The 72,089-nt window shown below is 40.7% G+C and overlaps 1 protein-coding gene across 1 annotated transcript; it reads right to left on the bottom strand.

The window, feature by feature from the left end:
• Positions 1–39,624: 39,624 nt before the first annotated feature.
• Positions 39,625–46,593, bottom strand: LOC110916374 (protein DEFECTIVE IN EXINE FORMATION 1). Its single transcript, XM_022161128.2, has 13 exons — positions 46,239–46,593; positions 44,866–44,976; positions 44,584–44,666; positions 44,090–44,207; positions 43,834–43,991; positions 41,955–42,517; positions 41,796–41,866; positions 41,463–41,719; positions 41,215–41,396; positions 40,849–41,132; positions 40,469–40,586; positions 40,210–40,392; positions 39,625–40,127 (listed from the first exon to the last, which is right to left on the bottom strand). The coding sequence occupies exons 1-13, from the start codon at positions 46,367–46,369 to the stop codon at positions 39,810–39,812; spliced, it is 2,577 nt and encodes an 858-aa protein (XP_022016820.1). The 5' UTR covers positions 46,370–46,593; the 3' UTR covers positions 39,625–39,809.
• Positions 46,594–72,089: the final 25,496 nt, after the last annotated feature.

Genomic DNA, 72,089 nt, shown 5'->3' with positions numbered 1-72,089 from the left:
GCCTTCAGGTTGTTGCACATAAACTTCTTCTTCAATTTTACCATTTAGGAAAGCTGATTTTACATCCATTTGATAAACTTTGAAATCCTTGGATGCAGCATAAGCAAGAAAAATTCTCACAGCTTCTAATCTAGCTACTGGTGCAAAGGTTTCATCATAATCAATACCTTCTTGTTGACAGTAACCTTTGACTACTAACCTTGCTTTGTTCCTTGTGATTATGCCATTTTCATCAGATTTATTCTTGTATACCCATTTTGAGCCTATGACAGATTTGTCTTTGGGCTTGGGTACCAGATCCCACACCTTGCTCTTTTCGAATTGATCCAGCTCTTCTTGCATAGCTTGTATCCAATCTGGATCATTCAGAGCTTCTTTGGCAGATTTGGGTTCTATTGTGCTTAAGAACCCAACATATGCACATTCATGTGCAGTTGCAGATCTTGTTCTCACACCATCAGCTGGATTGCCAATGATATCAGAATGAACATGCCCTTTGATCCATCTCAACCTATTTTGAACAACTGTTGGTTCTGATGGATTTGAAGTTTCCCCCTGTTCAGTTACCTCTGTTTCATGTAAAGCACCAGAATTTTGATTTTCTATTGTGCTATTTACTTGTTCTTCAGGGTTAGTACATGATATTTCAGTTGATTTAAATGTGCAAGCTTTATCATGTTCTAAAAGATCTTCTTATATTATTTCAAAGAGATGCTCATAATTTTCTTGTTTGTCAGAAAAGTTTATTTCTTTCATGTATTCATCAGAAACTTCAGTCTCTGATGAGTCATCAAATGAGACATATAAACTTTCTCTGATTGTCCTTGTATTAAGAATGAAAATTCTATAAGCTTTTGAGGACAATGAATATCCAAGAAAAATACCTTCTTCTGCTTTTCTGTCAAATTTTTCAAGACTTTCAAAATCATTGAAAACAAAACATCTACAACCAAATGTGTGTAAAAATTTTACACTTGGAATTCTATTATTTATTATGTTGTAGGGTGTTTTGTTCAGCCTTTTGTTGATGAGAGTTCTATTTTGAGTAAAACATGCATTTGCAATTGCTTCTGCCCAAAAGTGAGAGGGCATTTTGGCATATGCAAGCATTGTTCTGGCAGCTTCTACTAAGGTTCTATTTTTTCTTTCAACAACCCCATTTTGTTGAGGGGTTCTGGGAGCAGAAAAGTCATGAGAGATTCCTTTGTTTACAAGAAAGCTTTCAATTTTAGAATTTTTGAATTCTGTCCCATTGTCTGATCTGATCCTTCTTACTGTTAGTTTTAACAGATTTTCAATTTTCTTTATAAAATTAATGATCAGATCAGGTGTTTCACTTTTCTTCCTCAAAAATTCAACCCATGTATATCTGGAAAAATCATCAACTATTACTAGTTTATATTTCTTTCCAGAAAAACTTTCTGTACCTATGGGTCCACACAGATCCATGTGTAAAAGTTCCAAATTTTGTGTAATGGAAGATTCAGAAATTGACTTGTGAGAGCTTCTTTTTGACTTTCCCATCTCACAAGCATCACAAATTTTATCCTTTTTAGAGGATATGAAAGGTAACCCTTTTACCAAACCTTTACTTGCTAATTTGTTTAGGTTTTTGAAATTCAAGTGAGCTAATCTTTTATGCCACAACCAACTACTTCCTTTGTTAATCTTTGAAAATAAACATAGTTTAGGATGTTCATTTTCTTCTTTGAAGTCAAAGTAATAAATTGATTGTCTTATCCTTTTCCTACTCAAGTACTTTATTATCATCCATACCTATTAGCAAGCATTTTTCTGGTAAAAATGTTACCTGAAAACCTTTGTCACAGAATTGACCACAGCTCAGCAAATTATATTTTAAGCCTTCAACATAAGCTACTCTTTCAATGGTCAAACATCCATACCTGATACATCTGTATCCCATTATCCTTCCTTTCACTCCGTTTCCAAAGTTCACCATTTTACCCAGCTTTGAGACAAAGTTGCTGAGTAAGCTCCTATCTCCAGTCATGTGCTTGGAGCTTCCTGAGTCGCAGTACCAGATCTGCTGCACATGATGGTCCTGAAATGAAATGATTAGAGGGATTTAGGTACCCAGGCATGCTTGGGTACACTTTCTGATGATATTCTGGTTCTATTAATTCTTCTAGATGACCTTTCATCAAAATTTCTGTTGGATGCTGAGCCATTAACAGAATTTTTGTTTTTCTTTTGGAGATGGTGTTGAACAAGCTTCAGTATTTCAACACACATACAGGAATCATCAGAAATTTCTGATTTTCCTTCTTGTGATGGAATGTAGGGATAGTTTTGAAAAGATGAGTGAACTGCTTCTGGAGTTTTTACAAACTCTTGACTGTATTCACTTCTTTTTGGTTCAAAATTTGGCTTATCAAAGGAGTATTCAGAACATGTTGATTTGCAAGTTTCAGAATCAGATTCTGATAAGTATTTATCAGAAGTCTTTTGAGTAGCTTTTACAAAGACAGTGGGTTTGTTATTGTTTGTTCTTACATAATCCAACCCTTCTCCTTTGTTCTTTGGAGTGGTGTCACACCCTGGCTTTGCGGAAGCGTGGTTAATTTGTGTGACTTCTTAATACCATAGCTTAATCATAACAAAGCTATATGAATTTAAAAACCATGCAAGTCATCCATTAAGTTTTTGAAAACATAATACAATACCAGTGTTTTTAACATGCAACCTTAACCTTGTTCAGAAACATAACAACTTATAACAAAACATAAACGTGATTTAGGGATTGTGTCTTGTCCAGGTAAGAGACACAACCCTAAACCCTGATGACTTCATGACCAGTGCAGCGGAAAACGTTCCATACCGTGCCAGATCCGTTTAATTTCCTGAAATACATGTGAGTTGAAAAATCAACAATAATGTTGAGCGAGTTCATGCGTAAGTGAGTATGTAAAACCTTTGTGAGTATAAGAAAAATAGTTGTGGTATGTAGCAGTGTAAGAGGACTTGTGATCATCAATGGTTTGCAAGGCCACTGACATATGTGTAGTGCAAATAGGGAGACTCAAACCTAGCAGATTTATGCCACGGCAAAGTATGTGGACAAAGTCACCCCACGGTCCGTTTCTAGTTTGGCCGGGGGCTGGGCTCGCTACACCCAGATAGATCTACCGCTCCTGTCCCTCGGTCCCTCCATGAGGACTAATGGCCCCATGTTGTTCCTATCCACTCACATGATCGTATAACACCCCCTTACGTTAAACATACCGTTGTAAAGTACTCGTAAATCATAGTAACATGTATTTCACCCCCGCAGTTAAGTAAACTGAAAACAGTTAGAGAAAAGGGGGACATGAACTCACAGTGAATGCGTATCTCTACCAAGTAATCCGAATATCCGAAGCTGTGCAACGACCTACAGGTGCTAATTCTATTAGACGGATGGCCGTGCCTTAGCTTTATAACTTATATTTTTAGGAGACGGTTAGACAACCGTTTCGTGTACATACTTGGTATTTTACTTTCCTTCCCAAGGATGGGGGATTTAAATACATGTGTATTTATACTATCTCATTAAGTCCCACTTAATATATTTTTATTTCTTATTCCAAAATATAATTATTTTTCTCAAAAATAATATATTTTCACTTTACACAATACTTTCCAAAATAATACGTTAACAACATACGTGTTGGTGAATATTTCCGCGTAATGCGTAAGTTACGTTTTAATGATTAGATGGTAATAGAAATTACCGTTGTAACTTTTATGCTTGTCGTGTAAGCGTTTGTATTATTTTGGGTTTGACAAGTTAGTAAATATTATTTTTACTCTAAAAATAATATTTATACATTTTCACAAAATAATCATAAACAGTGTTGTGACAAAATATATTTACCGAATATATATTTATCACGTTTAGTTTTGTGAAAATCCCACCTCCGATTATTTAATAAATAAAGTCATGGCGAATATATTTGAAAACATGTCAAAGTAGTCTAACACTTGTAAATAATTCTAAGTGTTATATTTTTAGAAAATTTCGCCAGAGTTTCCCCTGTAACTGGAGGTGGCCACGCTTTCAAGCGTATCATTTTCTTTTACAAAATCACTTCTTTTATTTCAATCAATCAATTTCCAACATAATAAACGAGTTTCAACACTTCGAATTCGTAGACTAGTATGTAAAATCACAATATTACATGAATTTGTAGTTTTTCTAAAACTATTATGTAGATCTCGTTATATTTAGTGGATCTATGTATAAAATAGTTTATTCTTGCAAAAACCCCGTTTTTGGAACAAATCACTCTTTACAACTTCCGACAATTTTTATAAAAATCGTTATTTTGTCGGATCTTTCATTTCACAAGTGTTTATACACTTGTAGATTATAAAATCACATTTGTTAACATGTTATGCAACTTTTATAAAACATGATTTTCTCGACACCCGGTCCTACGTATATACCACTTGTACATACGTAGATCGGCTCGTTTTAAATACTATTTTTCATGTTAAAACACTTTTACACAAGTTCATGTTTCCCGTGTGGTGGAGTTTCACCTTTTAACCCTTGTTACCAAAGAAACAAGTGTATGTCAAGATACGTGATCCTAACAAAGTCGGGTTAAACGATGATGAGAGCCACCACATCATAGATCGGGCCATAAAACCCAACATATTCAAATACTACGACATTTACACGCGTTATGTTCTTTTATCCAACGATTTTCACTTTTTAGAAGACTTTAAAGATTCATGAAGCGGGTTACCGATATTTAACCGATAAAAATCCTTTTAACCACTTTAGACACGACTAAAAACGAGTTTTAAACAATATACCTCTAGCTCGGGGCTAGGGAAGATTCTAGTCGAAAACTGCGTGGATAAAAGCAAATGCTCGAGGTCCTTCAACTTCCGTTTGTTCCAAGCTTCGTCGTACGCGATCCTCAAGACTTGTATGCCCTTGGAATGAAGAGACACGAACTCGAAAATGGATGGATGGTTGTGTGAGTGTTCGGCCGAGAGGAGAGGGCAAGGGAGAGAGAGAGATGTGTGGGTGATCTTGTGTGTGTTTGAGTGTGTGAGAGAGGTGAGTTTAAATAGAGAATTCTAGGTGCTTTCGTCCAACGGTTCTCGAGTCGTCTAGATATCCACGAACTCCATTAAAATAATAAAAAGGTTGTACTCTCTTGTCACATCACCTTGGCCGATTTCATTAGGATGTAATGACATCCGGTTCGTTTTCGACTGCTCAGTTATGGTTTAGTTTGGTTAAGGTCGGTTACTTTAGGATCTAACCTCGTTAGTTGTTTATGGCGCTATGATACGGGTGTTAGGGTAATCAGGGACCCTAACTGGCTCAGAAAAGTATCAATATTAATTTTGGCAATATTTTTATGTTCCGGGTATTGTCCGGTTGTTCGGTTGGATAGGAATCCGTTAAAGTGCTTAAGATATCCTTTAAGCGTCGTAAGTAATATTTTTAGCGACACAATTTATTCAGCAAAGTGTCAGGAATAATTCCTTGTATTTTGGCACTTTATTAATTAGCTAGAAGCTAGTGTGTAAATAAAAGTGCTGTGTTCCGTGCTTAAAGTATGTTTTAGGCACATCCAAATCTCTATATCTTATCCCTAGAGACGTAATCATACAACCATTGTATCCTTACACACACTATGGGTGTAGTAAAATAATTCTGGCTCATTCAGGCCTTTGGAGGCAGTGTCTGCCTGATGCTGGGTATATCAGCATGTTCACTGTGTATCCGTTTAGTGCTACTGTGCTTCTTGTGCATCAAGTTTGCCACTAGAGTTCAGTAAATAAATAATGTAGTGACAGGAAAAATCAAAGTATGATGCAGACATGTACATGTATCAACAATCAAGTAGCAGTTTATCAGAAATCTCAGTTAAGCACAGTAATTAGGCAACAGTTAATAGCTAATTAAGTCGTACGGATACCTGGTTTTGTGAGGGTTGTCACATTCTCCCCCCGTTAAATAAATTTCGTCCCGAAATTTAAGTTCTGCTTGTAGATGCAGAGTTTTTAGGAAATAAGTGGGGGTATCTCTCTTTCATCCGGTCCTCACGCTCCCAGGTGTATTCAGGACCATGTCTGGCATTCCAGCGAACCTTGACGAGTTTGACACTGCTCCGGCGGGTCCTGTTAATTTTCCAATCTGTGACCTCGACAGGTGCTTCTACAAAGTGGAGCGTGTCGTCAACATGAATCTCGTCGATAGGAATGGCAACGTCAACTTGAGTTGGACTCTTCTTTAAATTGGATACATGAAATGTATCGTGAACACCATTAAGTTCGGCAGGTAGGTCCAACTTGTATGCTACGGTTCCAATTCTTTCTAGAATTCTGAAAGGACCAATGTAGCGTGGATTTAACTTCCCACGCTTCCCAAAGCGTGCTACCCCTTTCCAGGGTGATACCTTCAATAACACCATCTCTCCAACTTGAAAATCCACATGCTTTCGGTTTGGATCCGCGTAGGCTTTTTGTCTGTGGCGAGCGGCTTCGATGCGTTTAAGAATCTGCGCAATCTTGTCTGTCGTCTCTTGGACGATTTCGGGACCGGCAAGCTGCCTATCACCTGCGTCAGCCCAACATAGTGGTGATCGACACTTGCGTCCGTAAAGGGCTTCAAAAGGCGCGACACCAATACTGGTGTGGTAGCTGTTGTTGTATGAGAATTCGACCAAAGGTAAGTGTTTATCCCAGCTACCGCCTAAATCCATAGCACATGCTCTCAGCATGTCTTCCAAAGTTTGTATCGTTCGCTCGCTCTGGCCGTCAGTTTGCGGATGGAACGCAGTGCTCAGATTCAATTGTGAGCCAAAAGCTTCTTGGAAGGATTGCCATATCCTTGACACAAACCTTCCGTCTCTATCAGAGATGATCGAGAGGGGTACTCCATGTCGTGCTACGATCTCTCTTAAGTAAATTTCCGCAAGTTTACTAGTACTGTCTTTCTCCTTGATTGGCAGAAAGTGTGCGGACTTTGTTAGGCGGTCAACAATCACCCAAATCATATCATGACCTCTTGGCGTTCTTGGCAGTTTTGTAACAAAATCCATTGAGATTTGTTCCCATTTCCACTTGGGAATCTCAGGTTGTTGCAGAAGTCCCGAGGGCTTCTGGTATTCCGCCTTGACCTTAGCGCACGTTAAACATTTGCTCACGTAAATTGCAACGTCGCCTTTCATCCTAGGCCACCAATAGTAATTTTTGAGATCTTGATACATCTTATCCGATCCCGGGTGGATAGAGTACCGTGACTTGTGCGCTTCATCGAAAATAACTTCCCTTAATTCACCAAATAGAGGAACCCAAATCCTTTTCCCAAAACATAACGTTCCTTCCTCGTTTGGCACCAATATCTTCTCCATCCCACGGAGATACTCTTTCTCAAGGTTCTCCTCCTTGAGAGCCTCTTTCTGCGCTGCACGAACGCGCGAGGAGAGATCGGTTTGGATTATCATTTCCATAGCCCTAACCCTTAGGGGCTTGATCCTTTCCTTACGACTTAAGGCATCGGCGACTACATTCGCCTTCCCTGGGTGATACTTTATCTCGCAATCGTAATCGTTCAATAATTCAACCCATCGTCTTTGCCTCATATTCAACTCCTTCTGGTTGAATATATGCTGTAGGCTTTTGTGATCTGTGAAGATTGTGCACTTCGTACCATACAGGTAGTGTCTCCAGATCTTCAAAGCAAAAACCACTGCGCCTAGCTCCAGATCATGCGTGGTATAATTCTTTTCATGCACCTTCAGTTGGCGTGATGCGTAGGCGATAACCTTTTGACGTTGCATCAACACACAACCCAATCCTTGACGCGATGCGTCGCAATATACCACAAAATCGTCGGTACCTTCCGGTAGAGCTAAGATTGGCGCGTTACAAAGCTTGTCCTTCAACACTTGAAATGCTTCATCCTCTTTGATTCCCCAATCAAACTTCTTATCTTTCTGCGTGAGGAGCGTCAAAGGTTGAGCGATTTTCGAGAAATCCTCGATGAACCTTCGATAGTAGCCAGCCAAACCCAAGAATTGCCGAATCTCGGTTGGCGTTGTAGGCGTTTCCCAATTCTTGATTGCCTCGATCTTGGTGGGATCAACATGAATTCCATCTCCATTCACCACGTGTCCAAGGAATTGTACCTCACGTAGCCAAAACTCGCACTTATAGAACTTGGCGTACAACTGTTCCTTCTTTAGCAGCTCCAGAATGGCTCTAAGATGTTGCTCGTGCTCGGCCTTCGTCTTTGAATAAATCAAGATGTCATCGATGAATACGATCACGAACTTGTCCAAGTACGGCTTACAAACTCGGTTCATCAAATCCATGAACACTGCAGGTGCGTTTGTCAAACCAAACGGCATAACCAGAAATTCGTAGTGTCCATAACGAGTTCTGAAAGCTGTCGTCGGGATACTCTCCTCCTGTATCCGAAGTTGATGGTATCCAGATCGAAGATCGATCTTTGAATAGAAGCTTGAACCTTGAAGCTGGTCGAACAGATCATCGATTCTTGGCAGGGGATACCTATTCTTGATCGTTAACTTGTTCAACTCTCTGTAGTCGATGCACATGCGGAAACTTCCGTCCTTCTTCTTGACAAATAAGACCGGAGCTCCCCAAGGCGAGAAGCTTGGTCGGATAAAACCCTTGTCTAACAACTCTTGAAGTTGCGTTGACAGCTCTTGCATCTCAGACGGGGCAAGTCTATAAGGTGCCTTAGCCACAGGCGCGGCGCCTGGAACTAAGTCGATGCAAAACTCCACTTGCCTTTGAGGTGGCAAGCCAGGCAAGTCTTCTGGAAAGACTTCTGGGTAATCCCTCACGACAGGGATGTCTTCGATCTTCGGCTCAGCAGCCTTCTTATCCACAATGTGTGCTAGAAAAGCAACACATCCTTTCTTCAAACACTTCCTTGCTTTCAGGCAGCTAATCATCCTTAACGGCGTCTCACGCTTTTCTCCATGAACAACAATGGTCTCACCATCACCGGTCGGGATACGAATAACCTTTTCGTGACACACTATCTCAGCCTTGTTACTCGTTAACCAATCCATTCCTACCACCACGTCGAAGCTTCCCAACTGGACTGGTAGTAGATCTAGAGTAAACTCGCGTTCTCCTAATTCAATCACACAGCCTCTGATCACATCATTGGCTTCTACCAATTTCCCATTAGCCAATTCGATTGCGTAGGGAATGTCTAACTTATTAGCGGCTAGCCCAAGTATATTCTTAAATTCTAGTGATATGAAACTATAGTCGGCACCAGTATCAAACAGAACAGATGCATAGCGTTGATTTACAGGGAACGTACCAGTAACAACGTTGGGATCCTGGCGCGCTTCCTGTGCACCGATCTGGAACACCCTTCCACGGGCTTGGTTCAATCCTGGGCAATCCTTCTTGAAGTGCCCAACGTCACCGCAATGAAAACATCCTAACCTTTTTCCACTTCCTGCACCGCCCCCAACTGGCGGGTTGTTTTGATTGGCAGTTCCGGCTTGATTTGCATTGTAGCCTCGATTATTCCCTTGTGGGCGATTTCCCAAACCACCACGATTATCGTTTCTATTCACATATCCTCCCTGGCCTCCTCGGCCTGTACTAGCCCAACATGATTCCTTTGAGTGGCCCGGTTTTCCACAAGATTCACAAACTTTCACGTTACAATTGCCAGTATGGTGGCGTTGGCAGTTGTTGCATTTGGGCTGGGTGCCCTGGTACCCTTTCCCTTTCTTGGTACTACCAGTTGATTTTCCTTTCTTTACTGCCATGCTGACGCCTTGTTTGAAGTTTGAAATCTTCCTTTTGTTGTCTCCTGAGGACTCAACGTGTGTCTCTGTCTTCTTCGCCTTGACTTCATCAAACTTGTTTAAACGAATTGCCTCCTCAGTGAGAGCCACGCTCAAATCAATGGCTTCCGTAATAGTTGCCGGTCTGGCGGAGGTCACCATGCTAATGATCTGGGGAGCTAACCCCCAAATGAAACGCTCAATTCGCTTGTATTCAGGCGTGACCATGTAAGGAACCACTTGAGATAGGTCATGAAATCTCTGGACGTATTCTGCAACCTTAGGTCCATCCATCTTTAGGTGCCAAAATTCAGTCTCCAACCTTTGAATTTCTGCACGGGAACAATACTTCTTGCGCATAAGCTCTTTCAATTCGGCCCAAGTCAGGGCGTAGGCGGCAGCTTCGCCTAGTGTTTGCACTTGTAAGTTCCACCAAGATAAGGCTCCGTCCAGAAACAGCCCTGAGATGTAAGTGACCTGCTGGTCGAGCGCACATTTGCTCATGCGGATGGTGGAATCAGTCTTCTCTGCCCAGCGAACGAAAGCAACAGCACCACCTGTGCCGTCGAAGTTGATGGGCTTACAGTCCAAGAATGGTTTGTAGGTGCACCCATGAGGAGGATTTTGGTTGCCGTTGATGTTCGTGTTGCTTCCGCTGGGTCCTTCTTGCGAGGCAGCATACTGAGCAATGGCGGCAGCAATAACTTGCTGTAGTTCTTCAGGAGTAGTGGGCATCGGCTGCGGTTGACGTCTTGGTGCCATCTTCTAAAGATGCGTACGTCGATTAGGCCATAATAACATACGTATATAGTAATAGTAATAGCATATAACATCTCATGTTATCAATATATCACACACAACATCCCATGTCCCAACATCCCATGTTGCAAATATCATACATACAACATTCCATGTCACAAAACATAAATAAGCAATCGAGTGAATCAGATATGGTGAGAATACAGCGATTGTTATATATATCGAGACCATAAAGTGTAGCAAGTGTGTCAGCACGTCACTGTATCATACAATCACAAATCGAATAGGGGCTACATAACCCCTGTCAAAAACAACATCACATCAGGGTCACATACAACCAGTACATCAACAAATATCAGCAAAAATCTGTATCGTCAGATGGTCTCCAAAAATCTGTGCAGTCACAATCGCGGTCGTCTCACCATCGCCTACCACTACAGTACCAATGAGCTCTATGCAAATGGGGGTGGGGGAGGGGGAAAGTGAGCGAAAAGTAAGCGGCGTAAGTGATACCAGTCCTCCTCCATCGCCTGCTGAGTACGGATCACGGACGCAACCTGCTGCTCCAAGGTCGAAAGTCGGGCAGCAATGTCAGGAGGAAATGATCGAAAAGGCTGAAATGACGAAGATGTCTGACCAAGATATGGACCAAAAGACAACTGAGCTCTCTCGAGCTCCTGGAGTCGCTGTGAATGAGACTCGTGCTGGTGTACGAACGACATCAAAAGATCCTCAATAGTATGGCCCAAATGAAATGGGTGATATGGATCAGTGGGTGGTATCGGTGAGGAAGATGACCCAAGTAATGGCGTGCTGGTAAGATCGATAGGTGCAACAGAAGATGGGATAGATGCTATCTGAGGCATGAATGGCATGGTCATCGGTACATGACCGAAAGGGTGGGCTGAAGAGCCCTCTCCAGGCCCCGCTGGAGGAATAAACGGTGGGATCTGAAAAGAGAACTCAGTATGATGTGTGCCAGTGTGATGTGGGGGAAACGGTGGAACATCCTCGTCCGCCGGTATCCACCCGTGCTGTGCCTCCTCATCTGGAGGATCCATGTGCTCAGCAAAAAGAGCGTGCTCGGGCTCGATGGGTAAAGGATCGATAGGAGCAATAACGGGGTCAACAGGTGCAATATCAGGATCGACAGGATCAATAACAGGATCAGCAGGTATGTCACCTACGGGTAAAGGAACAATAGGATCAGCAGCAACATGATCGCCCTCGATCACAGGAACATCTACAGGGGGATCAACATCAACAGGCTCAAGAGGAAAATCAGCATGAACAGGGTCATGCTCAGGTAAAGGGTCAAAAGCAGCTGCCTGCTCTGGGGCTATGGCAGGCTCGGGGTCGTCGAACGCCATGTCAAAGTCAAAGTCTGGATCAATGGGATCGATAGGATCATCAGGGTCCTCTATATGCTCATCCATAGGAATATACTCGATATCACGGTCAGGATCAAATCCTGGAGGGAAAACAGGGTCAGAATCCTCGATCTCATCATGCTCAAACGCGTAGCTCGGAATAGGGGCAGCTGAAGACGCCTGATCAGGGTCTGAGTCGTGAATAAACTGCTGCGCGCTCGCCCCGCGAGATGGTACAGATGCCACAGACTCTAAAGAGTCCGGGACTGGTGAGTGAATGGGCGAGTCTCCAGCTGGAACGTCAGCTATCATCAAGAGACCGCCAGCAGGTAGAGGAGCTACGTCAGGATCCTCGTCCTCAAATGGCTCGTCCTTGTAAAGCTCGATGTCGCCGTCGGCATCGGCGTCTGGCATAAGCTCATAAGCAGGGTAAGAAGCAAGAGGAATCGGTGCCGGAATCGCAACAATAGGGAGGTACTCAGCAGGGTCGCCATCAATGGGCTCATAGGCTCCCTCGGGTAAAGCGAAGGGTAAGGGATCATCAGCGTGCTCATCGGCGCCGTCAGGTAACGCGAACGGCTGGAAGTCGTCATCGTCGGTGCTAGTATAGTCTGAGGTGTGCACCTCATGCTCCGAAGACATAACATCGTCTGACACTAACGGTAGGGGTCCAGTGGTATCTGATCCACCTGTAGCTGGTGAATCCATGGGTCTGTAACATAACACAGAATAAGCACAAAATCAGTGAATCAAATAGTCACATAAGTTACCAGATAATAATCACATAATCCACATAGTCCCACTAGCCTCCCAGCCTCTCAGACTGTCCTTCCTAGTCTCACTAGCCAACACTCCTAGTCCCACTAGCCTCCCAGCCTCTCAGACTGTCCTTCCTAGTCTCACTAGCCAACACTCCTAGTCCCACTAGCCTCCCAGCCTCTCAGACTGTCCTTCCTAGTCTCACTAGCCAACATGTCACACCCCCAAAATCCACCCGTGGAGTACCACCGCTTGGGAGCGTGACTGACCAGGATCAAGCCATCAATCATATCAAACCATAGCATTTAATACAAAAGTAAATAGTGTAAATCATCGTGACATGATTGATGTTTCAAAACCAACATCGTTAAGTAGCGGAAGCATAGTAATGTATCTCAAAATGATTATAAGTTCACATAAAGTTCATGATCCATATCCCACTTATGAACAACAACAATATTCATAACACTCAATCACATTATGATCCGATTTCATGAATGTTAACTCGAATTGCATAACTACACAGCCAATCAACAAGACATTATCATTAACATCATCAACAACAAATCCGATTATATAACCTGTCCGGCCGATTAACAAACATCGCTATAATAAGTACTCGCATCCAACATCAACAACCAATCAATTTTACTAACATACGCCCTAGTTACATCGCATAACAGAATGATAGCAATCATGGCATCACATATAATCGAACATGAATTCAAACAAACATACTAACCGGTTACAAGTAACGAGATGTGATCCGAACAAGAGGGTGATCGGATGGCCTTGTGCCGTCGGTTCCTAAACAAGCCGAGAGAGAGAGAGACGAGATAGAGAGCAAAGCTTCTAGGGTTTGTGTGTGAGTGCTTGATTTGCAAAAGTGGTAAAACAAAACCCCTAACTTGGTTTTGTGTGTGTTGCGAGTGGGGAGTGGGCCGAGCCCACTTGGTTGTCTAATGGTCCGCGTGCACAAGGAGTGGCCCAAAGGGCTTTGTGTGGCCGGTTTGTGTAGTTTGGGCTCGTGCAACACATAACATTCATACACACACAACACACGTAAACAAATATTCATTTAAAATCATATAATTCAGTTCTCATGAGCACGTAACGTTACATCAAAGCAAGTCTAAAGTTCGAGTTGTCACATTATCCCCAACTAATTGGAAATTTCGTCCCGAAATTTGGTATGCACTCACTGAGGAAGCTAGGTAAACTGTACTGTTCACTGATTTTCCTGGGGTGTCACATCCTCCCCCCGTTGATCTGGAATTTCGTCCCGAAATTCCGAAGTAGTAGCTTCAGCCTCAGTAGTGGTTGCCTGGTTCCCGAATAACTGGGGGTACTTTTCTGTCATCCTGTTTTCGCGTTCCCAGGTGTACTCTGGGCCACGTTTGGAGTTCCAACGAACTCGGACAAGAGGGATTCTCTTGTGTTTGAGGACCTTCACATCCCGGTCCGTGATTTCGACTGGTTCCTCGACGAACTGCAACCGCTCGTCGATAGTGAGTTCCTTAAAAGGAATGATAAGATTTTCATCTGATAGGCACTTCTTTAGGTTCGATACATGAAAGACATTGTGAACTGCCCCGAGTTCAGCTGGTAATTTCAACTTGTAGGCTACCTTGCCAATCTTTTCTATGATTTCGAATGGTCCGACGTATCGCGGATTCAGTTTACCCCGTTTGCCAAAACGAACTACACCCTTCCAGGGTGAGACTTTCAATAAAACCCGGTCCCCGACCTCAAATTCCAATGGCTTTCTACGCTTATCTGCGTAGGCTTTCTGACGGTCTCGTGCTGCCGCCATGCGTTGTCGTATCTGTGCAATCTTTTCTGTGGCGTCCACTACAATCTCTGGACCCGTAATCTGACTATCTCCCACCTCTGCCCAACAGAGAGGTGACCGGCATTTACGCCCGTACAATGCCTCGAATGGAGCGGCTTGAATGCTGGTGTGATAACTGTTATTGTAAGAAAACTCCACCAAAGGGAGGTGCTTTTCCCAGCCGTTGCCGAAATCGATGACGCATGCCCGAAGCATGTCTTCAAGAGTTTGAATCGTACGCTCAGACTGTCCATCCGTCTGAGGGTGGTATGCTGTGCTCATGTCTAGTCGTGAGCCAAAGGATTTATGCATTGCTTGCCAAAGTTCTGACGTGAATCGTGCGTCGCGATCCGAAATGATGGACGTGGGCACCCCGTGCCTCGAGACAACTTCTTTAAGATAGACGTCTGCAAGTGTGGAGAACTTGTCCGTTTCCTTAATCGGCAGGAAGTGTGCAGACTTAGTGAGTCGATCAACTATGACCCATATCGTATCGTTCCCACGCTGGGATCTAGGTAGGCCTGTAACGAAATCCATGGAAATTTCTTCCCATTTCCACTGAGGTATCTTAGGCTGCTGAAGTAGACCAGCTGGTTTCTGATATTCGACCTTGACTCTTGCACATGTCAAGCATTTTCCAACATACGTAGCAATGTGGGCCTTCATACTAGGCCACCAATAGGTAGTGCTGATATCGTGGTACATTTTATCCGACCCTGGATGTACCGAATAGCGAGACTTGTGTGCTTCATCCATCACAAGTTCGCGTAGACCGCCATAGAGTGGGACCCAAATCCGGCCCGTTACATAGTAGGCGCCATCTGCCTTCTGTTCCATTTGCTGTCGTGAGCCGCGTAAGGCTTCAGCCTTGACGTTTTCGGGCTTCAGTGCTTCTGTCTGAGCAGCTCGTATCTGTGCAGGAAGACTGGACTGAATCGTAAGCTGTAGCGCTCGCACGCGCTTCGGTAAAGTGTCCTTTCGACTAAGGGCATCAGCCACCACATTGGCTTTGCCTGGATGATACTTGATAGCGCATTCATAATCGTTTAGTAATTCGACCCATCGCCGTTGACGCATGTTCAAATCCTTCTGCTTAAGGATATGCTCGAGACTCCTGTGATCGGTGTAAATCGTGCACCTGGTACCGTACAGGTAGTGTCGCCATATCTTAAGCGCGAAAACAACAGCTCCCAGCTCTAAATCGTGCGTCGTGTAGTTGCGTTCATGAATCTTGAGTTGACGAGAGGCGTAAGCGATAACCTTGTCGCGCTGCATTAACACACATCCAAGTCCCCGAATGGATGCATCACAATAAACCACGAAGTCATCTGTGCCCTCTGGCAATGAGAGGATAGGTGCACTGCAAAGTCTATCCTTTAGGTGCTGAAAAGCAGTCTCCTGGGGCTCTCCCCAGCGATAGGTAACACCCTTCTGTGTCAGTAGCGTAAGCGGCTGAGCAATCTTCGAGAAGTCTCTAATAAACCGTCTGTAGTAACCTGCCAGACCCAAGAATTGGCGTATTTCCGTTGGCGTACGCGGTGCAGGCCAGTTCCTGATCGAATCTACCTTGGATGGATCGACATGGATCCCATCCTTGTTTACCACGTGGCCTAAGAAGTGGACTTCACGAAGCCAGAAGTCGCATTTAGAAAGCTTGGCGTACAACTGTTCCTTCCGAAGGAGTTCCAAAATAAGGCGAAGATGCTGCTCGTGCTCCTCCTGACTCTTGGAGTAAATCAGGATGTCGTCGATGAACACAATGACGAACTTGTCGAGATAGGGTTTGCACACCCTGTTCATAAGATCCATAAATACCGCAGGCGCGTTCGTTAACCCGAATGGCATGACGAGAAACTCGTAGTGACCGTAACGAGTTCTGAAGGCTGTCTTGGAGACGTCCTCATCCCGGACTCTCAACTGATGGTACCCAGACCTCAAGTCTATCTTCGAGTAGTAACACGACCCTTGCAATTGGTCGAATAAGTCGTCTATGCGTGGAAGAGGATAACGGTTCTTCACCGTCACCTTGTTGAGTTCACGGTAGTCGATGCACATCCTGAACGTACCGTCTTTCTTCTTCACGAAAAGCACTGGAGCTCCCCAAGGCGAAGAGCTTGGTCGTATGAAACCCTTTTCCAAGAGTTCCTGCAGTTGCTTTGACAATTCCTCCAATTCTGATGGAGCCAGACGATATGGTGCGCGAGCTATGGGTGCTGCTCCTGGAGCGAGCTCGATCTGAAATTCGACCTGACGATGAGGCGGTAAGCCAGGTAAGTCTTCAGGAAACACCTGAGGGTAATCGCGTACAATTGGAATATCCTCCAATTTCTTTTCCTTTGCTGATGCGTCTGTAACGAGAGCCAGAATGGCTGCGTGACCTTTTCGTAAGCACTTCTGAGCCTTCAAGAAAGAGATGACGCCAACCACAGCACCACTCTTGTCGCCTTGAACTTCTAGAGGTTCCTGACCCGAACGAGGAATGCGAATAACCTTTTCGCTGCATAAGATTTCTGCCTGGTGTTGGGACAACCAATCCATCCCAATCACGACGTCGAAGCTACCCAAAACTATGGGAATGAGATCAATAGAGAAGGCTTGACCAGCTAAGATAAGATTACAACCTTGAACTACGTGCGTGGCTTCTAGACTTTTACCGTTAGCTAACTCGACTACATGTTTGGTGGGTAAAAGTGTTGGTGCACGTTTTAGCAGTTGACACATTTTCACAGACATATAGCTTGTATCCGCACCCGAATCAAATAAAACAGTAACGTAAATATTGTCGAGGAGAAACTTACCCATAACAACGTTGGGATCGTTCACTGCGTCGCCTCGACCTAGCACGAATGCACGACCACGAGCTTCATTGCCGTTATTGTTGTTGTTCCCGCCGTTGTTATTCCCATTGCCCTGGTTATTGTTGTTGCGATTCTGGTTCAACTGAGGGCAATCGCGTTTGAAGTGACCTTCAGCCCCACACTGGAAACATCCTCGGTTCCCACGCTGTGGCTGCTGCTGCTGCTGCTGGTTTTGTGGAGCTGGTTGCTGAGGCTGCTGATTCTGATTCGCAGGACGAGGGCTCCTGCAGTCTTTGGCCTCGTGCCCCATCTTAAGACACCTTTGACAGCGACCCTTGTTACATGGGCCGTGGTGATGCCTGTTGCAGTTGTGGCACCTGGGTTGACTACCCTGATATCTCCTCTGTCTGTGACCACCAGAGGATTGCTGACTGGGACTCTGATAGTGGTCGATTTTCTGTTGCTGAGCTTGTGGCTGAACGGTCGCTGAACCTTTACTAGAATCTCCATCCCATTTTCTTTTACTGTCACCAGATGTAGCAGGAGTAACTGAGGTGGTGACGTTAGCAGTAGCGTTAACACGCTTGGGCAGTTTATTCTGATCAACTGCCTGATCGGTGATACGGTGAGCGAGACGTTGAATTTCCTGTATGTTTTCGAGGTTAGCCGACGTCACGTGGCTCTGAATTTCTGGCGCCAATCCCTTGAGGTACAACTCAATGCGCTTGTATGGAGGGTCCACCATAGTTGGACACAGAACGGCCAGCTCATTAGACCGTTTAGTATACGCCTCGATTTCCGATCCAACCATTTTCAAGTTATACAGCTCGTCTTCTAGCTTGTGAATATCTTCCCGCGTGCAATACTCACGCTTGATGAGTTCCTTGAAATCGTTCCATGGGGTGGCGTTAGCAGCTGCCAACCCTAAGATCTGGACTTGGGCGTTCCACCAAGTCAATGCTATCCCTTCCAAAGTACCGGTAGCAAACTTGACCTTGCGAGCCTCAGGGCACTCGCACATTTCGAATACTGATTCTAGCTTCTCGAACCAGTGGAGGAGTCCCACTGCTCCTTCTGTGCCGCTGAAAGAGTTCGGACGACAGTCCATGAAGTTCTTGAACGTGCAGACAGGCTGCTGCGCGTGTTGACCTAATGTGTACGAATAGGACGAGAGTTAAATACGAGCGTTAATGTAGGATCTAAAGATCCTAGTGTGTGCCTATACTGCAGGATATACTACCTGCTTGAGCTGCTGCAACTGCCGCAGCAACTTGAGCTTGAACAAGAGCCTCTAGCTGGGCTTGTGTCATGTTGATTCGTCCAGACATGATCTTCATAGTAACAAGTAGCATACGTAAGAATGGTTCGCGGGTAGGGCGATGACAGAAAAGCGTAGGCATATAGGTGTTCTCATGAAATCAAAGCATGTGTATCTAAGCGTAATGCGAGCAAAGTTCTAAACAATTCTAGCATACAGGCAATAAACATAAACCTTATTACCTAAGATGTCGAGTCTTGCACGTGGAGCGAAGCGTCGTTGTGGATCATTGAGAGCACTGTTCTGGTTATAGTCCGGTTTTAATAAAAACGTTTTCCCCATATTAAAACCAAGTTCTCTATAACCAATGGCTCTGATACCAATCTGTCACACCCCCAAAATCCACCCGCGGAGTACCACCGCTTGGGAGCGTGACTGACCAGGATCAAGCCATCAATCATATCAAACCATAGCATTTAATACAAAAGTAAATAGTGTAAATCATCGTGACATGATTGATGTTTCAAAACCAACATCGTTAAGTAGCGGAAGCATAGTAATGTATCTCAAAATGATTATAAGTTCACATAAAGTTCATGATCCATATCCCACTTATGAACAACAACAATATTCATAACACTCAATCACATTATGATCCGATTTCATGAATGTTAACTCGAATTGCATAACTACACAGCCAATCAACAAGACATTATCATTAACATCATCAACAACAAATCCGATTATATAACCTGTCCGGCCGATTAACAAACATCGCTATAATAAGTACTCGCATCCAACATCAACAACCAATCAATTTTACTAACATACGCCCTAGTTACATCGCATAACAGAATGATAGCAATCATGGCATCACATATAATCGAACATGAATTCAAACAAACATACTAACCGGTTACAAGTAACGAGATGTGATCCGAACAAGAGGGTGATCGGATGGCCTTGTGCCGTCGGTTCCTAAACAAGCCGAGAGAGAGAGAGACGAGATAGAGAGCAAAGCTTCTAGGGTTTGTGTGTGAGTGCTTGATTTGCAAAAGTGGTAAAACAAAACCCCTAACTTGGTTTTGTGTGTGTTGCGAGTGGGGAGTGGGCCGAGCCCACTTGGTTGTCTAATGGTCCGCGTGCACAAGGAGTGGCCCAAAGGGCTTTGTGTGGCCGGTTTGTGTAGTTTGGGCTCGTGCAACACATAACATTCATACACACACAACACACGTAAACAAATATTCATTTAAAATCATATAATTCAGTTCTCATGAGCACGTAACGTTACATCAAAGCAAGTCTAAAGTTCGAGTTGTCACACAACACTCCTAGTCCCACTAGCCAACACTCCTAGTCCCACTAGCCAACACTCCTAGTCCCACTAGCCTGAACCTCAGCCTCCCAGACTGAGCCTAGAATAATGAATAAAATGTGCTCAACATTTGCTTGTAAAAAGTTTGTGGATCTGGACTTAAGTGGTATGCAGAAAAATGTTTTCGTGAGAGCCCTAGTGATCATAGTCTAGACTCGAGAAAGAATCCTAGTTCGCTATGATCAGAGCTCTGATACCAAGCTGTCACACCCTGGCTTTGCGGAAGCGTGGTTAATTTGTGTGACTTCTTAATACCATAGCTTAATCATAACAAAGCTATATGAATTTAAAAACCATGCAAGTCATCCATTAAGTTTTTGAAAACATAATACAATACCAGTGTTTTTAACATGCAACCTTAACCTTGTTCAGAAACATAACAACTTATAACAAAACATAAACGTGATTTAGGGATTGTGTCTTGTCCAGGTAAGAGACACAACCCTAAACCCTGATGACTTCATGACCAGTGCAGCGGAAAACGTTCCATACCGTGCCAGATCCGTTTAATTTCCTGAAATACATGTGAGTTGAAAAATCAACAATAATGTTGAGCGAGTTCATGCGTAAGTGAGTATGTAAAACCTTTGTGAGTATAAGAAAAATAGTTGTGGTATGTAGCAGTGTAAGAGGACTTGTGATCATCAATGGTTTGCAAGGCCACTGACATATGTGTAGTGCAAATAGGGAGACTCAAACCTAGCAGATTTATGCCACGGCAAAGTATGTGGACAAAGTCACCCCACGGTCCGTTTCTAGTTTGGCCGGGGGCTGGGCTCGCTACACCCAGATAGATCTACCGCTCCTGTCCCTCGGTCCCTCCATGAGGACTAATGGCCCCATGTTGCTCCTATCCACTCACATGATCGTATAACACCTCCTTACGTTAAACATACCGTTGTAAAGTACTCGTAAATCATAGTAACATGTATTTCACCCCCGCAGTTAAGTAAACTGAAAACAGTTAGAGAAAAGGGGGACATGAACTCACAGTGAATGCGTATCTCTACCAAGTAATCCGAATATCCGAAGCTGTGCAACGACCTACAGGTGCTAATTCTATTAGACGGATGGCCGTGCCTTAGCTTTATAACTTATATTTTTAGGAGACGGTTAGACAACCGTTTCGTGTACATACTTGGTATTTTACTTTCCTTCCCAAGGATGGGGGATTTAAATACATGTGTATTTATACTATCTCATTAAGTCCCACTTAATATATTTTTATTTCTTATTCCAAAATATAATTATTTTTCTCAAAAATAATATATTTTCACTTTACACAATACTTTCCAAAATAATACGTTAACAACATACGTGTTGGTGAATATTTCCGCGTAATGCGTAAGTTACGTTTTAATGATTAGATGGTAATAGAAATTACCGTTGTAACTTTTATGCTTGTCGTGTAAGCGTTTGTATTATTTTGGGTTTGACAAGTTAGTAAATATTATTTTTACTCTAAAAATAATATTTATACATTTTCACAAAATAATCATAAACAGTGTTGTGACAAAATATATTTACCGAATATATATTTATCACGTTTAGTTTTGTGAAAATCCCACCTCCGATTATTTAATAAATAAAGTCATGGCGAATATATTTGAAAACATGTCAAAGTAGTCTAACACTTGTAAATAATTCTAAGTGTTATATTTTTAGAAAATTTCGCCAGAGTTTCCCCTGTAACTGGAGGTGGCCACGCTTTCAAGCGTATCATTTTCTTTTACAAAATCACTTCTTTTATTTCAATCAATCAATTTCCAACATAATAAACGAGTTTCAACACTTCGAATTCGTAGACTAGTATGTAAAATCACAATATTACATGAATTTGTAGTTTTTCTAAAACTATTATGTAGATCTCGTTATATTTAGTGGATCTATGTATAAAATAGTTTATTCTTGCAAAAACCCCGTTTTTGGAACAAATCACTCTTTACAACTTCCGACAATTTTTATAAAAATCGTTATTTTGTCGGATCTTTCATTTCACAAGTGTTTATACACTTGTAGATTATAAAATCACATTTGTTAACATGTTATGCAACTTTTATAAAACATGATTTTCTCGACACCCGGTCCTACGTATATACCACTTGTACATACGTAGATCGGCTCGTTTTAAATACTATTTTTCATGTTAAAACACTTTTGCACAAGTTCATGTTTCCCGTGTGGTGGAGTTTCACCTTTTAACCCTTGTTACCAAAGAAACAAGTGTATGTCAAGATACGTGATCCTAACAAAGTCGGGTTAAACGATGATGAGAGCCACCACATCATAGATCGGGCCATAAAACCCAACATATTCAAATACTACGACATTTACACGCGTTATGTTCTTTTATCCAACGATTTTCACTTTTTAGAAGACTTTAAAGATTCATGAAGCGGGTTACCGATATTTAACCGATAAAAATCCTTTTAACCACTTTAGACACGACTAAAAACGAGTTTTAAACAATATACCTCTAGCTCGGGGCTAGGGAAGATTCTAGTCGAAAACTGCGTGGATAAAAGCAAATGCTCGAGGTCCTTCAACTTCCGTTTGTTCCAAGCTTCGTCGTACGCGATCCTCAAGACTTGTATGCCCTTGGAATGAAGAGACACGAACTCGAAAATGGATGGATGGTTGTGTGAGTGTTCGGCCGAGAGGAGAGGGCAAGGGAGAGAGAGAGATGTGTGGGTGATCTTGTGTGTGTTTGAGTGTGTGAGAGAGGTGAGTTTAAATAGAGAATTCTAGGTGCTTTCGTCCAACGGTTCTCGAGTCGTCTAGATATCCACGAACTCCATTAAAATAATAAAAAGGTTGTACTCTCTTGTCACATCACCTTGGCCGATTTCATTAGGATGTAATGACATCCGGTTCGTTTTCGACTGCTCAGTTATGGTTTAGTTTGGTTAAGGTCGGTTACTTTAGGATCTAACCTCGTTAGTTGTTTATGGCGCTATGATACGGGTGTTAGGGTAATCAGGGACCCTAACTGGCTCAGAAAAGTATCAATATTAATTTTGGCAATATTTTTATGTTCCGGGTATTGTCCGGTTGTTCGGTTGGATAGGAATCCGTTAAAGTGCTTAAGATATCCTTTAAGCGTCGTAAGTAATATTTTTAGCGACACAATTTATTCAGCAAAGTGTCAGGAATAATTCCTTGTATTTTGGCACTTTATTAATTAGCTAGAAGCTAGTGTGTAAATAAAAGTGCTGTGTTCCGTGCTTAAAGTATGTTTTAGGCACATCCAAATCTCTATATCTTATCCCTAGAGACGTAATCATACAACCATTGTATCCTTACACACACTATGGGTGTAGTAAAATAATTCTGGCTCATTCAGGCCTTTGGAGGCAGTGTCTGCCTGATGCTGGGTATATCAGCATGTTCACTGTGTATCCGTTTAGTGCTACTGTGCTTCTTGTGCATCAAGTTTGCCACTAGAGTTCAGTAAATAAATAATGTAGTGACAGGAAAAATCAAAGTATGATGCAGACATGTACATGTATCAACAATCAAGTAGCAGTTTATCAGAAATCTCAGTTAAGCACAGTAATTAGGCAACAGTTAATAGCTAATTAAGTCGTACGGATACCTGGTTTTGTGAGGGTTGTCACATTCTCCCCCCGTTAAATAAATTTCGTCCCGAAATTTAAGTTCTGCTTGTAGATGCAGAGTTTTTAGGAAATAAGTGGGGGTATCTCTCTTTCATCCGGTCCTCACGCTCCCAGGTGTATTCAGGACCATGTCTGGCATTCCAGCGAACCTTGACGAGTTTGACACTGCTCCGGCGGGTCCTGTTAATTTTCCAATCTGTGACCTCGACAGGTGCTTCTACAAAGTGGAGCGTGTCGTCAACATGAATCTCGTCGATAGGAATGGCAACGTCAACTTGAGTTGGACTCTTCTTTAAATTGGATACATGAAATGTATCGTGAACACCATTAAGTTCGGCAGGTAGGTCCAACTTGTATGCTACGGTTCCAATTCTTTCTAGAATTCTGAAAGGACCAATGTAGCGTGGATTTAACTTCCCACGCTTCCCAAAGCGTGCTACCCCTTTCCAGGGTGATACCTTCAATAACACCATCTCTCCAACTTGAAAATCCACATGCTTTCGGTTTGGATCCGCGTAGGCTTTTTGTCTGTGGCGAGCGGCTTCGATGCGTTTAAGAATCTGCGCAATCTTGTCTGTCGTCTCTTGGACGATTTCGGGACCGGCAAGCTGCCTATCACCTGCGTCAGCCCAACATAGTGGTGATCGACACTTGCGTCCGTAAAGGGCTTCAAAAGGCGCGACACCAATACTGGTGTGGTAGCTGTTGTTGTATGAGAATTCGACCAAAGGTAAGTGTTTATCCCAGCTACCGCCTAAATCCATAGCACATGCTCTCAGCATGTCTTCCAAAGTTTGTATCGTTCGCTCGCTCTGGCCGTCAGTTTGCGGATGGAACGCAGTGCTCAGATTCAATTGTGAGCCAAAAGCTTCTTGGAAGGATTGCCATATCCTTGACACAAACCTTCCGTCTCTATCAGAGATGATCGAGAGGGGTACTCCATGTCGTGCTACGATCTCTCTTAAGTAAATTTCCGCAAGTTTACTAGTACTGTCTTTCTCCTTGATTGGCAGAAAGTGTGCGGACTTTGTTAGGCGGTCAACAATCACCCAAATCATATCATGACCTCTTGGCGTTCTTGGCAGTTTTGTAACAAAATCCATTGAGATTTGTTCCCATTTCCACTTGGGAATCTCAGGTTGTTGCAGAAGTCCCGAGGGCTTCTGGTATTCCGCCTTGACCTTAGCGCACGTTAAACATTTGCTCACGTAAATTGCAACGTCGCCTTTCATCCTAGGCCACCAATAGTAATTTTTGAGATCTTGATACATCTTATCCGATCCCGGGTGGATAGAGTACCGTGACTTGTGCGCTTCATCGAAAATAACTTCCCTTAATTCACCAAATAGAGGAACCCAAATCCTTTTCCCAAAACATAACGTTCCTTCCTCGTTTGGCACCAATATCTTCTCCATCCCACGGAGATACTCTTTCTCAAGGTTCTCCTCCTTGAGAGCCTCTTTCTGCGCTGCACGAACGCGCGAGGAGAGATCGGTTTGGATTATCATTTCCATAGCCCTAACCCTTAGGGGCTTGATCCTTTCCTTACGACTTAAGGCATCGGCGACTACATTCGCCTTCCCTGGGTGATACTTTATCTCGCAATCGTAATCGTTCAATAATTCAACCCATCGTCTTTGCCTCATATTCAACTCCTTCTGGTTGAATATATGCTGTAGGCTTTTGTGATCTGTGAAGATTGTGCACTTCGTACCATACAGGTAGTGTCTCCAGATCTTCAAAGCAAAAACCACTGCGCCTAGCTCCAGATCATGCGTGGTATAATTCTTTTCATGCACCTTCAGTTGGCGTGATGCGTAGGCGATAACCTTTTGACGTTGCATCAACACACAACCCAATCCTTGACGCGATGCGTCGCAATATACCACAAAATCGTCGGTACCTTCCGGTAGAGCTAAGATTGGCGCGTTACAAAGCTTGTCCTTCAACACTTGAAATGCTTCATCCTCTTTGATTCCCCAATCAAACTTCTTATCTTTCTGCGTGAGGAGCGTCAAAGGTTGAGCGATTTTCGAGAAATCCTCGATGAACCTTCGATAGTAGCCAGCCAAACCCAAGAATTGCCGAATCTCGGTTGGCGTTGTAGGCGTTTCCCAATTCTTGATTGCCTCGATCTTGGTGGGATCAACATGAATTCCATCTCCATTCACCACGTGTCCAAGGAATTGTACCTCACGTAGCCAAAACTCGCACTTATAGAACTTGGCGTACAACTGTTCCTTCTTTAGCAGCTCCAGAATGGCTCTAAGATGTTGCTCGTGCTCGGCCTTCGTCTTTGAATAAATCAAGATGTCATCGATGAATACGATCACGAACTTGTCCAAGTACGGCTTACAAACTCGGTTCATCAAATCCATGAACACTGCAGGTGCGTTTGTCAAACCAAACGGCATAACCAGAAATTCGTAGTGTCCATAACGAGTTCTGAAAGCTGTCGTCGGGATACTCTCCTCCTGTATCCGAAGTTGATGGTATCCAGATCGAAGATCGATCTTTGAATAGAAGCTTGAACCTTGAAGCTGGTCGAACAGATCATCGATTCTTGGCAGGGGATACCTATTCTTGATCGTTAACTTGTTCAACTCTCTGTAGTCGATGCACATGCGGAAACTTCCGTCCTTCTTCTTGACAAATAAGACCGGAGCTCCCCAAGGCGAGAAGCTTGGTCGGATAAAACCCTTGTCTAACAACTCTTGAAGTTGCGTTGACAGCTCTTGCATCTCAGACGGGGCAAGTCTATAAGGTGCCTTAGCCACAGGCGCGGCGCCTGGAACTAAGTCGATGCAAAACTCCACTTGCCTTTGAGGTGGCAAGCCAGGCAAGTCTTCTGGAAAGACTTCTGGGTAATCCCTCACGACAGGGATGTCTTCGATCTTCGGCTCAGCAGCCTTCTTATCCACAATGTGTGCTAGAAAAGCAACACATCCTTTCTTCAAACACTTCCTTGCTTTCAGGCAGCTAATCATCCTTAACGGCGTCTCACGCTTTTCTCCATGAACAACAATGGTCTCACCATCACCGGTCGGGATACGAATAACCTTTTCGTGACACACTATCTCAGCCTTGTTACTCGTTAACCAATCCATTCCTACCACCACGTCGAAGCTTCCCAACTGGACTGGTAGTAGATCTAGAGTAAACTCGCGTTCTCCTAATTCAATCACACAGCCTCTGATCACATCATTGGCTTCTACCAATTTCCCATTAGCCAATTCGATTGCGTAGGGAATGTCTAACTTATTAGCGGCTAGCCCAAGTATATTCTTAAATTCTAGTGATATGAAACTATAGTCGGCACCAGTATCAAACAGAACAGATGCATAGCGTTGATTTACAGGGAACGTACCAGTAACAACGTTGGGATCCTGGCGCGCTTCCTGTGCACCGATCTGGAACACCCTTCCACGGGCTTGGTTCAATCCTGGGCAATCCTTCTTGAAGTGCCCAACGTCACCGCAATGAAAACATCCTAACCTTTTTCCACTTCCTGCACCGCCCCCAACTGGCGGGTTGTTTTGATTGGCAGTTCCGGCTTGATTTGCATTGTAGCCTCGATTATTCCCTTGTGGGCGATTTCCCAAACCACCACGATTATCGTTTCTATTCACATATCCTCCCTGGCCTCCTCGGCCTGTACTAGCCCAACATGATTCCTTTGAGTGGCCCGGTTTTCCACAAGATTCACAAACTTTCACGTTACAATTGCCAGTATGGTGGCGTTGGCAGTTGTTGCATTTGGGCTGGGTGCCCTGGTACCCTTTCCCTTTCTTGGTACTACCAGTTGATTTTCCTTTCTTTACTGCCATGCTGACGCCTTGTTTGAAGTTTGAAATCTTCCTTTTGTTGTCTCCTGAGGACTCAACGTGTGTCTCTGTCTTCTTCGCCTTGACTTCATCAAACTTGTTTAAACGAATTGCCTCCTCAGTGAGAGCCACGCTCAAATCAATGGCTTCCGTAATAGTTGCCGGTCTGGCGGAGGTCACCATGCTAATGATCTGGGGAGCTAACCCCCAAATGAAACGCTCAATTCGCTTGTATTCAGGCGTGACCATGTAAGGAACCACTTGAGATAGGTCATGAAATCTCTGGACGTATTCTGCAACCTTAGGTCCATCCATCTTTAGGTGCCAAAATTCAGTCTCCAACCTTTGAATTTCTGCACGGGAACAATACTTCTTGCGCATAAGCTCTTTCAATTCGGCCCAAGTCAGGGCGTAGGCGGCAGCTTCGCCTAGTGTTTGCACTTGTAAGTTCCACCAAGATAAGGCTCCGTCCAGAAACAGCCCTGAGATGTAAGTGACCTGCTGGTCGAGCGCACATTTGCTCATGCGGATGGTGGAATCAGTCTTCTCTGCCCAGCGAACGAAAGCAACAGCACCACCTGTGCCGTCGAAGTTGATGGGCTTACAGTCCAAGAATTGTTTGTAGGTGCACCCATGAGGAGGATTTTGGTTGCCGTTGATGTTCGTGTTGCTTCCGCTGGGTCCTTCTTGCGAGGCAGCATACTGAGCAATGGCGGCAGCAATAACTTGCTGTAGTTCTTCAGGAGTAGTGGGCATCGGCTGCGGTTGACGTCTTGGTGCCATCTTCTAAAGATGCGTACGTCGATTAGGCCATAATAACATACGTATATAGTAATAGTAATAGCATATAACATCTCATGTTATCAATATATCACACACAACATCCCATGTCCCAACATCCCATGTTGCAAATATCATACATACAACATTCCATGTCACAAAACATAAATAAGCAATCGAGTGAATCAGATATGGTGAGAATACAGCGATTGTTATATATATCGAGACCATAAAGTGTAGCAAGTGTGTCAGCACGTCACTGTATCATACAATCACAAATCGAATAGGGGCTACATAACCCCTGTCAAAAACAACATCACATCAGGGTCACATACAACCAGTACATCAACAAATATCAGCAAAAATCTGTATCGTCAGATGGTCTCCAAAAATCTGTGCAGTCACAATCGCGGTCGTCTCACCATCGCCTACCACTACAGTACCAATGAGCTCTATGCAAATGGGGGTGGGGGAGGGGGAAAGTGAGCGAAAAGTAAGCGGCGTAAGTGATACCAGTCCTCCTCCATCGCCTGCTGAGTACGGATCACGGACGCAACCTGCTGCTCCAAGGTCGAAAGTCGGGCAGCAATGTCAGGAGGAAATGATCGAAAAGGCTGAAATGACGAAGATGTCTGACCAAGATATGGACCAAAAGACAACTGAGCTCTCTCGAGCTCCTGGAGTCGCTGTGAATGAGACTCGTGCTGGTGTACGAACGACATCAAAAGATCCTCAATAGTATGGCCCAAATGAAATGGGTGATATGGATCAGTGGGTGGTATCGGTGAGGAAGATGACCCAAGTAATGGCGTGCTGGTAAGATCGATAGGTGCAACAGAAGATGGGATAGATGCTATCTGAGGCATGAATGGCATGGTCATCGGTACATGACCGAAAGGGTGGGCTGAAGAGCCCTCTCCAGGCCCCGCTGGAGGAATAAACGGTGGGATCTGAAAAGAGAACTCAGTATGATGTGTGCCAGTGTGATGTGGGGGAAACGGTGGAACATCCTCGTCCGCCGGTATCCACCCGTGCTGTGCCTCCTCATCTGGAGGATCCATGTGCTCAGCAAAAAGAGCGTGCTCGGGCTCGATGGGTAAAGGATCGATAGGAGCAATAACGGGGTCAACAGGTGCAATATCAGGATCGACAGGATCAATAACAGGATCAGCAGGTATGTCACCTACGGGTAAAGGAACAATAGGATCAGCAGCAACATGATCGCCCTCGATCACAGGAACATCTACAGGGGGATCAACATCAACAGGCTCAAGAGGAAAATCAGCATGAACAGGGTCATGCTCAGGTAAAGGGTCAAAAGCAGCTGCCTGCTCTGGGGCTATGGCAGGCTCGGGGTCGTCGAACGCCATGTCAAAGTCAAAGTCTGGATCAATGGGATCGATAGGATCATCAGGGTCCTCTATATGCTCATCCATAGGAATATACTCGATATCACGGTCAGGATCAAATCCTGGAGGGAAAACAGGGTCAGAATCCTCGATCTCATCATGCTCAAACGCGTAGCTCGGAATAGGGGCAGCTGAAGACGCCTGATCAGGGTCTGAGTCGTGAATAAACTGCTGCGCGCTCGCCCCGCGAGATGGTACAGATGCCACAGACTCTAAAGAGTCCGGGACTGGTGAGTGAATGGGCGAGTCTCCAGCTGGAACGTCAGCTATCATCAAGAGACCGCCAGCAGGTAGAGGAGCTACGTCAGGATCCTCGTCCTCAAATGGCTCGTCCTTGTAAAGCTCGATGTCGCCGTCGGCATCGGCGTCTGGCATAAGCTCATAAGCAGGGTAAGAAGCAAGAGGAATCGGTGCCGGAATCGCAACAATAGGGAGGTACTCAGCAGGGTCGCCATCAATGGGCTCATAGGCTCCCTCGGGTAAAGCGAAGGGTAAGGGATCATCAGCGTGCTCATCGGCGCCGTCAGGTAACGCGAACGGCTGGAAGTCGTCATCGTCGGTGCTAGTATAGTCTGAGGTGTGCACCTCATGCTCCGAAGACATAACATCGTCTGACACTAACGGTAGGGGTCCAGTGGTATCTGATCCACCTGTAGCTGGTGAATCCATGGGTCTGTAACATAACACAGAATAAGCACAAAATCAGTGAATCAAATAGTCACATAAGTTACCAGATAATAATCACATAATCCACATAGTCCCACTAGCCTCCCAGCCTCTCAGACTGTCCTTCCTAGTCTCACTAGCCAACACTCCTAGTCCCACTAGCCTCCCAGCCTCTCAGACTGTCCTTCCTAGTCTCACTAGCCAACACTCCTAGTCCCACTAGCCTCCCAGCCTCTCAGACTGTCCTTCCTAGTCTCACTAGCCAACACTCCTAGTCCCACTAGCCAACACTCCTAGTCCCACTAGCCAACACTCCTAGTCCCACTAGCCTGAACCTCAGCCTCCCAGACTGAGCCTAGAATAATGAATAAAATGTGCTCAACATTTGCTTGTAAAAAGTTTGTGGATCTGGACTTAAGTGGTATGCAGAAAAATGTTTTCGTGAGAGCCCTAGTGATCATAGTCTAGACTCGAGAAAGAATCCTAGTTCGCTATGATCAGAGCTCTGATACCAAGCTGTCACACCCTGGCTTTGCGGAAGCGTGGTTAATTTGTGTGACTTCTTAATACCATAGCTTAATCATAACAAAGCTATATGAATTTAAAAACCATGCAAGTCATCCATTAAGTTTTTGAAAACATAATACAATACCAGTGTTTTTAACATGCAACCTTAACCTTGTTCAGAAACATAACAACTTATAACAAAACATAAACGTGATTTAGGGATTGTGTCTTGTCCAGGTAAGAGACACAACCCTAAACCCTGATGACTTCATGACCAGTGCAGCGGAAAACGTTCCATACCGTGCCAGATCCGTTTAATTTCCTGAAATACATGTGAGTTGAAAAATCAACAATAATGTTGAGCGAGTTCATGCGTAAGTGAGTATGTAAAACCTTTGTGAGTATAAGAAAAATAGTTGTGGTATGTAGCAGTGTAAGAGGACTTGTGATCATCAATGGTTTGCAAGGCCACTGACATATGTGTAGTGCAAATAGGGAGACTCAAACCTAGCAGATTTATGCCACGGCAAAGTATGTGGACAAAGTCACCCCACGGTCCGTTTCTAGTTTGGCCGGGGGCTGGGCTCGCTACACCCAGATAGATCTACCGCTCCTGTCCCTCGGTCCCTCCATGAGGACTAATGGCCCCATGTTGCTCCTATCCACTCACATGATCGTATAACACCTCCTTACGTTAAACATACCGTTGTAAAGTACTCGTAAATCATAGTAACATGTATTTCACCCCCGCAGTTAAGTAAACTGAAAACAGTTAGAGAAAAGGGGGACATGAACTCACAGTGAATGCGTATCTCTACCAAGTAATCCGAATATCCGAAGCTGTGCAACGACCTACAGGTGCTAATTCTATTAGACGGATGGCCGTGCCTTAGCTTTATAACTTATATTTTTAGGAGACGGTTAGACAACCGTTTCGTGTACATACTTGGTATTTTACTTTCCTTCCCAAGGATGGGGGATTTAAATACATGTGTATTTATACTATCTCATTAAGTCCCACTTAATATATTTTTATTTCTTATTCCAAAATATAATTATTTTTCTCAAAAATAATATATTTTCACTTTACACAATACTTTCCAAAATAATACGTTAACAACATACGTGTTGGTGAATATTTCCGCGTAATGCGTAAGTTACGTTTTAATGATTAGATGGTAATAGAAATTACCGTTGTAACTTTTATGCTTGTCGTGTAAGCGTTTGTATTATTTTGGGTTTGACAAGTTAGTAAATATTATTTTTACTCTAAAAATAATATTTATACATTTTCACAAAATAATCATAAACAGTGTTGTGACAAAATATATTTACCGAATATATATTTATCACGTTTAGTTTTGTGAAAATCCCACCTCCGATTATTTAATAAATAAAGTCATGGCGAATATATTTGAAAACATGTCAAAGTAGTCTAACACTTGTAAATAATTCTAAGTGTTATATTTTTAGAAAATTTCGCCAGAGTTTCCCCTGTAACTGGAGGTGGCCACGCTTTCAAGCGTATCATTTTCTTTTACAAAATCACTTCTTTTATTTCAATCAATCAATTTCCAACATAATAAACGAGTTTCAACACTTCGAATTCGTAGACTAGTATGTAAAATCACAATATTACATGAATTTGTAGTTTTTCTAAAACTATTATGTAGATCTCGTTATATTTAGTGGATCTATGTATAAAATAGTTTATTCTTGCAAAAACCCCGTTTTTGGAACAAATCACTCTTTACAACTTCCGACAATTTTTATAAAAATCGTTATTTTGTCGGATCTTTCATTTCACAAGTGTTTATACACTTGTAGATTATAAAATCACATTTGTTAACATGTTATGCAACTTTTATAAAACATGATTTTCTCGACACCCGGTCCTACGTATATACCACTTGTACATACGTAGATCGGCTCGTTTTAAATACTATTTTTCATGTTAAAACACTTTTACACAAGTTCATGTTTCCCGTGTGGTGGAGTTTCACCTTTTAACCCTTGTTACCAAAGAAACAAGTGTATGTCAAGATACGTGATCCTAACAAAGTCGGGTTAAACGATGATGAGAGCCACCACATCATAGATCGGGCCATAAAACCCAACATATTCAAATACTACGACATTTACACGCGTTATGTTCTTTTATCCAACGATTTTCACTTTTTAGAAGACTTTAAAGATTCATGAAGCGGGTTACCGATATTTAACCGATAAAAATCCTTTTAACCACTTTAGACACGACTAAAAACGAGTTTTAAACAATATACCTCTAGCTCGGGGCTAGGGAAGATTCTAGTCGAAAACTGCGTGGATAAAAGCAAATGCTCGAGGTCCTTCAACTTCCGTTTGTTCCAAGCTTCGTCGTACGCGATCCTCAAGACTTGTATGCCCTTGGAATGAAGAGACACGAACTCGAAAATGGATGGATGGTTGTGTGAGTGTTCGGCCGAGAGGAGAGGGCAAGGGAGAGAGAGAGATGTGTGGGTGATCTTGTGTGTGTTTGAGTGTGTGAGAGAGGTGAGTTTAAATAGAGAATTCTAGGTGCTTTCGTCCAACGGTTCTCGAGTCGTCTAGATATCCACGAACTCCATTAAAATAATAAAAAGGTTGTACTCTCTTGTCACATCACCTTGGCCGATTTCATTAGGATGTAATGACATCCGGTTCGTTTTCGACTGCTCAGTTATGGTTTAGTTTGGTTAAGGTCGGTTACTTTAGGATCTAACCTCGTTAGTTGTTTATGGCGCTATGATACGGGTGTTAGGGTAATCAGGGACCCTAACTGGCTCAGAAAAGTATCAATATTAATTTTGGCAATATTTTTATGTTCCGGGTATTGTCCGGTTGTTCGGTTGGATAGGAATCCGTTAAAGTGCTTAAGATATCCTTTAAGCGTCGTAAGTAATATTTTTAGCGACACAATTTATTCAGCAAAGTGTCAGGAATAATTCCTTGTATTTTGGCACTTTATTAATTAGCTAGAAGCTAGTGTGTAAATAAAAGTGCTGTGTTCCGTGCTTAAAGTATGTTTTAGGCACATCCAAATCTCTATATCTTATCCCTAGAGACGTAATCATACAACCCTTGTATCCTTACACACACTATGGGTGTAGTAAAATAATTCTGGCTCATTCAGGCCTTTGGAGGCAGTGTCTGCCTGATGCTGGGTATATCAGCATGTTCACTGTGTATCCGTTTAGTGCTACTGTGCTTCTTGTGCATCAAGTTTGCCACTAGAGTTCAGTAAATAAATAATGTAGTGACAGGAAAAATCAAAGTATGATGCAGACATGTACATGTATCAACAATCAAGTAGCAGTTTATCAGAAATCTCAGTTAAGCACAGTAATTAGGCAACAGTTAATAGCTAATTAAGTCGTACGGATACCTGGTTTTGTGAGGGTTGTCACAAGTGGACTCTATGAAACTTATGAATTCTTTTGCTTCTTGAAAACCTCTTACATTAATTTATTTATCATTGATTTTCTTGTAAAGATCTCTTCTTTCATTTTCATATAACTCAATTTTAGCTCTTTGATCTAAACTTTGTTCTATCAGTAATTGGTTTTCAAGAATGATTGTATTCAAAGTCCTCTGCAACTCATCAGATTTTTTACCATCTGATTGATGTTTAACTTGCAAGTTTAAAAAATCTGACATGAGCTCATTTAGCTTGTGTTCAAGATCAAGATTGTCTAAACTTACCTGTTGTCCTGAAGTCTCTGGTATGTCATCAGAAAGTGCCATGAAACAGAAGTTGGCCATTTCTTCGTCTTCTTCATCAGAAGAGTCATCAGATAGCCATGTATCTGTTCCAGCAATTAAGCTGACTTGCTGTTGTTGCTTCTTAGCTTCCTCAAGCTTCCTTTCATAGTAAGCAACATCTTCCAGCTTCTTGGTCTTACACTCAGATGCATAATGACCTTTTTGCTTGCACTTGTAACACACCACTTCAGCCTTTCCCTTATCTTTAGATCTAACATCTTCTTTAGATCTATCATCCATCCTCCTTCTATCACTCCTCTGGTACCTCTGGCTTCCTCCCCTCAACCTTTGCTCAAATGTTTTGGTGAGCAGTGCTATTGCATCAGCAAAGGCTGAAAAATCTGATGATGAATCAGAAGTTTCAAAGGCCTGGCTGTTTGATGGTTGTGGACCATTGGAAGTTGTTTGTCTTTGTGAGTTAGAGATAAGAGCTAAAGATCCCCCTCTTTGAATGGTTTCTTCAAATATTTCTTCCTCTCTGGGGATCAAGATGCTATATAAGTCGTGAAGACTCATGTTTCCTAGTTCTAAGGTTGAGGACAAAGTCATTGTGAGACTTCTCCATTCTCTAGGCAAAGCATCAAGAAATTTAATGTTTCTTTCATCATTTGATTTAGTTATTCCAAATTTCTTTAGCTCGTTTAAAAGTTTTGTGAACCTTTGATATGTATCATTTAACTTTTCATTAGGTAAACTTTTAAACCTTTCATAGGATGAGACGTTGTTTGTTCTCTTGTTTCTCTTCATCCTTTCTCCTCCTTCACAAAGATTTTCCAACTGATCCCATATTTCCTTGGCTGATGCACAAGCATCAACTTGTGAAAATATGTCATTAGGGATGGCCATTATGAAGAGTGATTTTGCTCTTTCATCCTTAACCACCAGATCCTTGTCTTCCGGGCTCCAGTTTATTTCACTTTTTGGAGCACGAGAGGCAGGGATTCCTGGTGTTTGGTCAGTTGCTGGAATTGCTGGTATTTCAGTCATTGGTATATGTGGACCCCTTTCAATGGATTGAAACAGAGCTCGGTCATGACCATTAAGGAAATTGACCATCATGATTTTCCATTGGGGGTATTCCTCTCTGACCAGAGTCGGAGGTTTGGACATAGAACCAATGTTAAAAGCATTATTCCAGGTTTGAAAGCTGGTCATATTTAGAAAAAAGAAGAAGAGCGATTGATCGTTTGAAAATAATTTATTCAATATGCTCTGATACCAAGTGTTGGACCCAGTATGGCCTTAACAACTTCTTTTTACGTAATATGGCAAGTGATTTCAGTATATGTGAAAAAGATGTACGGAAATGGAAATCAGACTTTCAAGAAACAAGACCTACAGAATTATCAAGTTTATATCACTTTGAAACAAATTAGTTTAACAAGGTGATTGTAAGATTATTATCTAATACAAATGAATCTTGATTTCTGTGGGTGAGAAGAGCAGTTGGAGTTTGAGTGTTTGTATGTGAATGCTAAGCTTCAAACTCAAGTATCTTCTGCCTCTCGAGCCTTCTATTTATAGACAGCTGTGGGCATGAATAAACAATTGTTTATTCATGCAATAAGTCCCGCATAAAGTAGCAATTTGACATATTCATTGAATCCATCGTTCAAGTTGCATTTGTAATCATGAAAACCAATAATGTCATGCTTCGGTCATGGGTGGCAGGATAGAGTTATGATTTTAGACAAGTGGGTCTGTCATCAGAATTTCTGATAAGCCACTTCATCAGAAATTCTGGTGAACAAATCATCAGAAAGTTTGATGATCAGAATTTGTCAGAAACTGATGATATTTCATCAGAAATATCATCAGGTCCATCAGAAACGACCTTCTCTGATAATCCAAATCAACTCTTTATCAACTTGAGATTCTTTGTAGTAGATACTTTGCTTTTCGGTTGTCCCAACTATTTTTCTTCATCTTGCCGTGTTCTTCAGGACTGTTATCTTCTTCAGAGATCCAGTTGATTGAGATTTTCTTCAATACTTACAAATAAAGTTTCCTAACAAGCTGCATCATTTACCGTGGAATGCATCCTTATTTTTGTAAATCGCACAAACAGGCATGCCTTGAACGAGTCTAGAACACTCGTAATCCTCAACCGGCTTTGTCACCGAACGGAATCTGTTAAGAAACTGTTCGATTTCACGGTGAGTGGAGAAATTAGCGACGGAGAAACTGTTCGACACAGACATGCATCAAGAAAGAAGGATATAATGATTCCTCTCAATTGAATAGACAGACACTTGTTTTATAGGACTCACTTGAATCGTCTCGGAAGTACTATTCGTTTGCAAATTCAATCTCCATTGCTTCATTAAAATTAACAAACGATTGCGTCTTTCAAACTCAACGGAGATAGCATCGTTTTACATATCCGTCTTTCAAACTCAACGGAGATAGAGACTTTGAAGAGACAATCTAGAGGGTCAAAACGCACAAAAGTGGCCCGTCGAGTGGGCATCAGGAAAGAAGCATATAAAGAACCTTCAAAAGTTAAACATATTTTATTAGCTATTATACCTCGTTCAATAGCAAGATAAGAATGATGAGATATCGGTAGTTAGCTTGAAGAAGTTTCTCTCGATCAGGTGTTCCAATAGATTCCCCCTGTTAACAATGTCCTGTTAATTGTTTCAGATAACATGCTTGATAACAAAGAGGAACACTTTCTTCTGTTTTATTTTTTTTCTACTTTTAGAAAGGTTTGACCATGATGTATCATGTGTCATGTGTCATAAAACGGAACATAATCCCAGATTGTCTAAAGAAGCGCTTTTATCATGTGTGATCCAGAGGTCGGTCTCAAGTGGGCATAAGATCCGTGGTCCCTATTGTTGGATCTGTGACTCCATGGAAGATGTGATTAAAGTAAGCGTGTCGTGTCATGTGTCATAAAACGGAACATAATCCCAGATTGTCTAAAGAAGCGCTTTTATCATGTGTGATCCAGATGTCAGTCTCGGGTGGGCATAAGATCCGTGGGCCCTATTATCGGATCTCTGACTCCATGGAAGATGTGATTAATGTAAGCGTGCCGTGTCATGTGTCATAAAACGGAACATAATCCTAGATTGTCTAAAGAAGCGCTTTTATCATGTGTCATATTAGAGTAGTATGAGTCTGAGTCCATTTGTGGTTCGTGAATGTTTCGAATCATCATAGAAGACGTGTCGGGTTTGTATTTCCCATAGCCACCGTTTCCGTAGTAAAAAACGGTTGCGGTTTGCACATTCAATCTTCATTGCTTCATTATAAATAATAATGCGGTCTGAATTGAAGATGTAATTGCAAGACTGTTTGTCGGGCTTCCAATTCTCACACAGGGTGATAAACCACTAGTTTGTTTTTTTATATAATTTTACATACGATTTAGAGAAACAGAAAATACGTTATGAGATTCTTCAAGAATTAGAAATGGAGAAAATACGGAACGACAAGGGTGTTGGTCTTTTCTCCCACGTGTGATCCAGAGGTCGGTCTCAGGTGAGTTGTGGTTGATTTATAGGAGGATGTTATGAAACGAATATATGTTTTATGTGAATTTATAGGACAATACTGACAGGGGTGCTGGTCTTTTCTCCCACTGTGCAAACTTGAAAAATCTGACTATAACACATTGTAGACTGGTGGGCTTGAATGGTTTTAATATATTTCATCCTGGACCGTGATCTTCATATTCTTGGTTCAAGCAGTTGGTCGATGACATGGTAGATAAAGATCTTGACGCGAAACGAAAGGGATTTCGAGAAACCAAGGGTGTATACAGATCTCTATTCGGTCATCTTTCCAAGCTTTTACACACGAATATGTGGTTCCCAATTTGCGGAACATAATCCCAGATTGTCTAAAGAAACGCTTTTATCATGTGTCATATTAGATGCATATCACGTGTGAGAAACTAGCTAGGACTAGACCCCTCAAGTTGTCATTTGATAATACATGTTTCCTACAATCCCTGTTTCCAACTGCTCGAAATCCCTTTCGTTTCTCGGGTTCGCATTCGACACAACACAACAAAAAATAAACTTCAAAAAAATTGTGCCTTGATACGCATCGTATAGGCCTATATGATGCGTCTCAAGCCCGCCGCCAGACATAACCTGCACATGTCAGCCTGCCATGTTTTTTACTTTATTTCAATACACATTGTATAAGCCTATACGATGCGTATTGAATTGAAAAAGTGTGCGGATACAAGGGGATTGTCCAATTAGAAAACCCCTTTTGGAATTGTTGGAACTTTTAACCTGGTGTGTTATTTTATATATTCATGTGTATATTGATATATTTACATATATAGAAAAAAAAACAATTTCTTTTGAATTTTGCAGAATCTAGTGATTGATTTGTGACAGGAAACCTGTCTGCAATTTTTTATGAACTTATCAGTAACTTTGTGGTAAAAATACTTTTTTTTTTTTTTTTGCTTTTTAAAATTTTATCGTTAAAAACAAAAATATTTATAAATTTGTATTTATTTAAATCCATCATTAAATCCGTTGCTAAAAATCTTATCGAAAATTCATCGGTAAAATTCATCATATATAGAAAATCAGATTACCCATGGTCATACCATCATCACGTATGGATTTCATACGAAATTGTCTGTTAATGATAAGACTTTGTTTTGTAGTGTGTTTTGACAAACAGATGCCACAAACAAGCAACCTAAAGTAGTGAATACTTTTGTATCTGTAAGTGTCAAGAAAATTAAAGTTAGTTTCTTCATTAGATCATGCGAAATATGCTAGACTTGTGGTGGCACAATTTGTTGCTCGTCTACCCGCGATCCGTATGTAATTTACCTTGGTTTTCAGTTGAATGTATTTATAAAAATATGAATAAACACAAAGTTATAACGGTTATAAAGTTAGGTAAAAACTAAAAAGATTACATTTAATGTAGTAGAATATTTTTTTTAGATTTTTGAGCAAAGGATTTATACTTGCTTAATTCCTATTCTTATAGAAAATGTTACTTCATTATATATATATAATAATCATATAAATAAGCTAGTGAGCTCTAGCTGTCATATTGGATAAGTGGGAGCATTTAACACTATGACCCATGACATTTGAATGCAAAAAGGTCTGAATAAATACCAATTTCCTTTAAAGAAAGTCCCCAACTGAAGCCACATATATCTAAAGCTAAACAGTAAAATCCTTTTGACAACTCTTCCCAACTCAAAACTTGATCCAACATCATCATCCATTCTAAGATAATGGTTAACATTAAAACAACAAACCTCTACCTTTTTATAAGTCTGTGTTGCGTGAGAAAGACGGTAACGGAACGGATTCCTGCGGACGAAAGATGACGAGAACAGCAAACATGCCAATCATTGGGAGCACGAGAAGCCATTTTAGCAGTTTGTAATAATGGAGATGAAAGGTTAGAGAGAATTCATCGGAGAAGTATAAGCCGTTCTTGTCTGTCATTTCCACCACCACTGTTCCTGTCGTTCTAACACCGACTGTTGGCAACTTTATCCTGTATTTTCCAGGTTTATCATAAAGCTGGCTGCTTTTGATTGTTCTTTCCCCTTGGTAATTTCCAGGAACTAATAAGGATGTCTGAAATGTTTAAAGCGGGGAAAACCAATTAGATCATAGTGTGATTAATTCTTAAAAAAAGTCGAGAGAACAATGTTCCTACCGTGACATTGTAAGGGGCTTGATATCCAGAAGGTACCCTGTGCTTATCTACAATCTCTATATCAACCCAGAAATGTTTTCCTTCTTCGTCACGGAATGTTCTAGACGAAGGTGTAACATAAACGCCTTCACGATCAATACGAGCTGCAACATTATTCCGCCCTTGATTATGTGATCTCCATGCCTAACCAAACATAAAACTAATGTGATAAGAACTAACAAGTGGAAGGAGTAATATGAGTGTGAAATTCAAGTCATGCCTTGAGAGGATGATGTGGGGAGGGGGTTGAAAAACAAAAGACGTTGCCATTCATGGTTGTCACAATAAGATCAAGATCATCTCCACCGTCAACGTTGTCCGCCAACACCATGCTATATCTGTTCATTAATATAATTCACCAGTTTTAGCTAAACTATACAGGAAATAAGACAGAACATAACGTGCAACATTCGACTAATTTGACATGTTTCCTTCGAAAGTAATATTGTTTTTCCTGATTTTACCATTTAATCATATATATATATATATATAGAACATAACAACCACTAGTTCATGGTTGAAATTGGCACTGCTAACTGTGGTAATTCAATAAAGGGTGGAATGGAATCACAGCCTTAGTTTGAAGAAAGAGAGACTTACGATGTTTCACCAATATCCACAACGTCAGCACATGAAGTGGGGCCATCAATGAGATACAAGTAGCCATCAAATGATGTTGTCACAATCGTAAGTCCTTTCTTCTTTTCCCTGCGCTTGCTCAAATCAACCAGCAGGACTTGATTCATCACTCTCCCATGAGTTCTGTATGGATATGGGCGCACAGGCGTGCCATCTTTTCCACTAAGTACATAAATATTTCCTGATATTGTCGGAACCACCACATCCGTGTGCCCGTCTCCATCCACATCACCAACGCTCGCACCCTGGATACAAAAAAAATATATATATGTTAGCGGTCAACCCAGCCGGGCCCATTTCAATCCATCGCCCATCCGTTTTTCGTACCTGAGAAATTAAGCTCTTAAGATGGTTTTCCCAAACTATTACACCTTGAGGAGTCCATGCAACAACATTCCCGTGTGTATCGGTAGTAACCAATTCAATCTTCCCGTCGTCATTAATATCCGCAGCTATTACCGCTCCCTGAATTTCAGCCATCTCAAGAGGAAACTTCTCCCTTACCTTACCTGAATCACAACAAAAATGAATATGCTTCGCTTATTATTAACCTCTTTAATGAATGATTGTATTACCTTTATGATCGAGGACGTAAAACAGGCCATACGAAGTGCCAACAAGGATGTCTAAATACCCATCACCGTCCAAATCAACCACTGTTGGAGATGCGTATATGTATGCACGGTACTTCGCAGTATCTGTACTTAGATCCAGCTCAGCAGTCCATTTTACTTGTTTGGTCTCAAGATTAAAGACAACAATTCCACCGCCAACATATTTTCCAATTTCGATATCACCAAGTTCCTTTACGCGCTGTGGGTTATCATAGTACCTGTAAAAGGATACCATGGTCAAAAGAGCAACCACTATCAAAAGTCAAAACATGGATATAATAAGAGGACACGCACTCCTGGTCAAAGAAATACGAGACCGCAACAATCATCTCAGAAACGCCATCCTGATCGATATCAGCTATCACCTGAAAATAAGAAGAAGAAACTCATATTTTTATTTCATAGCTCATTCCAATATCACATAGCGTAAGATGATCTGACGGTGAGACTTACAGGAGTACACAAAATGTGTGAATCAACATGCACATAACTTTGAGATGCCTCATGTTGTGCTTCATTCCACTCCTCATCTCCCCACATCGTTTCATCAACATAATCATCATAGTCGTAGTTATACTCATCCGCCAGCTCATCACTGTCACGGAGTAACTCAAAGGATGAGTCAGCATCAGCTTCAAGGCCTTCGTCATTTTCCACAGTTGCAACATTCTCCTGTGCTTTTTCTTCAAGAAGCCGTCTTCCAGTCTTTGTTTCATTATTAGTACCTTGCGCATTGTCTGGTGCTGTATTTGATGAGGTATTTTGACTGTCCTTTGGCAACTCGATATGTGGCATAGTTTTATTTTCTGCATTATCGTTGTCCTTTGGCAACTCGATGTGCAGATTAGTTTTATTTTCAGCATCATTGCTACCATTTGCCAATGAATCTGTACTCCCGTTATGTAATGTTTTGACATGTTCATCCAAAGAAGTACTTTTTGTATTATTCAGATGCATTGCGGTCTCTTTCTCCTTATTATCCTCCAAACCAGTTGTATGGTTAGCTCCTGTTGGGGCTGCAAAAATATTTATTTAAGTGTAGGCTGGTTAAATATCAATGGTACAGTTTACATTGTGAGATAATCTAAAAAGGCCAGTCAAAAAATCCATTGTGAATCAAATTGATTCATCTTTATGACTACTGCTACCTGTTTAATGCCGGATACACTCAATTTTAAATTTGCTTGAGTTACAAAAGATAGAGAAAATATATTGACTACCAAACATAGTTATCGATAGCGAATAGCGACAAATAGCAATAAGGTACCTATATGCTACGTAGCGATAGCGATGAGATAGCGCCCGCTATTTCGTGTATAGCGATAAGGTAGTTATAATTTTAAGAAATAAAAAATAGGTATCTATAAGTTTTTTATATATATAATGTTAATTTTATACCTTTTTATGTATAAATTAATAAACTTAAGGACCAAATGTAAAGTAGTGAAAATAAAGGGGGGGGGGGGGTTAAATGTACAAATATACAAACTAATTTTACACTTTTTCAGTAATTTTTACAAGTTTTAGGGACTAAACGGAAACGTGTGAAAGATAGAGGGGTTAAATGTTCAAAGATATAAAGTTATTTAAAACCCTAAAGCCTAAACAAGCTGAAATAACCAGCCGCTATCTTTTTCTTCATCTTCTTCCTGGTTTCCAGCAGAAAGCATCACCGGAGTGGTATTTTTTCGCCGGAATTCGCCGTCGGAGTCGCTATATGCTCGATATGTGGTCGCTATGCACCTCGTAGCGGTGATTGGCCGCCACGCCACGCTATTCGCAATAGTGTCCGCTATGGACGCTATCGATAACTATGCTACCAAAGAGATCTTATACATGACTTAAAATTAACAATTACTTGTATAGCGGTATGCAACCATAACTTTAAACAAAAGCAAATCAACATTGAACTTGAGTAACATATGAACAGGTAACAATACATGTACTACATACTTCTTTTTATGATATATATTCTGAGGGGTAAACGTCCTGGGGTGGGCTAATGGACTATAACTTTGTATACGTTAAAACTTTTTATTAATAACAATTTGGCATCCCCCTTTACTCAAATTATTTGGTCCTATGATATTGAGTAATGTCTTTAGTCCAGTCTACTAATAAAAATATATTCTTTTTCAACTGTAACAACCTGTTCCCCACCGGTGCAACGTTTTGCCAAAAACTAACTGCAAACCAATCAATCTACTCTTTTAGACAAGTACACGGGGTGAGTAGAAGATTGTAGTAAAGTGGATAAAAGAACATCTACTCAATCGCAGTAGCTAAACAAATATTTTTTTTCATGACCATTGTATAAGAAAGAATGACGTACGAGGTATGGAGTGCAGAGTAGCCTCCTGAACAAGTAGATCATCATGAACATCTGGATGAGAGTGGTCAACTGGCTCTGGATGCAACCCCACATACCAATCTTTTTTAGCTTTTAGCCTAGGAACCTCTAATTTATCCGACATCATATAACCTGAAGCCCTGCATAAAAAAATAAAAAAAAGTCGCTGAATCTAGACATCCAATAGAAAAAAAAAATAAGGACAACAATGGTGCAAAAACTAACAAAACGCCTGTACCGGAAGAAGAGCACCTCTCCATTGTATGTAGCCAAAGCTATTTCCTTCACGCCATCCTTGTCAATATCGTACAAGAGCGGACTGGCATGAACAGTAGACTGATGGAAAGCAGGCCACCCTGATAAACCATAAAAAAGAACACATCTATAAGCTAAATGCTCAGTCAAGTAATCATGTTACTGGTTTATAAGCTCATGCTACTAAAAGTCTAAAAGTAACCACAATAAATGTCTTTTATCCACATTATCTCAGTGTGGGATTTGCTAACAATATCATAACAGATACATACGGTATAATGTATATGATTCATAAAAGTAAAAAATATAGCAACTGAACTGATCTTATGCATAATATACTTCCCTTCACTAGTGATTGGAACATTTTGTTACAAGTTTCATGATATCTAAAGATTGTTACAACTTACATATAGTCAACTACAATAAAATTGAAGATACTTAAATACAAAATTAATTAAATGCAACTGAATGACACACCTGGCATTTTGTCTCCATCGGAACCTTCCAAGACTTCCAGGTAATGGACAAAAGATGGAACAACAACATCAAGTTTGCCATCACTAAGATTATAAAAAGCCACCACAAAGAAAAATCAATAAAATACAAATTCTTCGACAATAAAATAAAATAATGGACAAGGCAGAAGTTCCTCGAAAGAATGATGTAGCTTGAAAAATGAAATACAAAATGACATGGAATACAGACCAACAAAAATGGTATAAAACTACATTAAGAAGATGAATTTCAACTCTCTTTTACCTGTTAATATCAGCAATCAATGGCGTTGCGTATATGCTAGAACTAACTTCCGTCTGCCATCTTAGCTCCAAATTCTGAGGGCATTGTTTATTCAACAATTCATCCTCATCACTATAGACACCAAACATATAAAAGTTAGTTATAGCACCACCTGTACAAGATATATATAGTTATTACCAAAAGAACTGAATGTATAACACTTAAAGTTACACCAACTCTAACTCCCTATCACTCTTCCCATTCTAAATTATAGACGAAAAAAGTGAAAAACAAAATAAAACATCCCACTCCCTGCCTTCTTAGGAACAACAATTTAACTGCAGCTTCTCACTTATTCAAACACGGGCATCAGATATCTTAAGATAAACTCCGTCGAATTTCAAAAAATAAAAACCAGAATATTAGTTCATGCTCCTCTTGAATTAAAAACTAGAATTTCTTAAGTATATAACCTCTATGAAGTATGCTTCAACTAATAGAACAAAATTATTCTAATTGTATTATTTGTCATTATGTCGTGTTGTAGAGCATTCGCATCCCCTCCACCATTTCTACCCTAAAATTTAACTAAAAATCATGTATTTCATAATTTATCTCTCATTTTAAAAAACTTCCCACATCCCATCCACCATTTTTATCTTATCCTACTCGCAAACCCTTATTTTATTATGTTTCTCGTTTTTATACACTCACAATAATTTGATGGGGGATAAATATTAGATTTTCATATACGAAAAGCTAATGTAGCGATTTTTCAACATATAGGGGTGCAGTGAGTTTTTAGTAGATTTTGTTAATTTTAAAGGTAGAAGAGGGGTTGATGAATGGGATGTGAATGCTCATAGGCCTATCAATTATGTATAATACAATTTTATCCATTCCAACTGAAGTATGAGTATCCCCAACAATTAAAGGTGTATTGCCTGCCTCATCAACTTGCTAAAACATGGCATTTCAATACTGAGCTGGAAGACGTCAATACAACATTATCAATCAAGAGCATTGCATTGCAGTTGCCCTCCATACCATACCCAACCATGATGACAAAAGGAGGTCAATAATAATAATAATCCCTAACAAGTAGCTCACAAATGACTCAACAATCTACAATTCTCTGCTTTAAGGTCAATCATAAGCCAGAAAACATCCGAAAACCATAATCATGACTCAATTCACTACATCTAAAACACCTATCAATAACCTAAATGCAAAAACAGCAAACAAACCGACCAAATAACCCCCAAATCAACAAAAACCATGGTAATAACTACTTCTAGGCCATTATTACAAGCTCACAATAGCCAAATTACAAACAAAAAACACATCTATACTAAAATTAGATAAAATTCATAACAAAAGGCATGAACACTTACAAATTAGGATATCCTAACTCATCGTCAGTGGCTTCACGCTCACGAAACTTGTTCGATTTAGCTTCTTCTCCATCGATAACAATCAATGATGCAGAAAAAAGGAGTAAGAGAAATAAAACCCTAATTTTCATGAAGACCTTGATCTTACTGAGTTCAGCACCAAATTAAAGTGTGCAAAATGGATATAAACGTGTGCGATTGGTGGATCGATGAACAAACAACCCTAAGAAAGATGTTCGTGAGTAGGATCAATGATCCGTGAGCGACGACGTTAACAGTCGCTGACCTTGATTGGAGTTACGGAAGACGCACCTTAATTCTACAATTTTTTTCTATATAATTTCCACTCTCTAATCTCTTTGCACTATTTTGGTGAATTTGATATGATTTTGTTTTTTTTTTTTTTTAACAAAATAATTCTATGTACGTTATTACAAAATTAATTTTAGAAAGTTTATAAGTTATTTTAACTAAAAAATTAACTAGTGAGCGTATTATGTAATACCCTTATAAAATAGGCATATACTATATAATAAAATCATGTGTCAAAAGAAGGAATATATATGTCAACTAAATAAAATATATTTGATGGCAAGTTTTAGTTCAGAATAACACTATATTAATATACATGCATCCATACAAAGGATAGATATAACATATCAAGTTAGTTAATCCTTTAAATAAATTGTGGTGGTGACTTTCGATAAAATTAATAGCAATCAAGACATGGTTTAGGAACTAATATTATAATGAGACATTGACTTTGCCAATCCACCTCCTCGTACAGTATATAACGACATCTCCACGTCTTGCTAAACCATGATGAAATCAAACGAACTTGGCGAGGTTTTTGGATGCGATACTCATCATCAGCGTTCCTTTTAAAACCGTTCATAATCAATTCTGAATTGGATATTCTGTTCCGTCATAACTCCGCTTCCATACCTCCGTTCACCGCCACCGGTTCCGTCACTGTAATTCGCCGATCTCGATCAGGTATCAAGTAGTCATCATCTTCTTCGCCTTGTTTTGATATATTACTAATTAACTCCGGCGACAATGGCAGCCACCACAGCCCCCACGTTCGATCGACCGCACCGCCGAGAGCCGTTCGCCACTGTGATCGACACCGCACCATTCTTCGCATTCCGTTGCGACCGTAGCGCTGAGTTTCATCATCACCGGTGTCGACTTTTGATTCGTGATCAGGTACCACGATCACCCGATCTTTATCTCTTTCGAACCCGACCTTATGTTAGTTAATCGGTTCTCATGACACTTACAGTTGCCGCCACACCTTCTGGTTCGATCAACCCCCGTAGTCCTTTCCTTGGATTAGCGGTGACTACATCGACTTCCATTCGCTTCATAAGGTACCAGTGCTAAACCATCGTTTTTTTTGTATTCTCCTACTTAATTGAGTTAGTGATAATAAGATTATGAAGCATATGACCAGATTGTATATATATCACCGATATGATTAGAATAATGGAAATATATATATTCGATTCTTATAACATAAACAGCAAGATGGATATTAACTTGAAACAGAGGAAACTAACTGAAACATATAACTATAGCTCAACACTTGTTTTGTCCTTTATTAGTATTGAATTATAATTCTTTTAATTATATACTTTTGCTTAAAAGTAAAATGTCACATTGATCAGATGCCTCTATTTCATATTCAAGTGTTATTTTTGAAATCAGTGAATAGAGATAAATGAATTTAGAACATTTGCTAAAATGTATGTAGTGGAAGTGATGGAATTAATTTGCCAAACTGGGTTGCCATTGGTTTTTGCAAACTGATATGTAATCTATGTATACTCTAATAACAATATATATAATTCAATCCTACAAGATTATAAATCATTAGGTATTAATATATTGTATTCCTTATATAACAAGTCAAACATTTTTTTGGCTACATGACGACAAATCTAATTTAGAATACAATTAATTAAACTATAGGTTCGTGTTTTCGTTGAGGCTAGCTTGTACGATTCTGTTTTGCTTTGCTGAATTAAGGTACGGATTCTGTTATCTTTTCATTATAGTATTTTATTCAAGTCCGTTACTTTGTAGTACGGATGTTTTCACTACTTGTCTCTGTTTTGTATTGTTATAAGACTAGTATATATTGTAGCATGCAATAGACCTTAGACTTTGTGCTCATTATTGCATGTTCCCTCTAAACTTATGTCAAAATACATTTTATTTCTGATACGGCTTTGTACTCTGTCACCCGAGCGCTTCTGACATGTCGTTGGGGCGTCAACGACATGGCACTCATCGTGACGGTGCGTAACTAAAGTTCACGGCGTCTCTAGTTTGTGCTTGTGTAGCACTTGGCCCCTAGAGGCGAATAGATCGATCTTAGCTCTGACTCCTGACTCCTGACTCCTGACTCCTGTTGAGATGGAATAATGTGTGTACGCCTACACGCACCGTCTCGGTACATGGACTATAGCTGTGTACCCCTCTGTTTAGGCTCGTGGGTGCTTCTATATTACGTGACTTGTTTTACTGTTACATGATGTCACGTATGTCTTGTCTCTGTTATGATATGTTTGACATGATTATATGCATCTGTTTACGTTCAGTATATGTTATCTGTTCAGTATAAGTTTTGGGATTCAAGTTATATAAGTATATGTTTCTGTGCCAAAATCTAGACTTGTTTAACGTCAGTATCGTTCATGTTTCTGTCCGCATGTCCACTTTACTTTTACCGTTGATTTCTCCGTTACTGGGCAACTGTTTGGCTCAGCCGTATTTTTCTTTCTGGTGTTTGTCTTATGTGTTTACAGGTAATCAAAGGAAACAGGGATGAGTGAGAGTAATATGAAGTTCAAGTTTTAAAGTTTTTCGTTTTCTATCCATTTCAGTATTGAATAATATAAGACTTAGGTTTTCTGGTCGTTTTGAGACTTTTTGTTTCTTGGATTCTTGCTTTTATTTGAAACTGTTTGGATTTTGATATCTGTAATGGTGACATGCCAGCCTATTGCGGGTTGGGGTGTTACAGTTATGGTATCAGAGCCCAGGCTCTTTCTTGTAGAAAACTTAAACAATAATAATTAAACATGTGAGTTAATGGGTAGACGTTGGGTTAGGATTCCATCTGTGTCTTCTTCCACATAATATGAAAACTCTCCTCTTCTTACATGTATATCTTCCTTTCAGATGCCTCCTCGGAGAAACGTGAACAGCAACAACGTCCCTATTGAGACTCTGATTGCTAATGCTGTCAATACAGCTATTGCGGGTTTGGTTCCCAACCTTCTACAACAGTTGCAGCAGAACAACAATAATGTTCAACCACCTGGGGGAAACAATAATGGTAACAATAACGGTCCTGTTACTATCCTTGATCGGCTTGAGCGCTTCAGAAAGGAAAAGCCAAAATCGTTTAGTACTGCTGCTACACCAGTTGAGGCGGAAAACTGGATTGCTCATATTGAAAAGTTGTTCGAAGTGATGGGCGTGGGTGATGAGTTCAAAGTTAGGCTTGCTAGTTATAAACTGGAGGACGATGCTCATAGGTGGTGGAAGACCTTGAAAGAAGCTCGTGGAGGAGATCAGTATGCAGCAACACTTCCTTGGGCTGAATTTCGCACTTTGTTTTATTAGCAGTACTTCACTGATGCTGATAGAAGTGAGTATTTGAGAGAGTATGCTTCTATCAGGCAGGGGGATGATGAGCCTATTATGGAGTTCAAAGCTCGTTTTAGCCGTTTGGTTAATTTTCTAGGCCCTGCAGCAGGTACACCACAACAGCAGACTGATAATTTCAGATGGGCTATACGCGATCGAGATAGGAAGTTCATCCTGAACCTTCGTTTCACTGACATTACTGAGGTAGTTGATGCTGTTAAGAATCTGGATAATGAGAAGAAGCAACGAGAGAAGAAATCAGAGGGTAATCGTAAACGGTTTAGGGAAAGTGACCAGAATAATTCTGACAATCGGGGTGGCAATGATCAATCCCAAGACCGAAGGGATCGTTCTGACAGGTACTACAGCAATAAGTCGCGTTATGAAAGAAATCGATATCAGAATCAAAGGTCCGCTCAGAATTCGAAACAACAGAATCAGGCCTCCAGAGCACAGCAGCATAACCAGCAAAACCCGAATCAGAACCGCGCTAATATTCCTCCTTGTACTCATTGTGGGAAACGTCATGGTGGTGCGTGTCGCCTTGCTGAAGGTCGTTGTTTCAGATGTGGAGATTCAAACCACTTGATTAAGGATTGCACTCGGCCTGACCAGCGAGCTAATACTGGTGGAAACACGAAAACTACTGGTGGAGGTCGAGTTTTCTCACTCACAGCTAAGGATGCAGCTAATGCCTCAGGTACGCTTTCCGGTTATGTGCACATTGGTGAACGTGATATGTATGCTCTTTTTGATACTGGTGCGACACATTTAGTGGTATCACTTTTGTTTGCTAAGTATTTGAAGTCTATGCCTACTGCTTTAGAGTACCCTCTAGTTATATCTACTCCTTTGAGAGATGCTACTGTTATATCTCATGTTTATAGAGATTGTCCGATCCGAATCGATTCTATCATCCGTACAGCAGACTTATATCCTATTCACATGAGTGATTTTGATGTTATTCTTGGTATGGACTGGCTATCGCAGCATAGTGTTTCAATCGATTGTCAGAATCGCCGCGTTCTGTTTGGGGATCCTCAATGCCCTGAACTTATTTTTCATGGGACTCAGCCTCGCAAATCTCTGAAGATTATCTCTGCACTGAAGGCTCAGAAGTTTCTATCGCATGGCTGTGCAGGATTTTTAGCTTCGGTGAAAACCACATCTTCTGAGGAGCCTAATATTGATGATTATCCTACGGTATGTGATTTTCCAGATGTTTTTCCTAAGGAGTTGCCTGGACTCCCACCAGATCGTGAGGTGGAGTTCACAATTGATCTTATTCCTGGTGCTGAACCGATTTCTAAGGCCCCGTATCGTATGGCGCCTCTAGAGCTTAAGGAGCTCAAAGAACAGCTACAAGAGTTGTTGGAACTTGGTTTCATCAGACCAAGCGTCTCACCTTGGGGTGCACCTGTGTTATTTGTGAAAAAGAAGGACGGTTCCCTAAGGCTCTGCATTGATTATCGAGAGCTAAATAAAATCACCATTCGGAATCGTTATCCGCTACCTCGCATAGATGATTTGTTTGATCAGCTTCAGGGTGCCAAATGTTTTTCTAAAATTGATCTGAGGTCTGGTTATCACCAGCTGAAGATCAAAGATTCAGACGTGCCTAAGTCAGCTTTTCGTACTCGATATGGTCACTATGAGTTTTTGGTTATGCCTTTTGGTTTAACTAATGCTGCAGCCGTTTTCATGGACCTAATGAATCGAGTCTTCCATGAGTTTCTCGATAAGTTTGTCATAGTCTTCATCGACGATATTCTGATATATTCTAAGAGCAAGGAAGAGCATGAGGACCATCTTCGTACGATACTTGAGATTTTGCGACAGAAGAAGCTTTATGCAAAATTCTCGAAATGCGAGTTCTGGTTAGACCAAGTAGCTTTTCTTGGTCATATAGTTTCTGCTGATGGTATTTCTATGGATCCAGCTAAGGTGGAGGCAATCACTAAATGGCCTACCCCTACCTCAGTCACAGAAGTTCGTAGTTTTCTTGGTCTCGCAGGTTATTATCGCAGATTTGTTGAAGGATTTTCGACTATTACCTTACCTCTCACGCAACTTTTGAGAAAAGGGGTTAAGTACTCTTGGAATGAAGACAGAGAGAAGAGTTTTCAAGAGTTAAAGAAAAGGTTGGTGTCCGCCCCGATTCTCACACTTCCATCAGGTACAGGTGGATATCAGATTTATAGTGATGCTTCGAAGAAAGGTCTGGGTTGCATTTTGATGCAACACAATAGGGTTATTGCTTATGCCTCACGACAGTTGAAACCATATGAGGTTAATTATCCGACTCACGATCTCGAGCTTGCCGCTGTTATCTTCGCTCTAAAGATCTGGCGACATTATTTGTACGGAGAGACTTGTGATATCTTCACCGATCACAAGAGCTTGAAGTACATTTTTACGCAAAAGGAGTTGAATATGAGGCAAAGACGTTGGTTAGAGTTGTTGAAAGATTATGACGCCAACATTCAGTATCATCCAGGGAGGGCCAATGTTGTGGCCGATGCTCTTAGTCGGAAGAACTCTGGATCGATCTCTTCTCTTCAGTTGCAACCGAACATTCTCACTGATCTAGACAGATTGGGTATTGGTATCTATCTTGGTGACACAAATGGTTATCTGGCCAGATTCCAGATTGAACCTGATTTGATTTCTCGAATCAAGAGTGCCCAACAAGAAGACGGAGAACTTTGGGCTATTATACAGAATTTGGAGGTTGGAAAGCAGTCAGAATTTAGAATTGATGAGAGTGGAGTAGTCTGGTGTGGGAAACGTTTATGTGTGCCAAATGATTCCTCCCTACGTGAGTTATTGTTAGTTGAAGCTCATAGTTCACCATTCTCTATTCATCCTGGATCTACAAAGATGTATCGGGATCTTCGCCAGCAGTTTTGGTGGAGCGCTATGAAGGAGGACGTAGCTAGATATGTTGGTAGATGTCTTACTTGTCAACAAGTTAAAACAGAGCATCAAAGAGCTGGTGGGTTGCTTCAACCACTAGATATTCCAGTTTGGAAGTGGGACGACATTTCAATGGATTTTGTTACCGGTTTACCAAGGACTTTCAAGAAGAATGATACTATCTGGGTTGTAGTCGACCGTTTGTCTAAGTCAGCTCATTTTCTTCCGATTCAGCAGGGTTTCTCAGCCAGTAAATTATCTGAGATCTTTACCCAAGAGATTATTAGACTTCATGGTACCCCGGTCTCAATTGTTCTTGATCGAGACCCACGTTACACTTCACGCTTTTGGAAAGGTTTGCAAGCCGCTTGGGGTACAAGATTAAGATTCAGCACCGCATTTCATCCGCAGACTGACGGTCAGTCTGAGCGTACTATTCAGACACTCGAAGATATGCTTCGAGCTTGTGCCTTAGAGTGGAGCGGGAATTGGGATGAGTATTTGTGTTTGGTAGAGTTTGCTTACAACAATAGTTGGCAAGCTAGTATTGGTATGGCACCATTTGAGCTTCTTTATGGTCGGAAGTGTAGAGCTCCTATATGTTGGGAAGAAGTTGGCGAGAAAATCATAGAAGGCCCTGAATTAGTGCAGATCACGAGTGAAAAGGTTTCTATTGCTCGAGAGAAGTTAAAGGAAGCTCAGAGTCGTCAAAAGAGCTACGCAGACAGACATCGTCGTGCATTGGAATTCAATGTTGGTGATCGGGTTTTCTTGCGAGTTTCGCCTTGTAAAGGCATTCGTCGTTTTGGAATCAAAGGGAAGCTTAGCCCTAGATTCATTGGTCCGTTTGAAATCCTTGAAAAAGTCGGTGAAGATTCTTATCGCCTGGCACTGCCACCTCAGCTATCGCACGTCCATAATGTCTTCCACGTGTCTCTTCTTAGGGGATACAACTATCATCCCTTGCATGTTGTGAATTATCCATTTCATCTTATTCGGGAAGACTTATCTTGTGAAGAGGAACCCGAAGCTATTCTGGACCGCCATGAGCGGATTATGCGAAAGAAGACTATTCCTTTTGTTAAAGTTCTTTGGAAGAACCATTCTGAACGCGAGGCTACTTGGGAAATGGAAGACACTATTCGTTCTCAGTACCCGAATTTGTTCTCATCTTAGTTTTCCGTACTTAAGGTTAGTGATTCTGACTGAGTTTAAATTTCTGATTGTTTAGTATCCGTTTATATGAAACTCCGTATCTTAGTATGTGTTATGTCTAAATGCTTGCTATGTGTTAAGTCTTTTCTGTGTCCGTTATGATTTGAGATCGCTCGTATCCGTGCTTGGCAATTTCGAGGACGAAATTCTTTTTAGGAGGGTAGAATTGTAATACCCTTATAAAATAGGCATATACTATATAATAAAATCATGTGTTAAAAGAAGGAATATATATGTCAACTAAATAAAATATATTTGATGGCAAGTTTTAGTTCAGAATAACACTATATTAATATACATGCATCCATACAAAGGATAGATATAACATATCAAGTTAGTTAATCCTTTAAATAAATTGTGGTGGTGACTTTCGATAAAATTAATAGCAATCAAGACATGGTTTAGGAACTAATATTATAATGAGACATTGACTTTGCCAATCCACCTCCTCGTACAGTATATAACGACATCTCCACGTCTTGCTAAACCATGATGAAATCAAACGAACTTGGTGAGGTTTTTGGATGCGATACTCATCATCAGCGTTCCTTTTAAAACCGTTCATAATCAATTCTGAATTGGATATTCTGTTCCGTCATAACTCCGCTTCCATACCTCCGTTCACCGCCACCGGTTCCGTCACTGTAATTCGCCGATCTCGATCAGGTATCAAGTAGTCATCATCTTCTTCGCCTTGTTTTGATATATTACTAATTAACTCCGGCGACAATGGCAGCCACCACAGCCCCCACGTTCGATCGACCGCACCGCCGAGAGCCGTTCGCCACCGTGATCGACACCGCACCATTCTTCGCATTCCGTTGCGACCGTAGCGCTGAGTTTCATCATCACCGGTGTCGACTTTTGATTCGTGATCAGGTACCACGATCACCCGATCTTTATCTCTTTCGAACCCGACCTTATGTTAGTTAATCGGTTCTCATGACACTTACAGTTGCCGCCACACCTTCTGGTTCGATCAACCCCCGTAGTCCTTTCCTTGGATTAGCGGTGACTACATCGACTTCCATTCGCTTCATAAGGTACCAGTGCTAAACCATCGTTTTTTTTTTGTATTCTCCTACTTAATTGAGTTAGTGATAATAAGATTATGAAGCATATGACCAGATTGTATATATATCACCGATATGATTAGAATAATGGAAATATATATATTCGATTCTTATAACATAAACAGCAAGATGGATATTAACTTGAAACAGAGGAAACTAACTGAAACATATAACTATAGCTCAACACTTGTTTTGTCCTTTATTAGTATTGAATTATAATTCTTTTAATTATATACTTTTGCTTAAAAGTAAAATGTCACATTGATCAGATGCCTCTATTTCATATTCAAGTGTTATTTTTGAAATCAGTGAATAGAGATAAATGAATTTAGAACATTTGCTAAAATGTATGTAGTGGAAGTGATGGAATTAATTTGCCAAACTGGGTTGCCATTGGTTTTTGCAAACTGATATGTAATCTATGTATACTCTAATAACAATATATATAATTCAATCCTACAAGATTATAAATCATTAGGTATTAATATATTGTATTCCTTATATAACAAGTCAAACATTTTTTTGGCTACATGACGACAAATCTAATTTAGAATACAATTAATTAAACTATAGGTTCGTGTTTTCGTTGAGGCTAGCTTGTACGATTCTGTTTTGCTTTGCTGAATTAAGGTACGGATTCTGTTATCTTTTCATTATAGTATTTTATTCAAGTCCGTTACTTTGTAGTACGGATGTTTTCACTACTTGTCTCTGTTTTGTATTGTTATAAGACTAGTATATATTGTAGCATGCAATAGACCTTAGACTTTGTGCTCATTATTGCATGTTCCCTCTAAACTTATGTCAAAATACATTTTATTTCTGATACGGCTTTGTACCCTGTCACCCGAGCGCTTCTGACATGTCGTTGGGGCGTCAACGACATGGCACTCATCGTGACGGTGCGTAACTAAAGTTCACGGCGTCTCTAGTTTGTGCTTGTGTAGCACTTGGCCCCTAGAGGCGAATAGATCGATCTTAGCTCTGACTCCTGACTCCTGACTCCTGTTGAGATGGAATAATGTGTGTACGCCTACACGCACCGTCTCGGTACATGGACTATAGCTGTGTACCCCTCTGTTTAGGCTCGTGGGTGCTTCTATATTACGTGACTTGTTTTACTGTTACATGATGTCACGTATGTCTTGTCTCTGTTATGATATGTTTGACATGATTATATGCATCTGTTTACGTTCAGTATATGTTATCTGTTCAGTATAAGTTTTGGGATTCAAGTTATATAAGTATATGTTTCTGTGCCAAAATCTAGACTTGTTTAACGTCAGTATCGTTCATGTTTCTGTCCGCATGTCCACTTTACTTTTACCGTTGATTTCTCCGTTACTGGGCAACTGTTTGGCTCAGCCGTATTTTTCTTTCTGGTGTTTGTCTTATGTGTTTACAGGTAATCAAAGGAAACAGGGATGAGTGAGAGTAATATGAAGTTCAAGTTTTAAAGTTTTTCGTTTTCTATCCATTTCAGTATTGAATAATATAAGACTTAGGTTTTCTGGTCGTTTTGAGACTTTTTGTTTCTTGGATTCTTGCTTTTATTTGAAACTGTTTGGATTTTGATATCTGTAATGGTGACATGCCAGCCTATTGCGGGTTGGGGTGTTACAGTTATGGTATCAGAGCCCAGGCTCTTTCTTGTAGAAAACTTAAACAATAATAATTAAACATGTGAGTTAATGGGTAGACGTTGGGTTAGGATTCCATCTGTGTCTTCTTCCACATAATATGAAAACTCTCCTCTTCTTACATGTATATCTTCCTTTCAGATGCCTCCTCGGAGAAACGTGAACAGCAACAACGTCCCTATTGAGACTCTGATTGCTAATGTTGTCAATACAGCTATTGCGGGTTTGGTTCCCAACCTTCTACAACAGTTGCAGCAGAACAACAATAATGTTCAACCACCTGGGGGAAACAATAATGGTAACAATAACGGTCCTGTTACTATCCTTGATTGGCTTGAGCGCTTCAGAAAGGAAAAGCCAAAATCGTTTAGTACTGCTGCTACACCAGTTGAGGCGGAAAACTGGATTGCTCATATTGAAAAGTTGTTCGAAGTGATGGGCGTGGGTGATGAGTTCAAAGTTAGGCTTGCTAGTTATAAACTGGAGGACGATGCTCATAGGTGGTGGAAGACCTTGAAAGAAGCTCGTGGAGGAGATCAGTATGCAGCAACACTTCCTTGGGCTGAATTTCGCACTTTGTTTTATTAGCAGTACTTCACTGATGCTGATAGAAGTGAGTATTTGAGAGAGTATGCTTCTATCAGGCAGGGGGATGATGAGCCTATTATGGAGTTCAAAGCTCGTTTTAGCCGTTTGGTTAATTTTCTAGGCCCTGCAGCAGGTACACCACAACAGCAGACTGATAATTTCAGATGGGCTATATGCGATCGAGATAGGAAGTTCATCCTGAACCTTCGTTTCACTGACATTACTGAGGTAGTTGATGCTGTTAAGAATCTGGATAATGAGAAGAAGCAACGAGAGAAGAAATCAGAGGGTAATCGTAAACGGTTTAGGGAAAGTGACCAGAATAATTCTGACAATCGGGGTGGCAATGATCAATCCCAAGACCGAAGGGATCGTTCTGACAGGTACTACAGCAATAAGTCGCGTTATGAAAGAAATCGATATCAGAATCAAAGGTCCGCTCAGAATTCGAAACAACAGAATCAGGCCTCCAGAGCACAGCAGCATAACCAGCAAAACCCGAATCAGAACCGCGCTAATATTCCTCCTTGTACTCATTGTGGGAAACGTCATGGTGGTGCGTGTCGCCTTGCTAAAGGTCGTTGTTTCAGATGTGGAGATTCAAACCACTTGATTAAGGATTGCACTCGGCCTGACCAGCGAGCTAATACTGGTGGAAACACGAAAACTACTGGTGGAGGTCGAGTTTTCTCACTCACAGCTAAGGATGCAGCTAATGCCTCAGGTACGCTTTCCGGTTATGTGCACATTGGTGAACGTGATATGTATGCTCTTTTTGATACTGGTGCGACACATTTAGTGGTATCACTTTTGTTTGCTAAGTATTTGAAGTCTATGCCTACTGCTTTAGAGTACCCTCTAGTTATATCTACTCCTTTGAGAGATGCTACTGTTATATCTCATGTTTATAGAGATTGTCCGATCCGAATCGATTCTATCATCCGTACAGCAGACTTATATCCTATTCACATGAGTGATTTTGATGTTATTCTTGGTATGGACTGGCTATCGCAGCATAGTGTTTCAATCGATTGTCAGAATCGCCGCGTTCTGTTTGGGGATCCTCAATGCCCTGAACTTATTTTTCATGGGACTCAGCCTCGCAAATCTCTGAAGATTATCTCTGCACTGAAGGCTCAGAAGTTTCTATCGCATGGCTGTGCAGGATTTTTAGCTTCGGTGAAAACCACATCTTCTGAGGAGCCTAATATTGATGATTATCCTACGGTATGTGATTTTCCAGATGTTTTTCCTAAGGAGTTGCCTGGACTCCCACCAGTCTGTTAGTTTGCTTAGTTAACTTGGTGTAAAATGACTAAGGGGGTGTTTGGTGTTGCGTTTTCAAAATAGATTATGCGTTTTCAAAATTTGCACAGTTTTTACTTTTAGTCCACAACTTTCTAAAATATCAAGGTTTCCTGCGATATGTTCATTTGTTACTCGGATAGTCTCTTAGTGGATGTCTGTTAGTTTGCTTAGTTAACTTAGTGTAAAATTACTAAGGGGGTGTTTGGTGTTGCGTTTTCAAAATAGATTATGTGTTTTCAAAACTGCGTTTTGAAAAAGCATGTAGGTACATGTTTCTCCAAAACTGCGTTTTGGAGGCAAATAATCACTTTTTCATTCAAACACTTTTTTAGATTATTTATGTTTTACAAATGGAATAGTCAAATAATCACTTCAAAACGTAATCCTAAACACCCTCTAAAATACTCTTACTTCTAATAATAATAAATAATAAAAGTAAAATGCCAAAATAGTCCTCAAGTTTAGGTCATTTTTGCTACTTAAGTTCAAAAATGAAACTTTTTGTATATTGGTCTCTAATGTTTCATTTTTATTGTCATTTCCTTTTAAATGTCAAAATGGGTTAGAAATTTCTATTAACATCTCTCTTTTTTGTCATTTTTCTCATTCAAATTTAAATAAAGGGTATAATAGTGTAACACCTCGAAATTTTTGCGTCCAATAATGTATTGACACGTGTCTTAGGTTTACACGTGGTACTAAATACTAAATAAAGGACTAAAGTTGACAAACATTGAAAGTATGTAAATTTGAGGGTTAAAAATGTCAACAAGGGATAAATATACTGTACAGTAACCCTAAATGATGCTCGTACCTTCAAACGAATAAATCATGGATCGTACGGAACGAATTGTGGAAGAAAGTGAGGAATTACAAACTGCAGGGGCCAAATGTGTCAACATGTTTAAGTTATACCTCTGAGTGACCTTTGGGCATACCCGAGGCTTTGTAATGATAAATTATACTCACTAGAATGCGCGATATAAATTTCGCGAAGTTCCGTTTTAAAACGAGAAAGTTATGATCAAAATCGTATGCGAAGGGTTAAAAGCGTCAAACTTTGAAAGTTATGACTTTTGGGGTAATAATAAATTAACCAAGGGTTAATAAGTTGGGTAAAAGCCACGGGGCGCTTATACGCAAATTAACGAGACCCAAAACACAAAGTTACCCCTTCGAAACCGAAAGGCCAGTGCAATAATTACAAAAGATTTGAAAATCTTGAAAATCAGGTCTCAGGCGGGCCGCGTTAACGATTCAAGAGATCTTACGCGGACCGCGCTGACAGTGTAGATATGGGCTCTGACATTAGGATTCAGGCGACCCGCGTAAAGGTTGCATGATCCTTAACGCGGGCCGCGTCAGCCTCCCAGATGTAGAAAGGTCGGACAGGAGCACTGTTTGGTGTTTTAACCGACTTTCTGAGCAATAATGAGAGCATGGGCGCCCCCTAAACGTCCCCTAGCACTCAGGGACACATGTTGATGATCCAAGAACACTTGTAGCACTTGTTGTCAATGATCTAAGGGCTTATGATTGCTATAAAAGGCCACATTGTTGCAACAAGTTCTTCACACCTCCAATCTGCCTTCTTGATCACTTCTGGAGCTCAAGTGCCTTCTTTGCTCATCCCTGGTCGTGCATAGGACTCTTGTAAGTATGCTCCACCCTTTGTGGTTTAGTTTTTGCATAGTTATAGCTTAAAAGTCAATCCGTCGTAATTAACGATTGACTTAACGATAAATCACAAATGGTCCAGTGATTTGTCGAATCAAAGGTAGTTATATGTTGGTAATCATGTGGGCATTAAACCCCCAAAAGGGCACCCTCTGATTCCCACTCTAACTAGTCCAAATGTCGAGTCAAACTTGCTTAGAAAAAGTCAACAGAATGCTAATTTGCGATTTTATGCATAATCAGTAATGTAGATGGCGTGAAACCTGTTTTAACAATCATATAACATGATAATAAGTATATTAACTAGTCTAAGTTTGTTTGATCCGACCATTTTCTATTTTGACCCGGTTCGAAACCGAAAGTCGCAAGGCTTTGACTTTTGCTTTGACTTCAGTTCTGACCCGTTATGGTATGATTTAGATATGCCTTAGGACTCTCTTAGGACCAGGTTACATGATGGTACAACCCTCTGTGACCGGTTCGTTGTTGTCACAGTCTTTTGCACATTTCCGTTAAACGCCTAAAAGTTGACCATAACGCCCTTCTCACTTTAAGACGAGAATTTTGGACATGTGAAAGGACAATAACCTTAGTTACTGATTGTGATAACCCTCAAATTTACATGTAACCGTACAGTTTATTAATGATAATAAAAGTACTTGATGACTGTGCTGAATCATTTAACTGCTCTCCGATTACTGTGTTATAGTTACATGTGCGTGTTAGCATACTAGTAGTATACAGAAAAGTTACTAAATAGTCCGGTATATTTTCCTATGTGTTAGGAATTAATTTCGTTACAAAAATATAGGTATAAGACGCCTTACAGAACAATTAAACAAATTAATGAAACAGTATCCGACTGAACAACCGGAGATTACCCGGGACACTGAAATTTTGTCAGAAATATTATTTTATTATTCTTAAATAATTACGGTCACAAAAATCCCTTTACACCATATAAACATGACGTACACCCACTATACTTGGAAATACCCTTAACCTTCTAATCAATTACCTACTAGTTACCAAAAATTTACATTTTACCCCCCCCCCCAACCGATTTTTCAGCCAAATCTTCACCAAATATTTTGTTGAGATAATATTCTTGTAATCTTGATTATGATTGGCCAAGAGATAAGTAATCATGACCATAGGGATAGGGTGGCTCATGGTGTAAGAGCATCTCTACATGCATTGGTCCTTGAGATCACCCATCATTACTAAACCACACTCTCTCACTCACTCCCTTCCCTTATTTTCGGCCCCCCATAACCGAAGCCACCACCATCTCCCTCATATCTTATCCTTCAACACATTCAAGTGCCATTCCAAGCTCCAAAATTGATTCCTAGAAGTTGCAAGTGGAAGAGCTTACAAGGAAGCTTTGTTCAAGTCTTTCTCACCATCTTCTTCTCTTCATTTTTGTTCTAGATTCCTACCCTAGCCTTGTGCTAGTAGTAAGTCTCTTCACACCCTTGTTCTATCTTGTTCTTGTTATGTTTTGTTTGAATGTTCATGACACACAAGAGCTAAAACACTAAAATGTTGAACTTAAAATTCTGCATAAAAACCATATATAAAAAGGTTGTGTGAAGTTTAAATCTGGATGGTTTAGGGTTGGTTAAAGCATGATTGAAGTTTTAACACTTGTTCATCAATAAACCATGGTTAGGGTCTTTGTTTATGCACTTTTAGTCACTTCTACAATGTAAACAGCTTGCTGAGTTGAATTTTCAGCCAACTTCAACAGGCTGTAACGGGATTATTTTAAATCGAAAAACGGATTTTCTGAAGCCTAAAATGTGTATTTTGGAATAACTAAACAAATGGCACTGGAATCGTAATTTTTCGAAACGTTTACTATTTTTAAAAGACTGTTTTTGGACAGCAGCTCAAACTGCATTTTTACTGCAGAAAAAATGTGTCATATTCGGAGTCATAACTTGAAACCTGAGTAAAATCAACTCATGGAATTTTTACAGTAGTTGGTCACCATTGTCAGGATGACCCTCCAACTGGAATTTCGTCAATCGGACTTACGGTTAATTAGTGAATTATTCCGTAAACTGCAATCAGAAAGTAACAAATCTGATTGCAGTCGGGAAAATGATTTTCTATAAAATATAGGTAACGAACTAGACTCTGAAATTTTTACATAATAAATTCTGGAACATATAGAACCTTCTGTAAAAATTTGAGAATTTTTGGAAAGGGTTAACTATTTTATTAAAATGCTCGAAAACAGTCTAGTTTTGATTAATAAAGCTGAAACGACATAAGTAGTGATTGGCGTGTCTAAATGTCGAGTAGGTTATCCGAGAATGATATAACATGTTATATGTCAATAAAAGTGTTATGTGCAATGTTGTATGTTTGTCTATGAGTGGGGAATAGATGGGAAACTTATATGGGCATGAACCGTTAAAGTGATGCATGTTATGTGATAGATACGTGTAGGGACTTTGTGCTCTATTTGAAATCACTAATAAACTAAGTGATAATTATACTAGGGTGTGATTGACCGACCTTGACTATTAGATATATTTGAGAATCAAACCGAGCAACCAAGGTGAGTTCACACTCTTTCCAAGGCATGGGATTCCCGGTGGGTTGGGAATGGGATTGAATGGCTACTCGAACTATCATTACTATTAAACTACTTACTACTGTCCTCGGATTGAAGGGCACGTACGTAAAGCCTACGTACACGACCATAAGACCATCAACTCTATCAATTGAAGTCCCTCATTTATCGACTTAATCGCCGAGGCCTATGGCGAGCGGGTCATTAGTTAATAGCGCTATTAGGTTTAGCAAACCTCACACCGTGCCAGTCGGACGGGCGTGTACTAATGGACTATGGGCAAAGGGTCAATGCTGATAGACATTGACTTAGGGCACCTCTTACATTTTCGTAGCAGTCGATACGCGTGGTCTAGTAACACATGGGAAGCCCCCACCAATCTTCGCAAACATGTCAGAAAGACCGCGATACGAATTTATACGACACATGATTTACAAACGAACAAATGATTTACGAAACGAATGCTATAACTAAACAACTAGCTGTGAATTCACTCAACTTTGTTGTTGACTCGTTGTTACATGCCTTACAGGTCGCTAGATGCTTGGAGCTTGCACGAGGAAGGAGTCGTTGTGGTGTACGGACTGTTATGTTCCGTGCTTAATATTTAAATCTTTATGAACTTATTAAACTTGCGTTTTGGACTTTAAACTTATGGTCTATGAACTTATATTTTGATATCACGTATTATGCTTCCGCTGTTTAATCTAAAACTTGGTTAACTGGCTTTTGGTCACCAATTGTATCGTGGTTGGTTTTATTTACTTCAATACGTTGTTCAATATGATCGGTGGCTCGATCCTGGTCACGTCACGCCTCCAAGCGGTGGTACCGCATGGTGGATTTTGGGGGTGTGACACTGATTTCTAAGCATGTCCCTAAAATTTCTCTTCAATCTGAGGTCTAGAATAGGAGTTATGCTAAATGGCGCAATTACGGAAACTTTAGTAATTAATCGGCGCAATTAGCATAAGGCCTATGTAAACCCAAATTTCGACACCAAACCTTTTACACACTGATGTAAAATAATATTTTGAGATTTTTAAAGATTTTTAATTATTTTTGACCTGCACATAACCTGCGGTTATGGCATCGATTCGGTAAATACCGAATATACCCTTTTCGGACATAACTTGAGTTCTACATGGTATTTTGACCCGATTCCAGTTGCTACTGATTTCAAATAATAAATAGAGTATTTTGGACTTTATAAACTGTTCGGAAAACTCAGATTCCCTGTAGAACTCGGAAATCTATTTTATAATCTTTAAAAAGACCGAAATACCCCTTCGGGGCGTATATTGGATTTAAACTCATTACGGGCATTATGGAGGGTATCCTACTGATACCACAACCTCTTTAAAGCATATTAACTTAGGAAACCTGTGTAGGACTCTTACAGTTACCCGTTACGCCTTTTGCGCGCACGGTTTGGTTTATGTAACTAGTTTACATAAACTAGCCAAAACGGGTTAAACCTTACTGTTTTTACTTCAAAATCCAAAGTGTGGTTATTATACCCATATACAACAATTCTTCAAACTTGTTGGGTCCAAATCACATTCCATTGCCGGTTTTCGCTTTTCACGCGATTTAACCGTATATATCCTTTGAAACTGACCGGTCTAAGCTAAGGCTAAATTAAAGACCCGTTAGGATTCTAATAGGTTGTTTAAACCTTTGTCCCAGAGTAGGAGACCAGTAAAAGATACTTGCATTTGTTTGTTGAGGTTATTACTTGCTCAGGTAAATACTTTTAACTTATTTTCCGTTATACGGGCTTGGGTTACGGTATTTAAAATACCGCTTGGTCGGGCAATTGATCCCAACTCATTAGTAGTTGGGTATTATCAATGTGACCCGTTTAAAAATTGGTTTTGTTGGCTTCACGCCTTTGGGAGCTTAATGACCATGTCCCGGATATCCTTGGCATCATTTTACGAAATGGCCACGACCCCGACACACGGGTGTAGGCGTACAGCCGAAAATGTGTCTATATTATTAAAGGTATAACCGTTGGTTTTCCCGCTACGGCTTTATGCTTTGTGGCATGTCTATTAACCTTAAACCCGGCACGACCCGGGCGACCGAACGCATAGTGAACATGTAATTCTTTTACAAGATTTAATTGATAAATTACCCCAAGTTATAAAGAGTTTGTGCCTTGTGCATTCAAATCAATTTTATTAAACATTTTACAAAAGTGTCGGTTGAATGTATTTACCAGTGTAAACTGACGTATTTTTCCCCAAAAGATTAAATGCAAGATCTACACGAAATAGGCTGGCCACTCCTTAAGCATCGTTAGAGTCTCGCAAGCTTGGGATGCCATATCTGTTGAACAATATTTATATTTATATTTTTTTGATCCCCTGTGGATTTATTTCGACTATTCGTGATACTTGGATATTACAATCGATGGTTGAAATATAATCTATCTTTATGCTTCCGCTGTGCATTTAAATATTGTGTGGGTTGACTATATTGTTGCCAACTACGTCACGGTAATCCCCCACCGGGCCCACCGGTGATACACGTGGAAATCGGGGTGTGACAAATAGTCATTTTAGGGTTATTGGATTTTATCACCCCCAGCTATCGGCTTTTGGCCGTTGCCACCCCAAACTAACACTTTGACGTCCGACACCTCCAACTTGACTTTTAGTTTGTGCTGACACCACTCTGTTAACTATTTACTAACTCTTTTAATTTCTAATCCTACATGGCACCGTCTTGCTTACATGGACAGTACTATGTGGCGATTACCTGTTCTATTATGCAGACCCTTAGTGCCACGTTATCCCCCAGCAGCCCCCACTTCATCTTCCTCATTTATATCATTTGTCACCACTAAACCCTAGCTATCCACCATCAATTTCCCCTTTCAATATTCAACCATATCATCATCTCCCACTGAATCAACATGGTTTTTCACTTCTTATATGGCTTCAGCTTGCCTGAATAGAATCGGAATATCACTAGATATTATGCTAGTATGCTCGCAGAAGTACTCTTCATCACCGGAGCAACATCACTCACGGCGGTCTCCAGTACACCGGAACCGGCAGCGGATAACAATTTTCGGTTGCATTCTTTTCACTTGTATTCAAACCGACCCAGTTAGAGGATGAAGAGTAAGATGAAGTTATCATGAAACCACTATATAAATCGCCGTACCTGGCTCGTTCCTGGATGCAATCTTAACCGTTGGTTCGGATGGGTGAAGGTTTGACTTTTCCCTCGCGTTGGGACTCCACGCGCCGGAGAGTACATTTGCCAAAACCGGTTGCGATACGTTCAAAGAAGTCGTCGGAAAAGCTCTGGCTGCCGCACCCGACGGATCTAGATCTGGATACTTTCCGATCGAAGGATGCGTGACATGGGCTTCCGTTTTATGCAAACACAATAGTATTATTTGCAGGTTGAGATATGTGGATGTTAGCGAAAGAAGAAGTGACCGATGCACGCATGCTGTTTGATGAAATGTCTCTGGAAGTTTTGCAGTTGATAGATGAGGAGTTTGAATGTTTTTGTAAGTAGAGAAATGACCAAAACCCACGTTTATGTGGGGTAGTTGTTGTTGTTGGTGTTGGTGTGGTCATTCCACGTAATCAAGATTGTTCCAAGTAATCCTGTCCGCGTAATCAAGATTGTGCCATGTAGGATCAGAAACTAACAGAGTTAGTAAAGAGTTAACAGAGTGGTGACATCACAAACTAAAAGTCAAGTTGGAGGTGTCGGGCGTCAAAGTGTTAGTTGGGGGTGGCAACGGCCAAAGGCCGATAGTTGGGGTTATAAAATCCAATAACCCGTCATTTTAAGTGTTTTTTAAGGGTAAATTACACTTTTCGTACTTTATGTTTGTACCGGAATTTAACGGATAGCCTTTAACTTTAATAATTACAATCACAGTCCTTTATTTACAAAACTCGTTACACTCTACGTCCTTTAGTACTAACAAGGTTAAAAATTTCAGTTAAATTTATTCACTTAAGGGTATTTTGGTCAATTCATGATTTTATTCAAATGTTTAATATATAAAACCAAAAAATTACATATACACTTCATCTTCCCCAATTTTCTAACCCTAAAACTCTAACCACCATATCTTGCCATCACCACCTCATCTTCCCGCCACCACCACCATGAAATATAACCCATAACAATGTCAATAATGATGCATAAAAACCTGTAACTTTTCACCCGAGGTTTTATGCCGGAGCTCTAGATTGATCAAGGGCTTTCCTCGTATATCTCGTGTCAACCTTTACATTTTTGCTCATTGTTTGATTATTGATATAGTCTGATATCCTCGGGCTATATCCTGAAACTGTCTTCATAAAGCAATCAACTCAATATATTTTTTGCAAACATCATTAGCACACTACCTCACAAACTAATTTGATCACTTAATTGCTTCGGTAATTTTTGACCAAAACAGTAGTGACGAGTCAAAGTTTCAGTCAAAATACATATTTATGCGTATTTTGCAACGAAGCTATTTTCGGGTATCAAAACCCTTTGTTTTGATATCAAACATGTTTTCTAACTTAGTTAAACATGTTTTAACATGTTTAACTCGTCACTATTAGTCTAGTGCTTATATAGGGTCGTAAGTTAAGCGGTCTAAATAACCGCTTAGACTTTCGAACCTGACCCGTTTTGTCGATCATTAGGATCTGACCAAACATATTTTTGTGGCCATAGTTGTATAGGGAATAACCTTCCGAGGTTATACCTTATGGTCACTTCGTTTAGTTAGTTGTATGATAGGTAGTTTATATGCCTTAGGAAAATGACCAAAATGCCCTTTTTATGCATAATTTCATTTTAAGCATATGTAACCTAAATTTTGACATCTAAACTGATTAGGCAATGTTATTAGACATGTTAAGGCATATAATACTTGTCATAGGACTAGTTAGGCGGTCCGAACGCGTTTTACGCGAACGACGCGTTAAAGTAGCGTAAGTTACCTAAACGGGTCGTAATGGGTCGTAAGCACTTAGGTTAGGTTCCGATTTAGAATAAAGGGTTTGTTAAACCATATCATATGAGTTCCAATACTCATTTTGTCACACCCCCAAAATCCACCATGCGGAGTACCACCGCTTGGAGGCGTGACGTGACCAGGATCGAGCCACCAATCATATTGAACAACGTAATTAAGTAAATCAAACCAATCACAATACAATTGGTGACCAAAGCTAGTTAACTAAGTTCGAATTAAACAACGGAAGCATTAAAAGGAAAACCCAAAATATAAGTTCATAGTTCATAAGTTTAAAATCCAAAACGTAGATTTAATAGTTCATAAGGATTAAGTGTTTATTACGGAACATGACAGTCCGTATCCCACAACAACCTCCTCCTCGTGCAAGCTCCATAAGCATCTAGCGACTTGTAAGGCATGTAAAAACGAGTCAACAACAAAGTTGAGTGAGTTCACGGTTGGTTGATTAGTTTTAAGTTGTTTCCGAAAACGTCGTTTGTCTTTCGTTGGCGTAATTGCCGTGGGGGTTACCCCGTAGTTGAAAGTATGCTTAACCCGTTCATTCCTTATTACCCAAACCATGTTCATGATTAGTGGGGGCTTCCCCATGTGAACCACTAGACTGTACCATATCGATCACTAACGCGAAATAAGTTGTGCCCTACATCAGTGTCTATCATCACTGACGGTTTGCCATAGTCCACTAGTACACGCCCGTCCGACTGGCACGGTGTGAGGTTTGTTAAACCTAATAGCGCTATTAACTAATGACCCGCTCGCCATTGGCCTCGGCGATTAAGTCGATATAAAAATGAGGGACTTATGATAGAGTTTGTCTAGTAAGTTTTAAGGTTGTTGTCCTACCCAAGGAGGACGAACGTACGTAGTTCTACCCAAGGAGTAATATTGGCATCCTACCCAAGGATGATGGCCGTACATATCCAACCTAAGGAGGATATGTAGATTCAGTTTTAAATTCTTTAACCCATTCCCAAACCACCGGGAATCCCATGCCTTAGAAAGTGTGTGAACTCACCTTGGTTTGCTCGGTTAGATTCTCAAAGATAGCTAACAGTCAAGGTCGGTCAATCACGTCCTAGTATGATTACCACTTAATTTATTAGTGACGTCAAATAAGCACAAAATTCCTACACGCATCTAACACATAACATGCATCACTTTAGCAGTTTATGCCCATGTAACCTTCCATCTATCCCCGTTCATAAGCAAGCATACGACATTGCACATAGCACTTTTATTTACATATAACATGTTAGATTATTCTCAGATAGCCTACCCGACATTTAGACACGCAAAATCACTACTTATGTCGTCTCAGCTTTTATATTCAAAACTGGGCTGTTTTTGGGGATTTTAATAAAATAGTTAACTTGTTTCAAAAATTCTCAAATTTTTACAGAAGGTCCTATATGTTCCAAAATTTATTATGTAAAAATATCAGAGTCCAGTTCGTCACCTATATTTTATAGAAAATCATTTTCCCAACTGCAATCAGATTTGTTACTTTCTGATTGCAGTTTATGGAATAATTCACTAAAAATTAATCGTAAGTCCGATTGACGAAATTCCAGTTGGAGGATCATCCTGACAATGGTGACCATCCCCTGTCAATATTCCATGAGTTGATTCTACTCAGATTTCAAGTTATGACTCCGAAAACAACACACTTTTTCTACAGTAAAAATGCAACTTGAGCTGCTGTCCAAAAACAGTCTTTTAAAAATAGTAAACGATCTCGAAAAATTACGATTCTAGTGCCATTTGTTTAGTTATTCCAAAATACACATTTTAGGCTTTAGAAAATCAGTTTTTCGATTTAAGACGGTCCAGTTACAGCCTGTTGAAGTTGGCTGTAAATACAACTCTGCAAGCTGTTTACATTGTAGGAGTTACTAAAAATGCATCAACAAAGACCCTAACCATGGTTTATCGATGATTTAATGCTCAAACCTCAATAATGCTTTAACCAACCCTAAACCAACAACTTTATACAACCTTTTTATATATGGTTTTCATGCAGAATTTCATGTTCAACTTTTTAGTGTTCATTTTCTTGTGTTGCTTGATTATCATCATCCTACTAAATATCATAACAAAGAACAAGATGAAACTATGGTGTGAAGGGACTTACTACTAGCACAAGGCTAGGGTAACAATCTTAGTGTAAGGATGATGAAGAAGTGATGGTGCTAGAGACTTGAACAAAGCTTCTTCGTGAGCCCTTCAACTTGTAACTACTTTGAATGTTCTTCAAGCTTGGAGGGGAAACTTGTATGAAAAAGATGAAGGTTATGAGAGAGGGTGGTGGTGAAATCGGTTATGGGGGAGGGGGGAGCCGAAAATTAAGGGAAGGGGGTGAGGTTGAGTGAAGGTTTTGAAGTGATGATGAGTTTCCTTGGAACTAGAAGCAACCTAATACCTAGTGTCATCATTCATAAGATTCTTGGCCAATAGAAGTTAAGATCTCCTTTACAAAAATCTAAACAAAATATATATGTAATCATGGGCAGATTTTCGGTTGGGGGGGGGGGTAAAATGAAAATTTTGTTAACTAATAGGTATTAAATTAGAAGGCTAAGGGTATTATCAAGAATAGTGGGTGTATGCCATGTTTCTATAGTGTATGGGGATTTTTGTGACTGTAATTATTTAAGAATAATAAAATAATATTTCTGACAAAATTTCGGTGTCCCGGGTAATGTCAGGTTGTTCGGTCAGATGCTGTTCCGCTAAATTGTTTAATTGTTCCGTAAGGCATCTTATACATATATTTTTGTAACACAATTAATTCCTAACACTTAGGAAAATATTCAGGACTATTTAGTCAAGTTTCTGCATACTACTAGTATGCTAACACGCACATGTAAGTATGACACAGTAACAGGAAACAGTTAAGTAATTCAACACAGTCACTAAGCACTTTAATTATCATTAAATAATCGTACGGATACATGCAAATACGAGGGTTGTCACATTCTCCCCCTGTTAAGAAAATTTCGTCCCGAAATTTAGCACGTGGTTACTGAGGAAGCTAGTTAAGTTGCGTTGGTTTCCTGGTTTTCCTAGGGTGTCACATCATCCCCCCGTTGATTTGGAATTTCGTCCCGAAATTCTGCAGTAGCTTCAGTCTCAGTAGTGGTTGCACTTTTCTTAAACAACTGGGGATACTTGAGTTTCATTTGGTCTTCTCGTTCCCAGGTATACTCTGGGCCACGACGGGAATTCCAACGAACTCGGATGAGAGGTATTCTGGTGTGCTTGAGAATCTTAACGTCTTGATCCGTAATCTCTACTGGTTCCTCGACGAATCGCAGCTTGTCGTCGATTGTGAGCTCTTTGAGAGGAACTATGAGGGTCTCATCTGACAGACACTTCTTCAGATTCGACACATGGAATACGTTGTGAACTCCACTGAGTTCTTCCGGTAGGTTCAGCCTATAAGCGACTTTGCCAATTTTCTCAATGATCTCGAATGGTCCGACGTAACGCGGATTGAGTTCGCCTCGCTTGCCAAAACGAACTACACCTTTCCAAGGTGAGACTTTGAGTAGCACTCGATCCCCAACCTGGAACTCGAGTGGTTTTCTTCGCTTATCGGCATAGCTTTTCTGACGGTCACGAGCTGCCGCCATTCGTTGTCGTACCTGAGCAATCTTTTCTGTTGTATCTACTACGAGTTCTGGGCCAGTGATTTGACTGTCACCAACTTCTGCCCAACAGAGAGGTGATCGGCATTTACGTCCGTACAATGCCTCAAACGGAGCGGCCTGGATGCTGGTGTGGTAGCTGTTGTTATACGAAAACTCCACTAACGGAAGATGCTTTTCCCAGCCATTGCCGAAGTCGATTACGCATGCTCTAAGCATGTCCTCAAGGGTTTTGATGGTGCGTTCAGATTGCCCATCTGTCTATGGGTGATAAGCGGTGCTCATATCTAAACGCGAGCCAAAAGACTTATGCATAGCTTGCCATAGTTCAGAGGTAAAACGAGCGTCACGATCAGAAATGATGGAGGTTGGCACTCCGTGCCTTGATACCACTTCTTTTAGGTAGATGTCTGCTAGAGTAGAAAACTTATCCGTTTCTTTGATAGGCAGAAAATGTGCAGACTTGGTCAGTCGATCCACGATCGCCCAAATGGTATCATTTCCGCGTTGAGATCTGGGCAGGCCG

This window comes from Helianthus annuus, chromosome 16 (assembly GCF_002127325.2).
Source record: "Helianthus annuus cultivar XRQ/B chromosome 16, HanXRQr2.0-SUNRISE, whole genome shotgun sequence".
NCBI classification, from domain to species: Eukaryota; Viridiplantae; Streptophyta; class Magnoliopsida; order Asterales; family Asteraceae; genus Helianthus; species Helianthus annuus.
Note: the sequence above shows the minus strand (reverse complement) of the source record. Positions and strands in the feature narration are given on the sequence as shown.

Coding starts and splice junctions, on each gene's coding strand:
- LOC110916374 (XM_022161128.2), bottom strand. CDS start 46,369: ATGAAAATTAGGGTTTTATTTCTCTTACTCCTTTTTTCTGCATCATTG. Junction 44,977..46,238: donor GAGTTAGGATATCCTAATTT/GTAAGTGTTCAT, acceptor TGGTGTCTATAG/TGATGAGGATGAATTGTTGA. Junction 40,128..40,209: donor AAGCCCCTTACAATGTCACG/GTAGGAACATTG, acceptor TAAACATTTCAG/ACATCCTTATTAGTTCCTGG.